At 44.2% G+C, this 69757-nt stretch overlaps 2 long non-coding RNA genes across 3 annotated transcripts; one reads left to right on the top strand and one right to left on the bottom strand.

The window, feature by feature from the left end:
- Positions 1–7646: 7646 nt before the first annotated feature.
- Positions 7647–8416, top strand: LOC310676094. The gene is made up of 2 exons (XR_014510405.1): positions 7647–7916; positions 8185–8416. It is a non-coding gene; the product is annotated as an uncharacterized lncRNA (long non-coding RNA).
- Positions 8417–40013: 31597 nt separating this feature from the next.
- On the bottom strand, positions 40014–50155 carry LOC310675892. 2 transcript variants are annotated; one of them, XR_014510289.1, is made up of 4 exons: positions 50088–50149; positions 43078–43217; positions 41280–41344; positions 40014–40272 (listed from the first exon to the last, which is right to left on the bottom strand). It is a non-coding gene; the product is annotated as an uncharacterized lncRNA (long non-coding RNA). The 2 variants fall into 2 exon arrangements; XR_014510288.1 differs by lacking the exon at positions 43078–43217 and having other exon boundaries at positions 50088–50155.
- Positions 50156–69757: the final 19602 nt, after the last annotated feature.

The following is a 69757-nucleotide window of genomic DNA, read 5'->3' as shown; positions in this document are numbered from 1 at the left end:
ATCACGGAGCAGGAATGCTAACACATCTGTCATGGATGCTTTAGTGGAGATTCCTGCATTGCAGGGGGTTGGACTAGATGAGCCTTGGGGTCTCTTCCAACTCTCCAATTCTATGATTTTTTACTAGCACACTGCTATGAAATGACATATGATTAGCAGTTTCCAAATGACTAAATAAGCAATAATAATATTCAGTATCAGCATACTAAGCTCAAGGCTTTTACACCTAAAACTCCTTTCCACAGCAAGCAAAACTTAATTCTGCAATATATAAAAACCAAGCAACGTGATTACAGGAGCACATAACATCTGTCATACCACTCACCTCTTCATCTTCAGTTATGCCTGTCGTCACCTGCCAACAACATCCTTTTGCAGTTCTTACCTGGAACAAATACATTGATGTCAGTATAGAAGAATGAATGGCTGTATATCTGACACAAAGGAGCAGCTCACCAGGTGGAGCAGAGATGCTACACTAGCTTCTTGGTAGGGAAGTCATTGTTGCTTACCAGGAGGGGGGGGGGCAAGGTGGCAAGGAGGCTGGTACATTGCAAATGCCCTGGAAGGGAGTGCCAGATTGCCTATGCCAATGCGTTTGCACTGCACTGACCTCCTTATCCCTCCCTTTCCTAGTAAGCAACAGTGGGCCTCCTGCTGGGAAGCTAGCATACCAGCTCCAGCTCTCCACTTCTGTTCAGTAGCAGAACATTGAAATCTCCCAGGACATTCTGATGCTCAACTGGAAATCAACATTCTTTGGGTGCCTGGGTGGGAATTCAAAGGGAGACTGTAGCACTGAATTAAGATTTATGACACTAGGCCCTATCAGCAAATTTGATTTCCCAGCTGTCAGGGAACTGCCATCAGTGCCGGAGGGAGAGAGCAAAATCCAGAGGGATTCCAGAGAGCGTCCCGGGATTGGGAGAGGCAGCCCATCTTCTGGGGAAGAGAATCAGCGTAGCACCAGTGGAGAAGGGGGGCAGATGGGGGAAGCGGCGAGGCGGTCCCATGACTCCTTGCCGGGGACTAGCGGGGAGAGTAGGGGTCCTCCGCTGCCTACGCCCTCCTTGCGCAGAAGGCATTCGCGCAGCGAGAGTAGGAGAAGACTAGGCGTCAAAGAGCTTCTTTGCTGGAAGAAGTTTAAGAAACGCACACTGACGGATTCTGCCAGCGATTGAGACAGCAAAGGTTCACTCAGGCAACCCAGCCAGGTGTTTGCACCGGTTTACGCACGAGCAACCCCTAGAACCATTACACCAGCATTTGTTTTACTTTATTTAAAATCATTTATATACCACTTAATATTCCCCAAAAAATCTCTTGGTGGTGTACAATATGTAAATACGATTAAAACGTTAAGGCAAAATCGACAGCATAACCTTAAATCAATAAAACGGGTATATAAAAACACATGAAAACATACTAGAGAGAATAAAACAGAAATGAGAAGATTCAAATATGTAAAATGAGGTCCGATCTCTTACAGGTCAGGGAAAATCTCAGCAAAAAGATATTTCTTTACACCTGAAGCAGCTGTAGGCTGTTGCTTCCCACATGGCGTAGGGGGAAGCATTCCACAAGGGCAGAAGCAAAAAATGCCTGTTTTCGTGTTGCCGCTCTGTGATATTTTGTATGATGTGGGGCCACATGGAGAATTTCCCCAGATGATCTAAGTGATCTTTCAGGCACTCAGGACTCAGTTAAAATCAAGATTTTCCTGTCCACTACAAGTGTTAAATTAATCTAGGAAGATAGCAGCAATTACTGCAGTTGTGAATGGCCACTGGGCTTATTTTGTACAATTTTGAGTAAAGATACCTCTTTCATTTCATGAATTTTTGGCCCCACTGTTTACATTTTTTATTAATACTGCAGTGTGTAGCTGTAGATAGATAGATAGATAGATAGATAGATAGATAGATAGATAGATGATAGATAGATGATAGATAGATAGATAGATGATAGGCAGGCAGACAGGCCAGTGACACTAACACGCATCTGATGAACCCAAAGCACCTTTAGTCTTTAAGAATCTGCAAGACAATTAAAATCAGCAAAGTTAACAGCTAAAACAAGAGAACTTAATGATGACTGCTTTATGGAATGGGGGAAGACTTTTTTGAACTATTTAAAGAAATATTATAGTATGATGAATATGATGAATTCGCGAGCAGGATTTGAACTGTGAGCCACAGAAGGATTTAGAGATTATTGTATTGTTATGATATAAGAGAGGGAAGATAGCGTGCAGCAAGAGGGATAAATAAATAAAAGCACCATGTAAAATGGGATGGGAAGTCGACAAAAGAAAAATCTATTACGTATTGGACTGTTTCTTTGAAATTTTTGGAAATTTAATAAAATATATCTTTTTAAAAAAGAGAGAGAGAAAGAATCTGCAATGCTTTTTGGAGGGGTTGGTTATGTGCTGTTGTTTCTCTAATTAGTAATCTCCCCCAAATTAAACAATTTGTTGATATTTATTTAATAAAGCTGTTTGGAAGCAAATTTAAGGCAGGATAATCTGCTGGCAGCGGGTGGGGGAATCACCAACGGCATTTCATCTCTTTGGTTACAGTTTGCCATGCTGTTGTCAGATGAACCGAAAATTGTATTTCATTTAAAGGGGAAGAAAGGACGAGTTTGGTAATGTGATCTTGTACTTAACCTCGCCCACAGTGGTGAGAACAGTCAGGTAAAAGCCATTACAGAAAGAATTTCAGAGCTTCCTTCTCTAGAGCTTTCAGCAACAATGCAACCCATTGTTTACATTTTAATTAACTTCTGTGTCACTGATTTATAAGGAAGATGGATTAGCCTTATGCTTTCAGCTGAATTATTGCAATTTGAACCTATTTGTACCTTCAGTTAAACTCTTCAAAGCCCGGGGAAGATTGTTTATGTACAGGAAATCGAATTAGTAATGCTGTTACTGTGATTTAATAGTGTTTTGGTGGCTCCCTCAATGAAGAACAGTAATTGGAGAATGTCTGCATTCACATCCCTGGGCTTTACCTTTGCGACAGATACAGCAAGTGTGTTTGCTGGCTTTTCCAACAAATATGGGGAAATAAATAGGCACTGTGATTTTTAGAACGCTGGAAGCCTACAGCAAGGCTTGCCAGAGGCAAGAAGGGGAGTGTTGAATAAACACCCACAACCTGTTGAACACCAAAGAAAGAACACAGCCAAAGTTTATGTGGCACAGGGATAGCCAATGTAGTGCTAAGGTTTTGGACTACGGTCCCCATTAGCCTCAACCAGCATGGCCAAAGGGCAGGGATGATGGGAGCTGTGGCCCAAAATTTCGGAGGTCATCATGTTGGCTAGTCCAGGTGTAGCTGAAAACGCCAGGAACCACCAGATAGTAAAGAAATGGATTCTACCTTACAGAGGGCAGTCTGCTCTTCGAAGGACTCCTCGCCAATCCAGTTTCAGTTTAAAAGTTTAGGGAAGCTTTTAATGTTTAATAGGTTATTGTATTTTAGTGTTTTGTTGGAAACCACCCAGAATGGCTAGGGAAACCCAGCTAGATGGGTGGGGTATAAATATATTATGATGATGATGATGATGATGATGATGATGATAAAGACCTGTAAGAAGGAGGAGAGGAGGGATCATGATGTTTTCCATCAAGGTTTAGCACCTGGGCAGCAGACTGACCAGCCACATCAGTCACTAGGACACAGAGTGGTATTCAGCTTAATAATTGTACAATGGGAATCTACCCCCCTCCTCACCCCCCCCCCCACACTAAATGTGTTCTGGACGATCCCACAACCCTCCAGAGCAGATCTGGGGACAGCACAGAACACAAAATGGGGGCAGAAGAGAGACTGGCATCGGGACCTACAAGAACCTGATTGCTGCCCCAGCTCAAATGTCCTGTGACCAGGCTGTGGATCCAGCAGTGACTCCGCTGCTCTTACAGAGCCTAGACAGAGGGGATTTGGATGGGACTGGGAAAAAATGGCAGCCTATATTTATATGTCTGTAATAGGAACCAAATATAAACACTTTTAATTCTCTTTTGCTTTAAGCAGAGAGATGCCCTCTTCTCGGCTTGCCCACTTCTCCCTTTGAAGTCGCACAGAATCTTAAAAGTAGCTTAACTTTGGACCATTCTTTTCCTTCTTAAACCAGAGGGCATGATTTGGACACAGCCCAGCACAATTAATCCCTAGAGATTTCTGTGGCAAACTCGAAACCCGTATGAGAAATAAGCAGGAGAAATGTGAAAACTGATGGAGAAAACAGAAAGAGAAAGAAAATATTTGGCGAGAAGAATGAGGTCCTGTGAGAAAATGTAGATAATGTGTTTCTGGATCATTTAAGGTTTCAGAAAACACAAGGGAACAAAAGATTACTGTAATGCAATTCAGCGCCAGGCCTATTATTTAGTGGAGGCAAATTGTTCTCTCATTTTCTGCACTAAGCTTTAAAACTAGTGCTAGTGAAAAATTGCAGAATGGCTAGATTTCCCAGAAGAGAAAGCCAAAAGGCTAAAGTCCCCAGGGAGAAACAGTAGACTTGGCAAGCCTCAACATACTACAGTAGTTTCTTCAGCATATAAGAGGTGTCAAACTCAAACTTACAGAATAAGACCCTAAAGTTCTCCTAAATGGATGTCTGGTAAAATGTGTAAATCCACTTCTCTCTCCACACAGCATTGCAAAAATAGCTGACTGCACTCAAACATTGCTAAACTGATTCAAGGCTACTCACATTTGCAGTGGACCAACACATTTTGACGGCTTTTATTGGGGTTTCTATTAACTTATTACAGCAAAGCATCAACGTCACATTCTGAATGCTTGCTACAGGTCTTCGACTCTGAAGGATGGCACTGGCTGAAAAATAACCACACGGGCTGCCCTTCCACACGGGAAGCGATTTGTGTGAAGCTGTTCCTCCACAAAGGCATGGCAATTTTAATAGCACCAACAAAACCACCTAATGGGATTAAGCTTGCAGCATCCCTGTGCAGGAGTTGGAGCCAACTTTGTACATTGAACTTCCTATGCTAAAGGGCATTATTCTTTCACACAGAAATTAGGCAAAGTTGTTCTTCCTTCTCCCTCCTACATAACACAGTACAGTTGTACCTTGGTTCTTGAACAGAATGCGTTCCGGGAGTCCGTTGCCATTCAAAAACCAAGGCGCAGCTTCCGATTGGCTGCATGATCGTCCCACAGCCAATTGGAAGCCGCAGAAGCTGCGCCAGATGTTTGGCTTTCAAAAATCATTTGAAAACCGGAACACTGACTTCCGGGTTTCAATCATTCGGGAGCTGATTTGTTTGAGACCCAAGGCGTTTGAGATCCAAGATACAGTGGTACCTCAGTTTAAGAACAGCCCTGTTTACAAACGATTCGGTTTATGAACTCCGCAAAACCAGAAGTAGTGTCCCAGTTTGCGAACTTTACCTCAGTCTAAGAACAGAACCCAAACGGTGGAAGGGCACTGGCGGCGGGAGGCCTCATTAGGGAAAGCGCGCCTTGGTTTTAGAACGGTTTTGGTTTAAGAACAGGCTTCCGGAATGGATTAAGTTCGTAAACCAAGGTACCACTGTACAACTGTACTAGGATTCAGAGACCTCCAAGGAAGCTCAATGTTGGAAGCGTCAAGGCAAAAAAAAAAAGGACTTCTCCACACAGTTAAACTATGGGATTCACTTCCATGAGAGGCAGTGATGGCTACCAAATTGGATGTCTTTAGAAGAGGATTAGACATACTTGTAGAAAATAAGGCTACTAGCTGACCATCAATGGCTACTAGCTGCAATGGCTCTGAACAAAAGGTGCTAGGCTAGGACAGTGCTGTAGTGCCCAGATCTTGCTGGGAAGCTTCCCTTTGATATCTGGTTGGCCACTGTGACTACATAGTGCTGGACTACATAGGACTTTGGTCTGATCCAGTAGCCTCTTCTTACGGCATTTATCTATGAAATGCTCTACCACTGAGCTATGGCCCTCCCCTTTTGCAGATCTTTACTGCAGTGTCTTCCCCAGTCAGCCCCCCTCCCGCCGCCACACGGCTCTCAGCAGATTTATACACAGACCAGGAACAAGATGCTCTCTCGTACATATAACCGCCAAATACACATTCAATAAAATTATAATATCTCAAATCAGCATGGCAATTTCGTAACGCAGCTCACGAAAACTTCAATCAAATTAATGAGCCTTAAACGTGTTTGAATTAGCAGCTGAACTGCTTGGCTGGATTGGAGCCCCCCCCCCCCTCAAAAAAAAAAAAAAATCAGTGGCAGAGTCAGAGTCAGGAATAGAATTCCTGAGCTTGTTACTGTGAAGTGAGTGCCTTTGCTTTTCTGCAGAACCGATGCAGAAAAAGGAACAGAGCAGCTGCATGGGAGGGTTTCTCAGACTCTCTCTCTCTCTCTCTCTCTCTCTCTCTCTCTCTCTCTCTCTCTCTCTCTCCAACTGGCCAGCTTGCCTGAGCATAGGGGGTGGAGGTGGGCTTGAAATATGTGAGTAAAGATTTAAAGAGCTAAACGCAGGCGGAAACTCAGCTGAGCTAATGGGGCAAACATAAAAGTGGACAAGTATTTGCAGCATAAATAGTGAAAGGAGAAGGGAGGGCTATTTAAAGGCGTGAAAAATGGCCAGTGGAATGAAGACACTTCAGAATGTCTCCTCTACTGAAAAGTTCAGGAAATGTACTCACCCGCCATAATATCCAGCTTTTATATACAGTGGTACCTCGCTTCAGGTTACAGACTCCTCTGACCCAGAAGTAGTACCTCGGGTTAAGAACTTTCCATCAGGATGAGAACAGAAATCTCACGGTGGCAGTGGGAGGCCCCATTAGCTAAAGTGGTACCTCAGGTTAAGAACAGCTTCAGGTTAAGAACGGACCTCCGGAACGAATTAAGTTCTTAACCCGAGGTACCACTGTAGTGAAAAAAATGGTTTGCAGAGTACTTATTTAATATCCAAATGTCTTGCGGTGAACAGCAAATGCAGCATTTATTGCACTCATCTTCTCTCCACAAATACTGGAGGTGCAGGAGAACCACCATCCTTGAATAGACTCCCGTCTCTGTTTCCATTATCAGATGTTGAAAAGCAGAATTTGTCATAGGGTTTGTATCAGGAGTGGTGAACTTTGCAGCCGGGGGGACTACATCCTCTCATGGACCATCTTCCAAAGGTCACATGTCAAGTGGTGGGTGTGAGGTCAGAAGCAGAGGTAGCCACAGATGTGGCTCTTTTCTTTGTAGAATAGGCGATGTTTCAGTGATGCAAAGATAGGTTTCTACAAACACACACAAAATCTTTCCATTCTGCATCCAGGCAAGGAAGAGGGATTGCCATAGTTCAAGGACAGATGACGTGTGTCTGGCAGAATCACAGAATCATAGAATAATTGTGTCTTATTCTCCCTCCACCCCAGCTAATGAGCTCATAGCAAAGGCTGGAACCACCCCCAAAAAAACCTTCCTGATTCAACTAAATTGCCCCTTCCCTTCCCATTCTTGCTGCTACCCTCCCGTTTGTCAAGTATGATTGGTCAATATCTTTTCCCATGACAGCTGAGCAAGATAGGAATTGTGGCATCATCATTTCATCATTAACCAACCATCTCCCACCACAATTGGCACCATATAAACTGGGCCTGCAGCTTAGTCACTGGGCCCTCTCCTCCTCTGTAATTTGTACAAGCAGCCATCAAATGAAACTGTAAAACAAGCTTTTCGGTGAACCAAAATAATAACAGATGTACTGTAAATGTTCCCAGGCTCAAAACACCTTGGAGAAAGTTTGGGATCACATTCATCAAGTGTGACTGCACCTTGAATAGTTTTGCTGTTGGTAAATAGTTATGGCTGCAGTCCTGACCATGTCTACTTAGATGTAAATACCATGAACTTCAATGGGACTAACACCCAGGTAAGTCAGGTTGGGATTGCACCTTAAATTGTTGTAGAAGTCCATACTAAATCAGCTACCGTCAGATTTGTTGTTGTTAAAAATATCATTTTAGTTTAGGGAAACAGTTTGATTTGGGTTCGTTTTTCTTTCTATTGTAACCAAGTTACAGTCACTGTGAATGTGTTAGAATAAAGAGTATTCCTGTGTATGCCTGTAGAATTATTATTATTATTACCATACTGGGTTTACCAGGATCCTCTGCACAGTGATTCTATTTTTTTTCTAGAGCATCAGAGCAATCAATCTGCTTTTCATTTTGGCTGTCATTTACAAAGTAAAATGAAGTACTTTCAAGATACTGAATAGACTCCTCCCCTAACATTGGCTGGGATCCGAAACAAAAACTAGGCATGCCCAAGTGTTGGGCATGACCAATGGGATTTCTCTTTCCCCCGCCCCCTCTAAACAGCAGGCCCCTCTGCCATGCAAAAAATAAAAGAAAAAAGTTTTTGAAAGTTCTCTTAGTTTCAGAAGGTTTTGCCTTGCACGAACGGGGTGAGGAGGCTGCTGATAAAGGCACACAAGCTCAAAGCCTGCTTGGGTATATGCAGTGGCGTAGCGTGGGGGGTGCAGGGGGGCCGGCGGCACCGGGCGCAACATCTGGGGCGGGCGCTCGCACTAGCAGCTCTCTGCCCCTACTTAAATCCACGAGTTAGGGGGCGCAAATTACTTGCCTTGCCCCGGGTGCTGACAACCCACGCTACGCCACTGGGTATATGTAAATAGCTGTGTGGTTCCTTTGATTCTGGTCTTGGCTTCCTATGTCATATGACAACCTACTGCCCTCCAGATGTTTTGGACTCTAACTCCCATTGGCCTCAGCCAGCACAGCCAATGTTTAAGGATAATGGGATGTATAAAGGTAAAGGGACCACTGACCATTAGGTCCAGTCATGACCGACTCTGGGGTTGCAGAGCTCATCTCGCTTTATTGGCCAAGGGAGCCAGTATGGCCAGCATGACTAAGCCGCTTCTGGTGAACCAGAGCAGTGCATGGAGACACCGTTTACCTTCCCGCTGGAGCGGTACCTATTTATCTACTTGCACTTTGACTTGCTTTTGAACTGCTAGGTTGGCAGGAGCAGGGACCGAGCAACGGGAGCTCACCCCGTCACAGGGATTCGAACTGCCGACCTTCTGATCGGCAAGTCCTAGGCTCTGTGGTTTAACCCACAGTCCCACCTGCGTCCCAATGGAATGTATAGTATGGGTGAAATCAGATCTGGGCCCTGGGCTGATTTGAGGGTTTTGCAATGTCACATGGTTGCAGGGGGAGAAAGAGATGTGCCCAAGGACATGTTTAAACAGGGAAAAGGAGACACATGTAGGCTGCCTGGGGATCTCCTTCTCCCCTTTCCTTTTTGCTAGACCACCACCCCTTTTGACAGCCCTGAATTGCTCCGGGTGGAGCCGATCTGACCCAGGGTGATCCCTGGGCTAACCCAATCAGACCAATTCCGTTTGGGACCCAGGATTAAGCTGGATCCAATGCAGAGCCCTAATTTGTAGTCCACAGCACCTGGAGGATGAAAGGTCGGAGTAAGTCTGGAGTAGACGATGCAGGCATAGACAAAGAATCTGACCTAGTACAAAGCAACTTTGTATATTTCCAGATTGTGTTTTATTTAATCATCCCCATAGGCTGCAGTCCTCTTCCCATTAAAAGTAAAATGAATTTTAATATTATGTCAATGGAAACAGACTGGAACTCTTCCAAGAGTAAGCAGGCTTTGTCTGGAAAAAGAAACCTACACCCAGTTATTCGGATTACCACCATAAGTATATTCATGCAAAGTGTGGCAAAACGTGCTGTGCGACCACAACTTTAACTCTGCGCCAAAGTCATATTGCTCCTCCTAACCCCACCATTGTAGCGTTAAAACTTTTCTATGCATGGACACCCTTTATGCATACATTGTTTAGAACCCTGGACAGGGCCAGAAGGAACAGTGTGACTTTGAAGGTACAGAACCCACAGATCATTTCACCACACTTGTCCTCGTTGCATGAGCAATGCGTCAACAGGCTTTCTGTTGAATGAAATTAGGTCCATCTGTCCCAATTCATTTTGGATGTTAGCCCTACCCAGAGTAGATCTATTGAAAATGAATATCCATTGAAAATAATGAGTATGACTAACTTAAAAGGTAAAGGTAAGGGGACCCCTGACCATTAGGTCCAGTTGTGACCGACTCTGGGTTGTGGCGCTCATCTCGCTTTATTGACCAAGGGAGCTAGCGTACAGAGCTTCCAGGTCACGTGGCCAGCATGATTAAGCCGCTTCTAGTGAACCAGAGCAGCACACGGAAACGCCGTTTACCTTCCCGCCGGAGTGGTACCTATTTATCTACTTGAGCTTTGACGTGCTTTCGAACTGCTAGGTTGGCAGGAACTGGGACCGAGCAACGGGAGGTCACCCCGTCACGGGGATTCAAACCGCCGACCTTCTGATTGGCAAGTCCTAGGCTCTCTGGTTTAACCTACAGCGCCACCCGTGTCCCATGACTAACTTAGCTCTGTTAATTTGATTGTGTCTGCTCATATCTGGATGACATGCCATGTTCCTATTTCAATTTCAGATGCTTGATTTTGTCATCCTTCTCTCATTTATGCCTGGAAAAAGCCATACACGAATGGTCTATTCAGTGTGTGTCTATATACACTCCAGGGCCACCCCATCCATGAGGCAAGGTGAGGTGACCACCTCAGGCAGCAGGATCCACACGGGGGGGGGGGCAGTTCTGGCCTCCAAAGAATGCACCGGTTGCTGCTACTACCATAGTGGCAGCAACAGTTGTGGCACATTCCTTGGAGGCTGGATCTGCCACCGCTTCAGGGGCCTCTTGACCCTGGCAGGGCGGAGGGCGCCATTTTGTGGTTTGCCTCAGGTACTAAAATGTCTTGAGCCAGCCCTGAACACACACACACACACACACACACACAAACACATTACAATGAGTCCAATTTAATGTAAGGATTAAGATTATTGTCCTTGGTGAAGGAGTCAAATGCACACAATATGCTCAGTATGTAATTACAATGGCCCCAGTTTTTATGTTAGTTATGTTTTTATGTTCATTATAAACTAAAGAATAAATGAATAGGATTGATTGAAATAGGATACAGTTTAAATAAAATGCAACACTTAACACCATGGCCAAATTGGGATGGGGGCTGCTGGAGGGGGGAAAGAAATAATGCCTGCCCAAGTAACTATTCTAACTAAAGACAGATAATAGAAACCACTAAGACACAGACACTAGGGGACGCTGGTGGTGCTGTGGTCTAAACCACTGAGCCTTGGGCTTGCCAATCAAAAGGTTGGTGGTTTGAATCCCCACGACAGGGTGAGCTCCCGTTGCTCGGTCCCAACTCCTACCAACCTAGCAGTTTGAAAGCACTTCAAGTGCAAGTAGATAAATAGGTACCGCTCCGGCGGGAAGGTAAATGCTGTTTCCGTGCGCTGCTCTGGTGTCGGTGTTCTGTTGCGCCAGAAGTGGCTTAGTCATGCTGGCCACATGACCCAGAAAAACTGTCTGCAGAGAGGGCAAACGCCAGCTCCCTTGGCCTGTAAAGTGAGATGAGAGCCGCTACCCCAGAGTCATTTGCAACTGGACTTAACTATCAAGGGTCCCTTTACCTTTACCTTTAAGATACAGACAAGAAGATGATAGATGATATAGATAGATAGATAGATGATAGATAGATAGATAGATAGATAGATAGATAGATAGATAGATAGATATTTGAAGAAGGGCCTGGGATGGATTGGTAGGGATGGAAAACAAAGTGGTAGAAAAGCTGGGTTGAGGAAAAATAACAGGCAGGCTGAATAAAAATGCCACCAATGAGCATGGCAGCATTTCAGTTTCCATATTGTTTTGGAAAGCATGCATGAGGCAAGTTCACCTTTAAACATGAACGTCTCCCATATCCCTATCTGGAAATGCTACAACATAAGGACATAATCATAACCATTGCTCCCTCATTTACTAAGTGTGCGATAATTACAGACAAATGGGAAGGAATTTTTGCAATAATCTCCAAGTCTTGCCCATCCAGTTCCTTCTCCTTTTTCTTTCAAACAACAGTATTCATTCAGTACAAAAAATACATGATACATTCTTGGTTTAGTAATCTGACCTCTTCCCTCCACCCCCAAACACACACTTCTTTTTTTACCAACTCCTTCATATAGTATATTTGGCCTTCCTCCTAATCCTCCTAGGAATTCCAGACACATTTTGCTTATTATTCTAAAGATTTATTTAAGAATATTCATTGGGACTCAGTTAAATAGACATGGAACCCCAAGAAACACATTCACTGGTACATAACATCATACAGAATTTTGGTTTAGCTGGTTAACCTATGCCTTGATCATCAGGTATAATAATATTTGCTGATGGATCTGGTGTAGGTTTAGGTTGACCGCCTTTCATAACCAATATCTCATTTACAAAAGTAAATTACACAGCTATGCTCTTTCCCCCTTCTACCTTGAAATAATATTAGCGTAAGAAGGCCAACCTCACTGTTAGGTAGGGTGAGGCAAGGTGAGAGAGATTCTGAGATACTGAAAGAAGGCAGCAGATTGTGAAATATTTACCTATTATTATACTTTGGGTGTGGCACCATTTAGTTTTTCTGCCTTGGGCACCAGAATACTGCTGCATATAGGAGAAAGAATCCTGTTTTAAAGCGGCTATTTTGTTTTTTGTTTTTTTAATTGCATCTTTATTTATTTGTATGCTGTTTACTCGCCAAGGTGGCTTCTAAGCCATTTGCAAGTATAAAGCCACACATATAATAAAAATACACATTAGAACACTTCCTTCAAAATAAACCCCCACAATGAAAATGCAGAATAAAGCAAGCCCAATAAAATGGCAAGGAAATCAGCCCTGAGTGCTCACTGGAAGGACAGATCCTGAAGCTGAGGCTCCAATACTTTGGCCACCTCATGAGAAGAGAAGACTCCCTGGAAAAGACCCTGATCTTGGGAAAGATGGAGGGCACAAGGAGAAGGGGACGGCAGAGGATGAGATGGTTGGACAGTGTCTCGAAGCTACCAGCATGAGTTTGACCAAACTGCGGGAGGCAGTGGAAGACTGGAGTGCCTGGCGTGCTCTGGTCCATGGGGTCTCGAAGAGTCGGACACGACTAAATGACTAAACAACAACAACAACAACAATAAATTGGCGCAACAATTGAGAGAGTTGAAACGGTTGATCTGGCACATTCATTGCCACAGATGTAAAGAAGAAGCAGAGCTGTGTGTCATCAACATATTGCTGACAATGTATTCCAAAGATCCAGGTGACCTCACTCAGCAGTTTCCCAGAGATGTTAAACGTCACAGGGGTTAGAAATGAACCCTGTGGAATCCCGCACAAAAAACACCATGGGGATGAACAACACTCCCAAGCACTACCCTCTGAAAATAACCATCCAGGTAGGACTGTAACCATCACAAAGTTGTGCCATACACCCCCAGCTCAGAAAACTGCACCAGAAGAACACCATAGCTAATGATATTAAAAGCCACTGATCTTGATGTTCTTACTGGGCAGTGTAGGCAAAGATTTCCATATTCCATCTCGGGTAACCCACTCTAGAGTTGTTAATGGCTTTATATGTAAGTAAAGGTAAAGGTAAAGGGCCCCCTGACCATTAGGTCCAATCATGACCGACTCTGGGATTGCAGTGCTCCTCTCTCTTTATTGGCCTAGGGAGACGGAGTACAGCTTCCAGGTCATGTGGCCAGCATGACTAAGATGCTTCTGGCGAACCAGAGCAGCACACGGAAACGCCGTTTACCTCCCGCCGGAGGGGTACCTATTTATCTACTTGCACTTTGACGTGCTTTTGAACTGCTAGGTTGGCAGGAGCAGGGACCGAGCAACGGGAGCTCACCCTGTCGCGGGGATTTGAACCACCAACCTTCTGATCAGCAAGCCCTAGGCTCTGTGGTTTAACCCACAGCGCCACCCGCATCCCTGTATGTAAGTAGCAAGCCCTTAAAATTGGTTCAGTGGCTGATAAGCTACCAGCACCTATTATAATGTTACTGTTTTATTTTTATAAGCCACCTCGAATCTTTATGGAAAGACAGCCTGAAAATCACAGCATAGAAAACCCTCCCGGACCCAGAGGCTTTCTGTTTCTGCTGTCGGTATTAACACCATCTCCAAGATTCTAGCAAGCGTTGCATTGCTTGCATTAACTCTCAGGCATTAAAAATGTGTGTAAATGCCGCAATGACAAGTGCTCGCTGTCCACAAGGCTTGTAAAAGTTAACTTCAAACAATTGGGGCTATCAGATTATTCAGTCCGTGGAATGCAAGAGCCCCCTTTCTTTCCCTTTGTTTTTATGTTTTCCTTATTTTGAAGTGGTTGAGTGGTTCATCTACCCACCGAGTCGTTTCCTTACAAGTTTTCGTTTTAATTAATAGACTTGTGAATAACCACAATTGCCTTGTGGGACACACAAAATGCTAAGCAGATGACTAAGCTTGCAGTGGAGCAATCCGCTCAGTACAGTTTGCCTTAATTTAATTCATACATGATCGAAGGCGGCAGAGGGAAAAGAGGCCGAGAGGAGCATGGCAATTATGTTGCTTAATGTATAGCTCTGGTCCTGTTTCAAATTAAAAGGAGTCCCTTGTGTATGGAACCTAATGTTCATAAAAGCAAAAGCAACGTTTTTAATTTATGGTCACCTGTTTGCATGCTATTGAACTTGGGAGGGGATGGGCATTGGAATGCATCTCAAGGGGCGATGGGCATTAAGGTAGCATTTCATAGATCTTTGGCAATTTGCCCATCAACTAAGGGGGCATGGCTCAGTGGTAGAGCATCTGCTTGGCATGTTCAATCCATGGCATCTCCACGTGGGAAACCCTGGAGAGCCACTGCCAGTCAGTGTAGACAACACTGGACTACATGGACCAATGGTCTGATTCAGTAAAAAGTATGTTCATATGTTCCCACCTGTTCATATTGTTCCTCCTTGAAATATCACCTGCATAGATTTAAAAGATCACTTAGATTATCTGGGGAAATTCTACTCATGGTACCTCGCTCTACATTTTCAGGTTGTTGTTCTTTCTTCTTTGGCGATCACTCATAGCCAAGTAAGATTGTCTTCCATAAGCAATGTTTTAACAGTGAGTCTGTAAGTGACTGTGGAGGCCAATTCTGGATCCACACGTCCTTCCACAGTGGGGACATAGATTTCCGAGTGGGAGTTGATCATGGGAGGGTTTGCCAAGCGTGCCTTCCTCTTAGCGCATTTCTCCCTTTCGTCCGGAGTTTGAGTGTCTTCAAAGCCCATGACACCTTTGGTAAAGGCTGCTCTCCAGCTGGAGCGCTTGCAGGCCAGTGTTTCCCAGTAATAAGGTGGTGACCTGAAAATGGACATTTTTTTGCTTTTACTATGGGATCCCTTTCCCTGCTTCAGATGTTTTCTAAATACCATTCACCGTGGCTTCGGTGAACAGATTTTTTTAAGGCAGTGGGATTTCAAAATATACTCTTTTCAAGAGTAAAGTTTAGGAGAATCTAGAAATCTGGATTAGTTGTTAGCAACATTAGACTAGATCTATGGTTTTCAAATTGGAGAGCTAGCCTACCTCTCAGAGGTGTAAATCAGTGGCATGCTTCTTTCACATGGCCTCCGTGGATTAAGATGCCCAGGACTGAACCGAGGACCTTATGCAAGCAAAGTTGATGCTCTGCTACTGAGCTAATAGTAACCCTGGAATTCTTCAATTGGTTGAGCTGGGAGAGCTCAGTCAACCTGCTAAGACATCCTGCTGCTTTCTGAGGAGGATGCTGAGCTCACTAAAATGGGCAGGCAGAGAATCATTGCAGCATCCACAGTGGCCCCCGTGGATAAAACAATTTGAGGAGGCTTAAATGTTTGCTTTCTTGAATTAGGCTTGCCAACTCCGAACAGTCTGAAAAAGATGCATGTTGGCCTGTTTCTGTCAACACTGCATGTAGAAGAATATTAGGAAATTCCTCTACTTGAGTAACATTTTGTTCATGCTTAGGAGGTCTCGACTGTAGGGTATTTAGAAGTTATGACTGTGGGGAAAACCAGCAAACTCTGAAGCCTCTCACTGGTTTGGCACTGGACCACCAATAAGCACATACCCTCCAATGTTTCTCTGATGAAAATAGGGCTGTCCTATTCCATAACAAAAACAACAATAACAATTTTATTATTTATATCACACCCATTTGACTGGATTGCCCTAGTCACTCTGGGCTGCTTCCAACATATATAAAAACATAATAAAACATTAAATATTTTTAAAACTTCCCTATAGAGGGTTGCCTTCAGGTGTCTTCTAAAGGCTGCATGGTTACTTATCTCCTTGGCTCAAAGGTTGCATAACTCCGTAATCTCCAATAGTTCCATGATGAAAATAGGGACGTCCTAAGGAAAAGTGGGACATTCTAGGATCAAAAATAAATCTGGGGCTGTCCCTGGAAAATAGGGGCACTTGGGGGGTCTGTAAGCAATGCCTTGTCCCTTAAAACCACTGCCATGTTCCTGTTCAGGCTGTGGGCAGAGGCTGCTTTTGGATGGTTTGTCAGAAACTAGCTGGAGGGCAGTCCAGCTCTGTGGAACTACAGCTATCTAATTGGTTTTGCTTGTGTGTGCTGTCTTTGCTTTTATTATGGGGAAACACTACGCAGCCCTTCTAATTAGATTGTTAAACATAATAGCCAAACGGCACAGCCGTGAAGAATGTGCTTCTACCCTTTTGTTAAATGTAGAACGGGACTCAGCCAAGATCCAGGATTTTTTTCCAGCCCATTTCCCCCCATCACCAGATCTGATGGTAATGAGACTGTTTATTTTTCTTCTTCAATTAATGCAGAAGACTGTTGCCTTGATGAAGTCCAAAATAAATGTCAAAACACAATTCCAGTAGTGAACACATATCTTTCTTTATTCTGTTGTCCCTTCCTCTATTTGTTTAGAATACTCAGGCCACGCACTAATTAGTGCCCTTGTTCACTGTCTCCACACAAAGGACAAACACAGAGAGGCTCTCTCACCCTTGGGGGTTGGCCTCTCTGAAATGGGCTTGAGAAGGCACACTGGCGGTGTGACGGCAGACATTCCCAAGGTACCGTCCGCACCGTGCTGGATTTTGAGATAAAGAGCTAAAGTTAGTAAGGGAGGATCTGTCAGGTTTAAAAGAAGCTGCGATAACAGGCTGGCCCACACAGCATCCAGGGAGAGATCTATAAATCTTGGGGGCTCTCAGAACTTTGGAAGCAAATAGGCATTTGGGATTTTAGTCAGTCCATTCTGTAGCAGCGGCTTCTGACAGGCAACAGAGAATAATTGCTGTATGCTGCTCACTCTACCCACAGGGCCAAAAAGTGGTATAAAAGTGTTCTTTTAAAATATGAGTTAATAAGATTCTTTTTCGTGTGGCACGACACTGTTGTGCAAGGACTCGTGTTTGCATTGTTCATTCTCCATACAAAAAGAATATTGGCACTAATCACATCAAAACTGCTTTACTGAGTGTTTCCTCAATGCATACAGGCTCTGGCAGATTGAGAGGATGAGACCAAAAGTGGGCCCAACAGCCCAGAAGGCAGTTTCTGCACGTACTGTAGAGGGAAGTGAGGGGTAGCTGAGACTCCTCAACCTGAGAAGGTAGTCCATCTAGGAGAATGAAAACACTGATCCTAAACCTCCGCTACCTTTTGGGAGGAGAATAGACCAATGAGTAAACCCTACGCAAATCTGGAGAGGAGTTCCTAGAACAGTTGGGTGGCTCCTTCTGACAACTCCTGCAGCCAAGCTGTTGCAAAACATATTGCTCTGCTTTCCTTTGGACCACATCAGCAAGGCACATCGTCTGGGAAGCCCAACATGTGGCTTGGCAATGTCTAACTAAGTTCAAGCTGCTGGTTTTGGTGCATAAAGCTCTGGAGAGCTTGGGATCAGGATACATGAAAGATCATCTCACCTCTTATATACCTAATGCATCACTTTGGTCCGCAGGTGATAATGATGGCCTTCTGCAGATACCATTTTATCAGGAGGTCCATTTTGCCCAATGTAGAAGCAAGGCTTTAGTGTTGTGTCACCTGCCCTTTGGAGTCCCCACCACCACCATTAAATTTCAGACAGGTGACACCTCTGTTTTCTTTTCAATGTCTTCTGGATCCCTGCTTCTTTCTCAAATAGCTTTTTAAGTAGAGATCTATCCTAGCCTACATCTGTATTGGAATTGATTGTAAATACTTTTTTTTGTTTTATCACTTGTTGTTTACCACCCTGGGCTTCTTTAGGAGCATAGGTGCAATATAAATTCAATAAACATTGCTGCGGCTGTGACACTGCTGCTGCTGAGAGTGCTGGAAGGAGGAATGCTCTTCTCTGCTGCAAGGCTCCTGGGAGGCCACTGGGACATTCCTGGAACAACTCTTGGGTTGGGGCAACTGGCTAAAATGTTTTAAAGTGTTTTAAATGGTTCTAATTTTGGTTCCTCTGTTTTGTTTTTGTTGGGTTTGTGTTGGTTAAATGGGGTTGGCAGTTATTTCAATTTGGGTATAACTGTAAACTGTTGTTGTTGTTGTTGGTTTCTATTGATTTATTGGCTTATTTGTGGCTTGCATAGGATATCTTTTTATGTTTGAAGTTGTGTTGTGTTTTTATATATGTTGTAAGCCGCCCAGAGTGGCTGGGGAAACCCAGTCAGATGGACGGGATATAAATTTTTAAAACTACTACTACTACTACTATTATTATTATTATTATTATTATTATTATTAACAATTCACTTTAGTAAAGTGGGAGAAGACAAAGATGCAAATGTACTAAAGAAGCTGGAAGTTGTGGCACGTCACACATGCTCTTGGCCCAGAATTAATTTTCGAAATGTCCTAGTTAAACTGGGATTGGGAAGGCGTGGGAGGCAGGGCAGAGCAAACCTGAGAATAAATAAAAGAACTGAACTGGGGAAATCACAAGCTTCACTCTTTTTTAAAAGTGTGTGTGTGTGTGTGTGTGTGTGTGTGTGACTGTGTGTATGTGTGTGTGCACGGCAATGCCACAATCCTTTGCTTTGCCCCCCCCATTTCCTGTTTCAAGAAGTGAGAGGGCAAAAGAGAGAAAAAATAGACTTGCTCTCAGCATTTCGTTCAAGGATAAGAAGAAATGAAATTTAAAAATTGAAATATGTGGGCCACAGAAATGGACATGATCGCTACACAGAGAAATGTATTTACACAGGATAATGAATTGTGCAGAAAATAAAGTTGCACCCCCAAAAGATTTTTATACAATGCCTTTCTGCACAGTGCAGCCTGCAGGCTCGTGTGTACAAACGAGGCCTTGCATAAGCATTGTGCCCTGACTTAAGGTATGGGCTGGAACATGTTATTATATTGTTCGAGATTAAATAATTAGCAGAACATGGTCAAGATCAAAGGTTCTCCTGTGCCGACGGTAATTCGAAAGTTACCCAAAATATGACATCCACGACTCCTGCTGCTATGATAACCTGTGGGCATGAAATCTTATGCACTGACACTGCGTTTTTAATTCAGTGTCTTTGTGAGAGGTTAATTTAAGAAACAAAAGCATTTAACCAGCCCCAGCCACCCAAGATATAGTGACTAAAAGGGAATATAATTCATTTGAATGCTAAGCAAAAACAGCAAGCAAGACAGCTGGCTTGTGACCTCCGACACAGAGATCAGTTACAGGGGTAGGCGGCGGGTGGGTGGGCAGGCAGGCAGGCAAATGGCAGAGACTCATCTTCTCCCTTTCCTTAACAGCCTTATGTCAAAATACTCCCACAGTCATCCTTACATCAGACCAGGTCTCTTACCTATCCTTCTCAATCAGTCAGTCCTGTTGTTATTAGTCAACACATTATTCTAGACAGAGAGAGAGAGAGAGAGAGAGAGAGAGAGAGAGAGAGAGAGAGAGAGAAATCACTTTACTTGACATTGTTCATATAGATCTGAAAAGCTTTTAAGTAAGAACCCTCTATTACTGTAAGGGGAGAAATAAAATTAGTCACTGGGTGTATATGAGTCATGTTCCAGCGCTCTGATATGCAAATGCTGGCAATATTCACTCTCGAATCATTCCTACCCTTAGACTTCAAACCTTTTACGCCTGTGGACAATGCCCACGCATTGCAAAATGCTGATCTGTGAATTGTTCTTACAAGTGGGACCCACACACACAAAAAGTTGCATCGTCTCCTTACCACCAGCCAGCAGGACTCGGGACAGCCATACCCTTTTCAGAATATCCCTGCTAGGGATGGAAGGATCTGTCAGTGTTGGTTCTCTTGGTTTCGCCTTTACCCAACAATAAATTCCATTCTCCACAATTCTGCAGCAATCTGCATTAAAAACAACAAAAACTAACAAAACTTATTCAGCCTTATAGTGCAATTTTCAGGCATGCAGTTTCTCCAGATACAATGCATTTTCCCCCCTCCGTTATTTTCGCCAACACATTCATTTTTATGCCCTAATATGTGCCTTTTAATAAACACTGTTTTGTTGGAGAGCTGCATTGCAAAATGTGTATAATTGCAGATTTTAAAGTATGGTTGTGTTTCAGTTCTCATACTGTTTTGGAGAGTGCGAATATTATAAAACCAGCTGTAATTGAGAACTAAACCGAATTTCTCCCCAACCCTATTTCCCATCCATTTTTATTTTGCAACTGACATTCAACATCCCATTGCTATCACACATAGTCCCCACTGGGCTGTCTTGTTTTTTTAAACTATTTTGCTTAGTTTTTTGTTCTGCTGACCTTGGGCTTCCTCCCAGTGCCATGTGCTTTCAATACAATATAGCAGGTCCCACTGGGAATGCCGGGATTCCCTTTCTCTTTGTTCCCCAACCCCTGTGCATTTCCCCCTTAGAAAGACAGAGGAGTAAATGAAGAAAAACCAGAAACACTCTTCTTCAAGAAAATCCTATTTAGAAGACAGGTAAAAACCAGCAGAAAGATACAAAAAAAAATAGTGAGATGGGATTTAAGACAGATTGGGGCAGGGAAAGATAATTGAAAGAGGCCACCATAAAAATAATATAGGATAAGGATTGTTTATTTTTTTAAAAAATGTATTATATGGTCAAGATAAAGTATCCATTTATGATTTATTTATTTTTAATTGATTACAGGTATATACCACCCTTCTGCCAAGGTAGCCAAGACAGTTTACAGTTTTAAAATACTAACAGAAATAAATAATATAAAATGCAAAGTTGGCCCAGTAGGAGGGGGACCAGTCTGGCTTGAGCAGGTCCTGTTATGGTCTTTGCCTGTCTTCCTCACACAGTCTTCTTCTTCCCCAGAGGGCAGAAGGTGTCCATTGGCCCTAGACAGTGTCCCTGGTCCAGTTAAAATTAGTTATGACATTTTGGAGATGTGGAGACTTTCATTATTCCTCCATTCCTGAGAGGGGCCTCCTAAGACTGCTGTTAATTACCTCAGTACATCTCCATGTAACATCTAATTTGGCCCTCATTCACAACTAATTTTGGCACTATGGAAGCCAATGAATAGAAAGGGACCCTTAACAATCCATGAATAATCCTTTGTTTCTGCCTGAATGGGCAGAATCTGCTATAGGTATGCATATATAACTTAGCTGGTATGAGGCCAGACCAGGATTTCCTAACATTTGGAGGGTCTGTGCTGGACATTTCATAGGGAAGGAGACACTGAGGATGGAATTTCTGTGGCTGGCTAAATCACTTTTGTGCCTGACTAACATTTGAATAGGACTTTTTAATCTTCAAAGTGACTTTCAGCCCATTTCTCCTGCAATGCCACCAGCATCGATGTAATTCTAATCTCTTGAGCAGATGTTTTGCTGAACTCCGATACTGTAGCTCTGAAGCTGGTGACACTGAACACACTCGGAAAAGCAAAACTCCCATTGAGTCAATATAGAGGCTGCTGAAACTAAAGATACTGTGCTGGAAAGTGTCTTTGTATTTGGGGGCGACCATTTGCTATTGTTTGTAACCCTAAACGGGCTGATGACAGCAGGTAGACGCTGGCAGGGCAAAGGATGAAAACTACAGCGTAACAGAATACAAGGAGCTTCAGAACTAAGTCGTGAAGGCTTTTTTCGCTGATCACCTACAATGTGGGGGAAATTCTCCAGAGACTCACGCAACTTTGACCCACCAAGCTCAATGTAGTTTGTTGGCTACATATGGCAGCCTATCAGGGGCTCAAATAAACTTTGTGTTTTCACATGTGGATAGTTAACCACCAGGCTGCACTTGCCTTGGAGAACCAGAAATTGAAAAGGCTTCCTTTTAGCACCATTCATCACACATTTACCTATACAAATTCAGAGTTAGGTGAGGAACCAGACGTTGCCGGACTATGACTCCCATCAGCCCCAGAAAGCATGGCCAATGGTCAGGGATTATGTGACCTGCAGTTCAATAACATCTGGAGGACCAAAGTTTCCCCACACCTGGTGTAGGTGTTGCTTCCACCATGATCAGCAGCTCCAAACCAAAATTCTCCATGCTGGTGCATACTTCTTATACGTGATGTAAACTGAATGTTTGACAGTAGTATAAATGGAGAAGAGGTGGGGAATCTGTGGTCTATGAGGCTGCATGAGCACAGTCATGCTTGCACAAGTGGAATTGCTCACCCTGTGTGTGTCCCTCCCAAAGCTACTTCTTAGAGTTGAGGGGCCCTCAGAGCAAGTTTGGGATGATGTTGAGGTAGGGCATGTTGGGATGCTGCTAAGGAATTGGGGGCAATTGGCAAGCCCCTAGCTGGCTCCAACCCACCGGTCGAACTCCAGTCCTTAGTGCAGCCTGAATCTGCGACCCAGAGCTTCAGAGGCTTCAGAAGCCGGGCGCGCAACTCAGAAGAGTAAACACATAACAGAAGTGTCAGGGAGAGGCTGTGTAAAGCATATTTACAAGCAGTTTATTCAGCATACATCAGGACAAAAGCAAAAACATGTCTTCTCCCCTTCATGTCCAAAAGCAAGCAGCATAAGCAATAGCTATACACAAACGGAAGTTCCCAGCAAGCTGTGCTGGAGTGTAAACAGGCATGTGACATACAACAGTCATGCCTGTTCCTCCTAAGGTGGAACAGAATATTCTAACAGGGCATGGATGGGCTGCAGTGGGAAGGGAATATTAAACAGAAGCCATTTTGCCAATAGGAGCTATCCATCCATTGTTATTATCGGAATGTAGAAGCTATAGACCATTGGTCCATCTAGCTCAGTAGCCAGTGTGGTGTAGCGGTTAAGAGCGGTAGTCTCGTAATCTGGTGAATTGGGTTTGATTCCCCGCTCTTCCACATGCAGCTGCTGGGTGACCTTGGGCTAGTCATACTTCTCTGAAGTCTCTCAGCCTCACTCACCTCACAGAGTGTTTGTTGTGGGGGAGGAAGGGAAAGGAGAATGTTAGCCGCTTTGAGACTCCTTAGGGTAGTGATAAAGCGGGATATCAAACTCCTCCTCAGTACTGTCTACCCTGAATGGCAACAGCTCTCCAGGGTTTCAGACAGGGGCCTCATCAAGCCCTACCTGGAGATGTCAGGGATTGAATCTAGGACCTTCAGCGTGCAAAGCAGATGTTCTACTGCTGAGCTACCACCCTTATTGGGGTCACTGGAAACAGTGTGTGTCAATGTTGTCACTACTCAGATGGACACAGAATGGTAGATGCCACACTTCAAACTTCTCATAGGTCCTGGAGTGCACCCTCATACAGTTTGGATCAGGAAATCCTTGTACTTGATGATACGGCTGAGCTTCGGTGGGAAATTCTCTGTGGCAAAAGTAATGTCTATACCAGTTCTCACATCCCATCAGAAATCAAAGGGATTTGAAGTATTTAGGTTGGTTAGATTGCATTCTGCATCTTGAAATGTTTTCCACAAAGTCTGGAACTTTTTCAAACTGTCTAGAAGTTGCATGACACCACAAAAGTTCTCTGGGTTTGTTGCTCCTAGGACAATGACTAATGCCAGCAAATTGATGATCGGTGAAAATAAAAGCAAGGAATATTATTTATTCATTGCACTTAGAAATAAGTATTGAGGGAGTTGTTTAATTTAATGATTCCCAGTCTAATACTTTTAAAAAGATGCCTGAGGGCTTTTCTACTACCACACAACCCACCTCTTTCCATTCCACTTCCGCCTGGCAGCTGAAAGAAACTCATGGAAAGGCTACGTGGAACATTTTAGAACCATTTTATAACCTCATTACCACGGTGTTCCCTTGGAGTTAAGATTTCCTTTTGTGTCCTCCCTCTCTCTCTCTCTCTCTCTCTCATCATTAAAATGGAAGGAAGCAATGAATTTTTTGCTTTGCAATTCTATATCTACATGTTTCCCTTATTTTTCCAGGAATCCAGGTGGTATTTCTGTAAATTTGAGATGCTCTCCCACAAAACTTCAAGAAAAAAGTTACCAAAACCCCTTACTCCAATACAATAAAAAAAAAAAAACCTTAATAGTGACATTAAAAAGCTAAGCTTAACAGCATGTATAATGAAAAGAGAAGATTAGGTGCTGGTACGTTGATGTGCCCATGAGTAAATGTTTAGTTCAGAATTAATTGTGAAATTTGAAACAGAAAACCTTGCAACATGCAAGGCCAACGTAGACATCAGACATCTTCAGGCAGCTGCTGAGGCCGGCACTCCCCAGCACAGCTCACAGAAACTGACCTCAGGACACATGGCTACACATTTTAACATTTGCACAATGCACTGGAGAGCTAAGTAACTCCAGAGCATTGTGGGAGTTTTAAAAGGAAGGTTGCTTAATACTGATTTGATGGAGGGCAACCTAGCTCCAATCAGAGAAGCCTACTGGAACCCCACTTACAAGGGACGGGTCTCCTTCCAGTCTGAAGGTTGACTTGCCCCAGCCTGCCCTGTTGTCTTCCAGAAGCACCCAGGTAAGCTCAGTGGCCCCTTCCAAACCCATGGGTCTCACCATTCAGATGTTCACTCTGCCTCCTTCAGTCTAGCAGAGCCACTGACAACATACAGTCAGTACAACATAGCAGTGACTGCTTTGTGTGTTCCCCAGGTCTACCCAGATCAGGTTGGGAAAAGGGTTGTGGGCAGCTATAGAAACTAACCAATTACATTACCCCTTCATTGTTTTGGTTTCTTTAGAATTCCTGAGCAACACCGGGTGCTTTCAGCTAGTAGCAGATAAACTGAAGTGATGAACTGAATGATGTTAAGCAACAAGTAAGTTGATCAACATTTATGGCAGGTTCACAGTTCAGTGATGCAGTACAGTGTCAAGCTATCTTGGTCCAGGAATGGCTGTAGCTGTCTTACATCTGATAAATGCTGCTTCTAGCCACTGAGGCCACCTGCGCCTCAACTGGCAAATAGATAATTCTGTCGAGAGTAGCCAAGTAGGCCAGCTCTATCTTTTTGTTATTGATATTCTAAACAATTTTTTAACCATTGTAACGAGAGTAATACATAAGGATATTCTTCATTCTACACAGTCAAAAACACAGCAGTAACCGGTGAGTAGCATCACGGAACGAGCCTTTTTCTGTGGTAGCCTCTCCAGGGAGGCTTGCCTGGAGCCTTCATGACATATATTTAGGTGCCAAAAAAAATTAAAAATGTTTCTGTATAACCAGGTCCAGACCCTATTTTCCATGGACAGTCCCAGATTTACACAAGCCATCCCGGTTTCTTGTTTGATACCAGAATGTCCCACTTTTCATTAGGATGTCCCTATTTTCAACCGAGAAATGTTGGAGGGTATGGTAGAGTGTTCCTATTTTCATCTGAGGGTATCGAGTTATGCGACCCTCAAGCCAAACTATACAACTTTTCAAAGACAATTGAAGACAGCCCTGTTTTCTTATGTTTTTTATATGTTAGAAGGCACCTAGAGTGACTGGGGCAACCTAGTCAGGACAGGGTGTAAATAATAAAATTGTTGTTGTTGTTGTTGTTAAATAGAATGTCCCTATTTTCATCATTGTTGGAGGATACACAGGCCTTTGGCTGATTAACATTTCATTGCCTTTTAAATATGTTTGTGGGAGTGGGGTTATTGCTTTGTTCTTGTTTCTGTTTTATTATGTATTTTGTCTTCTCATTTTTATGTTGTGAGCCCCCCTGTAACCTTTGGATGAAGGGCAGTATACAAATTTAATAAATAAATATAAATAAATAAATCCTATGCTTCTGTGAAGTAACCAAGAATGACATGGCATTTAAAATGGCAAGGCTGAAGTTTCAAAGCTGGGGAGATTGCAATGCTTAATTCCTATTAGTTTAATGAATGCATTAATCCATTGCCTAGAATTCTCTCATCTTAATTACTACTCTTTCTTTATCCCTAATTTGTTCAACTCTCATCCCTGCCATTCAGTCTTAGATACAATTGCTACACCCATCCCAATGCTGTGTTCCTCTTGTTTTTATTAAACTTGCCATCTGCATGGATGGCCCCAGATTTTTGTAATTAAAGAGAAAGTGAATAATCCCTGCTTGCTCATTTTCCTCACATCACTCATGATTTTATAAACCTCTGTTGTCTTCCCTTCTCTGCTGTCTCCACGGCCCTCCATTCTCTAGCCCACTGGAGAGATCTAATATATCTACCATAGGGATGGGGGAGCTACTAGATTCAGTTCACATTTAAAGGCAATCTTGCTTCATTCACACTTTTTGAAACAATATGCAAACCAAAACACAGCCATCCTTTGAAAATTCACACTTCACTGAATTGTACAAAATCAGTTCCCCAGCCAAGTACAGTGGTACCTCAGGTTACAGACGCTTCAGGTTACAGACACTTCAGGTTACAGACTCCGCTAACCCAGAAACAGTACCTCGGGTTAAGAACTTTGCTTCAGGATGAGAACAGAAATCACACGACGGCGGTGCGGCAGCAACGGGAGGCCCCATTAGCTAAAGTGGTACCTCAGATTAAGAACAGCTTCAGGTTAAGAACAGACCTCCAGAACGAATTAAGTTCTTAACCTGAGGTACCACTGTAATGTGTACCCAAAAAAATGCATATACTGGGGCAAAGTGTGCCTATAAATGCAAAGATGAGTGAATAACATAAAAAATGCGCTATTGGAAAATTGCTTTGCAAAAATGCATTTATTAGGAAAGATTGCATACCAAAATGTGTATATGAGGAGAAATTCACACTAAAGTGCTGTGGAATTTCCATGAGGCAATATCGCAAACTGATGTGGAAATGTGGAGAACTGAACTTAAGATTGGGAAAATGAGAAACAGAGAGAACCCAAAATTTGTGTGTTCACCCATCTCTAATAACTTTTCAGTTGCACCTCCCCTGTGGACATCAATGCGAATGAAGGCAGTAGCCATTTGTGTATACAAAACACTGAGGTACACTTGGGGCCAACCATTAGGTAGAGGTTGACCTGCCACTTGTGACACCAGACATTGGAAATCAGACTTGCTCCTATTTGTGTTGAGAACTGCGGCTGCCCTCGTCCTTGGTTCTATTCGTAATCATATCAGAATGTGGCCAAAATAGGTGTAACTAGGTAGGAAGGTGTGTAGATGGATGGGAGGTGGAGAAATTTGGTTTTCATATTTTAATGCAAACCTATCAAATCTGCGCTACATGAAATAATGCATGAACACAAATACAGCTGTCTTTCAAATGCAGATTACCACCAGAAATGCATATCTAAAGGGGACGTGTGCCTGAAATATCTATATTATTGAAATAAATTTTATTAGAGAAAATTGTTTGCAAGAATATGTCTATTAGAAGAAATGGGCACTGATGAACTTTCATGAGGTGTTTTTTTTTAAATTGCAAACTGATGCAGAAATGTGGCAAAGTGAAGTAACGATTGGAGAAATGAACTGAAAGAAGTTGAAATTGACAGATTTATCCATTCCTAGTTACATGTCAGCTGTAAGTGTCTTCTTGCATTATGCCCTGTCAAATGCAATCTCCTTCTTGTCCCAGGCACCTTACAGTTCAGGAATTGGATAGCACTGGTCAAAGTATTCTACTTGGTGATTTTCTGCAATTTGGGGTGGGGGGGGGGAGGGAATACTCCCTGAATATTTGATTCATCTTTCAAGGGTGGGCAAATTTTAAGAGTTTTCAAAGAGTGGTCTTAGCTTACAAAACAGCTTGGTTAAGATTCTCTTCCTTTCATACAAAAAGCTAGTGGCTTGGCAGCTTGGCAACATTCCTGGGACAGAATGACCCTGAGAATTATGCTGTCTCACAATGTCATAACTTCCAGAGTGGCATTTTTTGACCCAGAAATGTTGATGAACACCCAAGGCAGCACTCGAAGCAGCAATGCATTTCTTTTCTTTTTTCCAGTTTTATAAAAGGAAGGAGGGGGAGGAAATGCATCATATTTAAGGACCCCCCCCCCTTAAAATTCCAAAAAAACACCTGTCCTTCAAGGTCTCTGAAACCCCCTGCTATTCTTTCCAACTCTGTTAATATTTCCATTCGCTTTAGAGAGTGGGACTCCCAGATGATGGGCTGTATCCAGAGTAGAATGACTGAAATTAATGGCTATGAATTTGAATTTTATTATTACGGTCACAGACCAGTTCCGGCTCACTTAAAATATCAGGAAAACCATAAAACACAACAGGAATACATTGAATTGCAATTGGGTATAACAGAGACAATTCAGATATAGCGGCAGTTAAAAATATATATTAAATCTTGATCACTAAAATATAACCTAAAATTGTCATTTAAAACCTTAATCGTTTTGGTAGTACAGCTTGTTCCCTAAGTTTTATGGCAGTCGCACAGAATGGTTAAGGAATGATTTAGGCCCATTCATTTCAATCAGACTACTCTCAGTAGAACTTACCGTATTTTTCGCCCTATAAGACGCACTTTTTCCCCTCCAAAAATGAAGGGGAAATCTGGGTGCGTCTTATGGGGCGAATGCAGGCATCGCGGACCTCTCCGCCAGCAGCGGGAGCGCTCCCGCTGCTGGCGGAGGGGTGCCTGCATGCTGAAGCCTGCGCGCGCTGAGCTCAGCGCCTCCAGGCTTCGCGGACCTCTCCGCCAGCAGCGGGAGCGCTCCCGCTGCTGGCGGAGGGGTGCCTGCATGCCGAAGCCTGCGCGCGCTGAGCTCAGCGCGCCCAGGCTTCGCGGACCTCTCCGCTAGCAGCGGGAACGCTCCCGCTGCTGGCGGAGAGGTGCCTGCATGCCGAAGCCTGCGCGCGCTGAGCTCAGCGCGCCCAGGCTTCGCGGACCTCTCCGCTAGCAGCGGGAACGCTCCCGCTGCTGGCGGAGAGGTGCCTGCATGCCGAAGCCTGCGCGCGCTGAGCTCAGCGCGCCCAGGCTTCGCGGACCTCTCCGCTAGCAGCGGGAGCGCTCCCGCTGCTGGCGGAGACGTGCCTGCATGCCGAAGCCTGCGCGCGCTGAGCTCAGCGCGCCCAGGCTTCGCGGACCTCTCCGCTAGCAGCGGGAACGCTCCCGCTGCTGGCGGAGAGGTGCCTGCATGCCGAAGCCTGCGCGCGCTGAGCTCAGCGCGCCCAGGCTTCGCGGACCTCTCCGCTAGCAGCGGGAACGCTCCCGCTGCTGGCGGAGAGGTGCCTGCATGCCGAAGCCTGCGCGCGCTGAGCTCAGCGCGCCCAGGCTTCGCGGACCTCTCCGCTAGCAGCGGGAACGCTCCCGCTGCTGGCGGAGAGGTGCCTGCATGCCGAAGCCTGCGCGCGCTGAGCTCAGCGCGCCCAGGCTTCACGGACCTCTCCGCTAGCAGCGGGAACGCTCCCGCTGCTGGCGGAGACGTGCCTGCATGCCGAAGCCTGCGCGCGCTGAGCTCAGCGCGCCCAGGCTTCGCGGACCTCTCCGCTAGCAGCGGGAACGCTCCCGCTGCTGGCGGAGAGGTGCCTGCATGCCGAAGCCTGCGCGCGCTGAGCTCAGCGCGCCCAGGCTTCGGACCTCTCCGCTAGCAGCGGGAGCCAGCACTGGGCTCCCACGGCTTGCAGAGAGCTGCCTGTTTGGGGGCTGGGGTCGGGGGAAGCTCGGGCTTCCCCAACCCCGCGCCTGGGGGGGAAATAATTTTTTTCCTTTATTTCCCCCCCAAAAAACTAGGTGCGTCTTATGGGACGGTGCGTCCTATAGGGCGAAAAATACGGTAGTTGGAGACATTCCTGTATTGATAACAAAATTGGCAATCCATAAGAAGCCACACTGCTGTTTCGGACCTGTGCCTTGTTCATCTACAGAGGTGAGCATCTCTCCAATAAAACAGGAAGGGAAGTGCAAGGAAGCATCAGCATTTGGTCCTAATCGTTACCCCGTGATTGAAAAGAACACAATGCTTTGCTCTCCTGGACATTTAACCTTTTTCTTTTGATTAACCACCCTGCCATGAACCACCCTACAATGAAAGCATCCTGCCATAATAGGCAAACCAATTAAGTAAATGGATTGCTGCCCTATGCGCTTCTTTTGAAGAAAGTAAATTGCACGTTATGAAGAATAGCAGATTTCTGAACCGGATTGCAAGAAGTCAATTATTATTCCAAAGCATATTAATTGAAAAAGGCTGAAAACAGCCTTTTAGCTGGCCTCCCACTGCATATGTGAGTGGTTTTAGTTGATTATCAGAGCCAGCTAAGGAGAGACAGTCAGGCTAATCAGTACGGATAGGACTAGCTGGTCTAAATCTTGTGCTAAATTTAGCAACACATTCTGTTAGCAGGCATGAGAAGCAATAGGTGTAGCTGTCATACAGCAGGATCCAGCAGAACAATGACTTCTGCGGGACTCCAAGGGCAACTGATATGCAGCTGACGCTGCAAGGGCTCCAAGCCATAAAGTGCCTTGCTTCTTTTCCTGCTCTCTTAGCAAAGATGTGCATGGGAAGTATACAGAATGAAGGAGAGCGAGGGGGAGAGGAGGAGGAGAATGGAGAATTCAATGTACTATATATAGACTTGGGGAGCAAGTATTGTCACACCAAGGGATTTTTCTTCTTGCTCTGACTGGTCAGCTCAGCCAAGGCCACAAGAAATCCAGGCATTGGGCCAAATAGCAGCAGTGAAGTATTGCTGAAAAGGTGCTGCCTGCAGGGACTGATTTAGCTGATTTTGCCAGGACATTCAGGGTCTAGGCTGATGTTTGCATTCTGTAAGCACATCCACACTTTATCAGTGGCGTGGACACTGACATCCAAGGCAACGGGGAAGCCCTTTTCTCTGTACATCAAACAGAACCTGCATTAGACCTGGTTGATCATCAGAGGTGTGTTTGCTTTGCAGCTGAGTAGGCCTTTTCCGCTCGCGGCAATATTCTTGTTCGGTTTTGAGGGGGGGGGGAACAGAGATGTTGCTATACATTTCTGTTAGAACAGCCCTCACAAGAATGGCTTTCAAGCATTATGTAATAATAATAATAATAATAATAATAATAATAATAATAATAATAATAATTCTGGGCCTCAGCCCTACCTGAAGAAGCGTCTCCACCCCCATCGTTCAGCCTGGTCACTGAGGTCCAGCTCCAAGGGCCTTCTGGTGGTTCCCTCACTGCGAGAAGTGAGGTTACAGGGAACCAGGCAGAGGGCCTTCTCGGTAGCAGCGCCCGCTCTGTGGAATGCCCTCCCATCAAATGTCAAGGAAATAAACAACTATCTGACTTTTAGAAGACATCTGAAGGCAGCCCTGTTTAGGGAACTTTTTAATGTTTGATGTTTTATTCTGTTTTTAATATTCTATTGGGAGCCGCCCAGAGTGGCTGGGGAAACCCAGCCAGATGGGCAAGGGTATCAACAATAAAGTAGTAGTAGTAGTAGTAAAGAAAATCCTAACAGATGTAAATAGGAACAATATACAATAATACATTAAACAAGCCTAAGAAATACCATAATAAATCGATTGTAACTATTCCCTTATATAATAACACAAAGCAAACACATGTTTACTGTTCCTCCCAACGTGTCACTAATCATATTTACTCAATATTCTGTTTATTAACAGGGGCAGGGCAAAGGTTTGCATGAAGGTGAATGCAAGGATTCACTTAGCCCATGTCCTTCTCCTGCATCAGTTAGAGAAAGCTCCCCGATTTCCATCTGTTAGCAATACAGCCCCGGCCACAAAGACAACTGTCGTGACAACCGCACAGAGTTAGTCTTTCAAATAAAACTTGTGAAAAGCTACTGCCCTCCAGCCTCCTCCCACTGCAGTTAACGGCATTAAATAGCACTCTAACTAGTATTTATTTTCTTAGGCGTTCCTCACTTGCACAGCTGCTGGCATGCTGGCCTTTGATTTAAAATAAGCCCAACAGGATGAGAGTTTCGAATCCCTGAAGGTCATGAGGTGTGTGTGTGTATTTCTATCTATGAAGGGCCTGTCTGAAAGAAACATCCAACTGGCTAATGTTAACCCTCATAGGCAGATAGCCTTGGATTATAAGTGCTTGCCTCTCGTCAATTTTGCATGCCCTTTTCGTCTGAGAACTACAATGGCTCAATGATATATATTTTTTTCAGATGGAGGCTAACCACAAAGACACCACTGGGGTTCTTTTGAAAAACTGGTCCTTGGTGAGAACCCCTTCTAGGGTCTTTCTCTCCCCTCCCCCTCCTTCCCCTCCTCTTGTACTTCATCCTGCACCTTGTGGAAACCTATTTCCAAGCAGGAGAAAACAAGCATGCTCCCTCTTCCATGTCACACCCCTTAAGATATTTGAAGATGGCTATCATATCTCTTCTCAAGCTCCTAAACATACCCAGCTCCTTCAAGCATTCCTCATAAGGCCTAGTTCCCAGACCCTTGATCATCTTGGTCACCCTCCTCTGCACACATTCCAGCTTGTCAACATCCTTCTTAAATTGTGGTGCCCAGAATTGGACACAGTATTCCAGTTGTGGTCTGACCAAGGCAGAATAGAGCAGTACTATTACCAGTGGCGGAGATTCATGCTCCAGCACCAGGGGGTGGAGACCAGGCGGGGGTGGGGCTGGTGCGCGTCCTGGGGTGGGGTGTGGGACATGTCCTGGGGATGGGGCGCGCTGCCTACGGGGGCAGGGCACCCAGCGCAGGTGGGGGGCAGCCATGATGGCACCCTGCCAGGATTGCACTGCCGGGGGTGGTGTGCTCCCCCCACACTCCTCTTCCTCCATCAGTGACTATTATTTCCCTTGATCTGGATACTATACTTCTGTTGATGCAGCCTAGAATAGCATTAGCTTATTTTGCTGCTGCATTTCACTATTGACCCATGATAAGCTTGTGAAGAAGAAGAAGAAGAGTTTGGATTTGATATCCCGCCTTTCACTCCCTTTAAGGAGTCTCAAAGCGGCTAACATTCTCCTTTCCCTTCCTCCCCCACAACAAACACTCTGTGAGGTGAGTGGGGCTGAGAGACTGTGACTGGCCCAAGGTCACCCAGCAGCTGCATGTGGAGGAGCGGAGACGCGAACGCGGTTACCCAGATTACGTGACTACCGCTCTTAACCACTACACCACACTGGCTCTCATCAAGGAATTGTGGTCTGCTAAGGCCCCTAGATCCTTGTCGTATGTCCCCCATCTTATATTTGTGCAGCTTGTTCTTTCTGCCTAAGTGGAGAACCTTACATTTGTCCCCACTGAAATTCATTTTGTTCGTTTTCGGCCAGTTACCTGGTTATAATCAGCCTCTTCCTCCAAACTGGTACAACTGCGAATCATCTAGCCAGTCTGAATGTTGTACTGTCTTATGTATAAAAAGATGCACAGTGAGACAAGGGGCACATTTCTCATTGGTTGTCCATATGCCTTGTTAGCTAATGTTGAACCACCTGGTTCTAGTTCTGATGTTGTCTCTTCTCTTCAGTTGTCCTATCAACCTGTACTTATACAGGTTCTATTTTCTTGGAATGAAGGTCAGTGAAGGTGTCTTAAGCGATGGGGTTTCATTTACACAGATATACAACTTGCATGGATGGGCTCACATCATTAACACTCCTACAGATCATGATTCCCCTTTAGGTACCCAGGGGATCCCCAAAACCCAGCACGGAGCAAGACACGGTTCTGTGTCCTCCAGCTCAAACACACAACTCTGGCTGTTTCTCTTCTACTACCAGCCAGGTGAGAAGGTGAGGAAAGGCCCACCCATTCACCTTTATGGCACAGGGCAACTTCTTTGGATATGCTAAATGGTGGTACTTAACTAGCCAAGCAAAGCCACTACCTTAACATAAGGAACTGGGCTGTTCTACTCTCATGGGTACGGGATTGAAAGTTGGAACGGGACCCAGGGTTTCATCCAAACTGGCCCCCCCCCAACTCATAACAATATGTTAGTGAAGCTTTCAGTCAGGCTGACCTGTGGTCCCCTAGACAACTTCCATCATCTTCAGTCAGCATGGCTAATAGGGGTTATGTGAGCAACCGCTGGACAGCCAAACTTTAGCTACCCCTGAAGATGCACTTTTTATTGTCTGAGAACTGTTATCCAGTCATTGTAGTAGATGTGTGTTTTTAGAGTGAAAAATTTCTCCTATTCATTCTGTTCTAGCCATATATAATCTTACAAGTCTCTATCGTGTTCTGTACTAACCATCTTTTTGCAGAGCATCAAAGCTCAAACTGTTTAAGACTTTCTTTATATGGAAATAACTTCTGTCAGAGAAACCGTATACAATCATATGAGCCTCACAAAGCCCTTCTTCAGGCAGGGATGAAAAGCACAAGAAAGTGCAGCGACGTAAACCAGATTAAAGCTGAACTGGTGTGTTGAGCAAGTTAACAGCAATGCAAATATCTCAAAAAACTGACAGAAGGTGGCCCAATAAATTGCATTACTGTACATCAATACTGCAGCCTATCTTTTGGGATCGAAGAAGCAACATTTCTCAGTATTAAGTAGATTCCAAATACAACAGTCTAGAAACTTTAGAGTATGCCATGTGGCAATATCCCCAGAGGCTCCCAGAGTGCCTTCTTTGTCCTCTAAGCAGAAAGGGCTACATGCTAATAGTATTCTGGCACTGGAACCAGTTGCAGCCCAGTTACAATCATCAGCACATTTTGTCAAATAATTGACAGCCTGACGGTTATGAGAGATGACACTGCCAATATTTCATAAAGGCTGAAAGAAACGTTTCTCAATTCCATGTTGCATAAACAAAGCATGCAGGAAAGCCCCAGGAATGCTAACGATCGCCAATACTTAACAATATTTAATTACAACCTCTCATCAGCTTAGCACAGAGCAGAAGAATTTTTCAGAAAGTTATGCAAGTGGGGGAAGGGTTTAAAAGGCTCTATGTACTTATGTGGAGAAAGAAAGAAAAAATCATTTACCTTCTTCCCCAACAGTATTTCCCACTTTACATTATTTGTCCAGGGCAACTTTAAATGCTCCAGCGCTGAGTCTTTCATTGCTTTCCCAAAAGAGATTTGACAATTCAAATAGACCTCATTGTTGGACATTTTTGCCCCGATGATCAGCGTCAATTACCCTTAATTTCATCCCATTATATAATGATAATGTAGGTCACACTTACAAGCTGGGCCACTGTATCTTGGAAAGCAAGCAGTGACACAGAAACAGAAAACGCTGCAGAGTGCAATCCTATGCAGACTGAATCTTAAGCAAACCCCACTGAACGCAACGAGACTTGCTCCTCAGTAAACAATGTTACGATGTAGCTGTTCAAATTTTATGAATTAGCCTGTCATTTCAATGATTATTTTTGCATTGTTTTTAATTGTGTTTTATATTTTACTATGTGGAGCACACTGCCTTGATATTTTACATGAGTTTGCAGTATTGTTGTTGTTGTTTAGTTGTTTAGTCGTGACCCCATGGACCAGAGCACGCCAGGCACTCCTGTCTTCCACTGCCTCCCGCAGTTTGGTCAAAGGGGCTTGAATAACTCAGGGAAGCTATAAACTATGCCAAACAGGGCACCCAAGACGGACAGGTCATAGTGGAGAGTTTTGACCAAACGTGATCCACCTGGAGCAGGAACTGGCAAGCCACTCCAGTATCCCTGCCAAGAGAACTCCATGGACAAAGACAACAGTTTGCAGTATACTAATGCTGAAATAAATAAATAAGTATCCACCATTTTGAGCTGATCATGATGATATAATATTATATCTAGTTATAATGACCTTCTTTCCAAAAGGTTAACCAATAGAAATGATGCCCTTGTCTTTGCCTCCAGCCTCCACCTGCATCCCTGCCAAATCATGCCAATCCTTGCCTGACCCCAAGCCCCTTGCCCCGACCAACTTGTCAGAAATTGGGACTGACACCTGACACAATTAAGCTAGCACCATGGACAGATGACACATGACATGCGCATGACACGACATGCAAATGCATGTTGCAAAGACCGTATAGCCATTACAAAGAGCAGCATTCCCCTAGAGAAGTAGCAGGGGCACTGTACCTCTTTTTCCTACCAGCTGATTTTCTGCGGCAACTTCACCCCACCTCATGGTTAGGACCGCAATACCTCCAGGAATGCTGCTCCCCAAGTAAAACAACCCAGGCTCTGCGGTCATCCTCTGAGGCCTTTCTTTGTGTGCCTCCTCCACAAGAAGTCCGGAGGGTGGCAACTCAAGGACGGGCCTTTTCTGCAATGGCTCTCCATTTGTGGAATGCTCTCCCAAGGGAGGTTCATCTGGCACCTTCATTATATAGTGGTACCTCAGGTTAAGAACTTAATTCATTCTGGAGGTCCGTTCTTAACCTGAAACCGTTCTTAACCTGATGTTATGTGCTGGCGTGATTGCTCAAGAGCAAACAGGCAAGACTCCCACCGGTCTTTTCCAGGCTTTATTATCTGTACAAAAACATTTACAGTGCAGAGCGTCTCAAGTCCATGTCTGCTCAGTCGCTAGCAGAATCTGGGAGTGGGCGGTCCCCAAACTTCCCCCAACATAACAGTCTTTTGACCCCTATCCTTCTCCTCCCCTCTCTGTGCATAAACCGACTGCGCAAAGAGGGCGTTGGCAAAGGGGGACTTGCCTCTCCCCCGCTTTGCTCAGGCTCGGTGTTGTGGCTCTCTCTAGCATCTTCCGAGTCCTGCATCCCTTCCCCTCCTCGCCGGAGGAAGAGCTGCTTCGCACGATCTTCGGAAGCTCCCTGTAACCCAACTGCCTTTCCACCTCTCGCCTCTGAGCTGATGGCAGTTCCCTGACACCTGAGGGTACCACTTTAGCTAATGGGGCCTCCCACTGCCGCCGCCATGCGATTTCTGTTCTCATCCTGAAGCAAAGTTCTTACCCCGAGGTACTATTTCTGGGTTAGTGGAGTCTGTAACCTGAAGCATCTCTAACCCAAGGTACCACTGTGCATCTTTAGGCACCAGGCGAAAATGTTCCTCTTCAGCCAGGCCTTTGGCTGATTAATATTCTATGGGGTTATAAATGTGTTTATGCTAGAGAGGGTTATTGTTTTGTTTTCATGCTAACAATTTATTTGTGCTTTTATCTTGTATTTTTATCTTGTGAACCGCCCTGAGATGTTTTGATGAAGGGTGGTATAAAAAAACTAATCAATAATGGTTTTCTTCCTGCTGCCTTCCAGGCATGCATCTGCAAAGGTGAACATACAACTAGAGGTGGGGAGGGTGAACAACTCATGGTATATAAGTGTTGTTGTTGTTTAGTCGTTTAGTCGTGTCCGACTCTTCGTGACCCCATGGACCAGAGCACGCCAGGCACTCCTGTCTTCCACTGCCTCCCACAGTTTGGTCAAACTCATGCTGGTAGCTTCGACAACACTGTCCAACCATCTCGTCCTCTGCCGTCCCCTTCTCCTTGTGCCCTCCATCTTTCCCAACATCAGGGTCTTTTCCAGGGAGTCTTCTCTTCTCATGAGGTGGCCAAAGTATTGGAGCCTCAGCTTCACGATCTGTCCTTCCAGTGAGCACTCAGGGCTGATTTCCTTAAGAATGGATATGTTTGATCTTCTTGCAGTCCATGGGACTCTCAAGAGTCTCCTCCGGCACCATAATTCAAAAGCATCAATTCTTCGGCGATCAGCCTTCTTTATGGTCCAGTTCTCACTTCCATACATCACTACTGGGAAAACCATAGCTTTTACTATACAGACCTTTGTTGGCAAGGTGATGTCTCTACTTTTTAAGATGCTGAAGTATCACACCCTAAATACGATGGACATTTCTAATGGAAGATTGCTCTTTAATTCAGAAAGCAGCACATCAGGTGTAATGACCCCAAAACTATATTTGCCTCCCAAGTGCATTCGGCTATGCACTTTCCTGGCACAAAGAAAAACAAGCCCAGCTCTAGTTGAAGCAAAAATTCCTCACGCTACTCTCGTGTTTGAGTCAGAGGTGCATTTGATGATTGCATTAAAGCTGGATAGTGCAAATTACTAAAGAAGTGTTTTCCCCCCTCTGTCAACTCCAATATAGTGTGCTTGTGAAGCAAAACAGATGCTCGTGCTAAAAGCCATCCAAATATTTGTGTCTGGCTTATTAATCATCACATTGTGTGTTGGTTTTATTTGTGTGTTTCACTCGCGTTCCGATTCAAAATATGACAACATAAAAGTACAGTGCTGGTGGTACAGTGGGTGGCAGAAGAATTATCTAAGGATATTTTTGGCAGTGGAGGCGGGGGGGGCGGCGGCAGTGGGGGGTTCAGGAAGCGATATCCTTATTATCATAATAAAAAAAAGACAACTACAAAAATGGTTACATTCCTGACCCTTTTTGAGAGAGCGAGAATCTCTTTGCCAAGGGAATTTCTATCAATGCTTCTTTAAATGACAGTCTGAGGCAACTTGAGGCTGGTGATGGGATTTCTTTCGCGGTGGGGCGGGGGTGGCACGTGCTAATAGTGGACAGGACCAGAGCAAAAGTGGCTGGAGCAAGAAACGTGAAATTTACCTTTGTACTGCAAGCTCGTTTCTACACATACCTCTCTCTCCATCTTCCATACAGACGAACAAGTATCATTATGGGGGTTCAAGCACATGTTCAATACCAGGCAACTACCACGAATTGACTGAGACATCCTGGAATTACAGAAGCCATTCTGGCTTCGGATTGGATGGTCCGTTTTCGGTGCCAAACTCTCGCACGAGTCTCATTGATTTCATTAGTCCCGATCCAACCCTCATTGTCTTCAGTTTCTGGAAGGTCTAGAAAGACCTGGAAAATGATGTAAAACAGGTCAGTCCGGGAATTGGGATATATGTGAGCAGAGAGGGTTGTGGGGTGAGGAGAGAACCACGTAGGGAATGAAATTGAAACACTGGAGCATTTGAAACAGGCAGACAGAGAAAGGAATTTAACTTAAGTGTAATCACAGTACATGTGTGGTCCCAATATTTCTGGGATAAATTCTTCTAGGGCTGCATCAGAGCTGTGTCAGGGTACATTACTTCTCTTTCAGGGAACCCTACCAGCTGCCATCTGTCGTCACCACAATGCTATTAACCTAGCTTTTCTCTTTCTTTTCTCTCTCTCTCTCTCTCTCCCCCCCCCCCCACTTTCTTGCAAATCTCAGTGTTATTACGTTTCTGCAAAATGAAAGAAAAGGACTATTCATGTCTGGTGGCTTGCTTTTATTGAAGTCAGTCACGTTCTTTGTGTTTGGTTCCATGACACAACTGAGTTTGTTCCTGCGTTGTTGGCTATAAAGCATTCCCTTTGCATCTTTCGCATTGTCGTTAGGTCTTCGCAATGTCAGGGTTGGGGAGGGAAACCCTCTCAAAATGTTTTACGAGTGGCATCCTGAGCAGTGGTGAGAGCAATCGCCACTCTGCACTGAAGAAGAAGAAGAAGAGTTTGGATTTGATATCCCGCCTTTCACTCCCTTTAAGGAGTCTCAAAGCGGCTAACATTCTCCTTTCCCTTCCTCCCCCACAACAAACACTCTGTGAGGTGAGTGGGGCTGAGAGACTGTGACTGGCCCAAGGTCACCCAGCAGCTGCATGTGGAGGAGCGGAGACGCGAACCCGGTTACCCAGATTACGTGACTACCGCTCTTAACCACTACACCACACTGGGGCTTGCCTGCAATTTTTTGGACTTCTCTGCACCAGCTTTACAGGATCAAAGCAGAATCGTGAGACCAGATCTATTTCTGGCAGGAATGGCACCGGAATCCTTGATGGCTTGCATTGTTCTAGCATTGTGATTGCATCCTTCTTCAGCAAAGCCTGGAGTATTCCGGTGCAGATTACATTGTCACATGAGTGATTGCTTCACCATAAACCAGGGTGGGGAACCTATGAAATTTCAGATGTTGTTTGACTGCATCTCCCATCATTCCTGTCCATTCCCTTCTGAAAACAATATCAAGGAACATTAAAACTGTATTCCCAATCCCAAACCCTCCATCTTTTCAGGACCCAGCTCTTGCAGAAGCCTGTGTGCAGACTATTGTGTAGGTTTCCCCAGTGCAGTGGGGGGATGCCCAGGGGAAGTCACACAACCTAGATGCCAGGGATCAGAGGCAGCTTTAAGAGAGTATGACCGGTGAGTCGCACCAGGCACAGAGCTTCTGGGGCACTGGAGCAGACTCCACCAGTGTGGTGGAGAGCCAGTGTGGTGTAGTGGTTAAGAGCGGTGGACTCGTAATCTGGGGAACCGGGTTCGCGTCTCCGCTCCTCCACATGCAGCTGCTGGGTGACCTTGGGCCAGTCACACTTCTCTGAAGTCTCTCAGCCCCACTCACCTCATAGAGTGTTTGTTGTGGGGGAGGAAGGGAAAGGAGAATGTTAGCCGCTTTGAGACTCCTTTGGGTAGTGATAAAGCAGGATATCAAATCCAAACTCTTCTTCTTCTTCTATTCCAATGGAAGACAAGAGGCAGGAGGGCATTGCCAAAGCATGCACTCAGAGGAGATTTGCACCAAGCAGTAGCAGAACAAATGGATGACTGGACAGCCACTTTTTGTTTTTCTTTTTTGCTGGACCACCAGAGAACAATGCATTGTTAAACTTTACTTTGCTATTAGGACCTTCCAGTTTTGGCTATTTCCAATTGCTTGCCGTAACAATTCCCTAATGACAAAGGTATATTTTTGGTATGCCATAACTCTGAAATACTAAAATTATACTGCCTCTCATATGTATTGCCTCGTAAATACAGCATTCCATTTTTGTGCACGCTGAAATGGGTGTTTCATAAAGCATCATAAATAATTTAATTTGTAATGAAATAAACCCACCAAATTACCTTGGATTTAAAGTCTGAGTCTGTAGCTGCAGGGGGAAAGAGATTTGCAAATCTCCCCTTACATTTGGGGCTAGCAATCCCTAAGCTGGAATAACTAGATGATTCCACTCACCTGAGGGTCACAGCAGAAAACCAAGTTTTAGATTTTATCTGTTTCCTTAGGTGCTTTTCTGTTTTCTGGAGGGTAAAAATGAAAATTATCAGTATAGATCAATTGCTTGGAATGCAGAAGGTGTCAGGCTGAATCCCTGGTAAATCTCCAGGTTCCATCCATCATATTTCCAGGTAGGGCTGGAACAGAACCCGGCCTAGAACCCTGGAGAGCTGCTGCCAGTCAGTGTAGGTAGTGCTAAGCTAGATGGGTCAATGCTGACTCAGTATGAGGCAGCATTCTATGTTTCTATGCTCAACAACAGCTATATTTCAATTAGTATTTTAGGAAGTAATATGGTTACCAAAGTCATGTGCCTGCCCCTCTCTCTGCCAAGCGGTGGCAAGAGCCCATGGCAGCAGTTCTCAACCAGAGCTCAAGTTCTCAAGGCCAGAGCTCAAGGATGATGGGAGTTGTAGTCCAACCACATCTGGGGACCCACAGATTGAGAACCGCTGGCCCATGGGGTCCCAGGCAGACACACAGGGTCTGTGTCCCTTTGGATAATAGGGACTGCCGTGGCTTTAAGAAGGATGTTTTATTCACCTATTTACACTGTCAGTCTGCATAGAGGGAGTCCAGAGCTTACAGCATGGTCATTTCAAGAGGTAGCAGTGCAAGCAGCCTGCAGCCAGTCTCCTCCAAAGGTGGATCTCAGTGCCTATTCCTCCTCCTCCTTTCCAGAAACCCTCAAGCATGTCACTTTGGTAACATCTCACTCCTCAATGGCCCATCAACACCTTTTGACGGGCCATTGAGGCTGGTTTGCATAAGCCAGCCCAGGAATTCTCTGAATTCCCTATCTGGCACAGTGCTACACTTTAGTCCATATCTCAATTAATCAAAACCCTGGCATTTGTTAATTTATAGGGTTCAGGGGGATTCTCCTCCATTAAATCTGTATTATGTTGGGGAAGGTGGCTCTGAGAGGACAGTAGGATGCAGCCGATCTCCCTTTGCACTGGCGGGGAGGAAGGAAGGAAGGAAGGAAGGAAGGAAGGAAGGAAGGAAGGGCAGTTGGGGGAGGGAGACCCAGTGATCTTCAGGACCCTATGCTCCTTTGCTCCCCTGACATACCTGCCCTCAGGACCTAAAACCATGCCAACCCTGAAATTGCTGTAGTTAATTCCCTTCCTTTGGCCACAATGGGAGGGGGCAAACAATAAACCAGTTTCCATCCTAACCTAGACACTGTTTGCCAGCAGATCTCTGGATGCAGTGGAAACTCTTCCATAACCCACCCCGCCCAAGGAAGGTAGGAGTTCTCTGTTAATTATACATCTGCATTTACTTTGAAACATTGTGTTGTGCCATTCAGTATTTCGTCTCCCAAGGTGGATCATCACAAATGACATCTATTTAGCAGCCTATTTATTTCAAGATGTGTATACCCCTTTAAAAAACAACAACACAACACTAATAGCAGCCTAGAAACGAAAAGGGAGGGGCAAGCCAATAAAATGGTAATGAAAGAGGTAAAACCATTAAAAGCAAGCCATCTGGAGACTAACAGCACAATCCTATACATGTCTGCTCTGTAGTCTATCTTAAAAATAAAATAAAATAAAATAAAATACTACCTAGTTGTCTTAAAAGCAGGTGCCATTGATTTCAACAGTAAGACAGACAAGAGGACAAAATAGTAGTGACTTTGTCTGTCTTAAAATGTAGTGGGAAGGTAGACCCCAACCTTTTTCTCTGACAAATTTTTCCTGTTCAGACGATCCCCAAATGGTCCTGTATCAAGAAGTTGTATCACCTGCCTATCCCAGGCTATTATCACTCCTTTATCAACTTCCAGAAGTATGGATAAGTATTGCCATAAAGCAGGGATTCCCAAAATGTGGTCTGCAGACAACCAGTGGCTCATAATCTTCATTCCGATGGTCTGAGGCACATCTGGGAAGGACAGCAGAAGCAGCTGTGAAAAAAGGGGCCCAGTGGATCCTCTGTCATTCCTAGAACCCAGTAGTCCACCTGGCAGGTAAGCAGGATGGACACGACAGGTACATCCATCACATTAAATATTTATGTTATTTTAAAATATATATATATATATATGGAGTTGGATTGCAATCTAATATATAAGAAATAAAAGAAGCAATACAAATTCAATATATAGAGCATCTAGCACAGTGCTAGTAATTCATCAACTTGCTTCTTTTGATGAAGATGAAGCAGGAATTCTACCAAAAAAAGATGGAACAAGTACCTAGCCTTTGTTAAAGTTCAGTGTTTTTCTAGAAGGGAAATAATCAAGCAAAGGCTAGGTACTTGTTCCATCTTTTTTTGGTAGAATTCCTGCTTCATGCTAGGAGTTTAAATGATAAGACTTCTTTGCAAGATTGAAAGTGAATGGGTTGCATTTCAGCTGGCTGAAGGTCTTTTTGTTAAAGCTCAACCATCTTTTAGAAGTTGACTTCATTCTATCTTTAGATATTCTATATCTACTCTAAGTTTGCCATCTAACCCTAATGAATTATTATGCTGATGCCCTTTGAGAAGTCTCTCTCTCTCTCTCTCTCTCTGTGTGTGTGTGTGTGTGTGTGTGTGTGTGTTGAATCAACATAGCTGCCTACATTCTCGGACACTTCTTGGGATTGTGGGTCCTGATGAGCTGCTGAAGTTCAAAATTCACTACTACACCACTGATTGCTACATATCCAAGAATATATGTGATTTCAGGATTGCGGAGACATAAGGATTCTGTGAGGTATTCTGAATCAGAGTGAAGCCTATACATTTTAACTCTTTCTCCTTATCAGAACTCCATAAATGCATGCCTGAGCTCAGCAATGTAAATTCCAAATTACTCCTGTTTGAATTTCACCATCAGACTCCCCATCTGTTCTCATTTCGTTTTCAGACTTTCCATCTGCTTTTGCCCAGCCCTTTCCAACACAATGCCTTGCAAGACGGCATGGCTTTCCCAGGCCCGTCTTTCTTGCAAATTTTATAGTACATAAGAAACAATAAAAATGTATGTTTTATACATGTTAGCCCTGTTAATTAATTCCATAGCACACGTTGTTTCTAAAATGATATTGTCCAGAAAGTCCACATGGCAACATTTTACAGCTCTTTAATGCCAGGTGGATTGTAAGAGTTCTGACATTAGCACTAATGTGTTTTGCGTCGATGTGCAGTGCTTGGGAAATACATATTCTCGAGAAAGGGGATTAAAACACTGCATTCCTACAAGGCAGAGACTGCTTCTTTTATTGGAACTTACAAGGAGCTTAAATATTTCATTTGTATGACAAACGCTCACTCACCGCTAAGCCGTCCTTTAGGATCATTCTATGGCAAGAGGCACAGGCAAACTGAAATATAACCCATGAAAGCCATTTCACTGGTTCATTTATGTCCAAAAACACAATACACTTGGAGGTTCTCCGGTACAAGTCTCCCTGAAATTAATGCAAGTTGTACAAGAGTACACTACTGCATCAGGGCAAGCTAGTAAAAGGTAAAGGTAAAGGACCCCTGGATGGTTAAATCCAATATAACTTGACTATGGGGTACGGTGCCCATCTTGCTTCAGGCCGAGGGAGCTGGTGTTTGTCCACAACAGCTTTCTGGGTCATGTGGCCATCATGACTAAATGGGTTTTGGTGCAACGGGACACCATGACGAGTGCCTTGAAACACCGTTTAGCTTCCCATCACAGCGGTAGCTATTTATCTACTCGTGCTAGTGTGCTTGCAAACTTAGGTTGGCAGGAGCTGGGACAGAGCAACAGGAGCTCACCCCGTCGCGTGGATTCAAACCGCTGACCTTCTGATCAACAAGCCAAGAGGCTCAGTGGTTTAGACCACAGTGCCACCCACAAGCTAGTGGACTATATTTCAATGGGATTTGAACAGGAAGACACTAGATTAACAAAAGTTGTGCCTGAAGCCTGAAGCCCAGGCCAAATCAGGTTGATTCAGGTGTGGGGGAGATCTGGGCTTTGACTAAATTGGTTAGAAACAGCCCTGGATCTCTATGCTCGGGCCACCCATAGCAATCCAGAACTGTCAGGGGACATTGGGCAGGAAAGCTGCAGGGATCTGCTTTGCCAGAGTGTTCCCTACAGCGAACATGCTGCGGAAGCAGAACCCCACAAAACTGAATCCTCTACTACTCACTGGCTGGTAAGCAGAGGATTCGATCCTGTGGGGTACCAGATGCTCCATCACAAATGCCTTTCCTATAGGGAAGGTATTTGTGAAGGAGCCCTCCACAAAATCCCAACTCCCCTGCCAGGCCTCTTCCCAAGGCCTGGTTGCCACAGCAACCTCCCAGGCCTACTACCACCAGCCACCGCTGGGCTGCAGGGGACTGTCCACATCAGAGGTGCCAGGTCCTGAGAGGGGTGAAGTGAGCAGGGCGCCTTAGCTGGCAGAGCCCAGGTTCAGCCCGGGACTTGCTGCAGAGTGGGTGCACAGATGGAGAATAGCCTGGGCAGATGCCGTGGCAATGGAGTTTAGGGAATAGGCTGAGGTGATATTTGGCAGGGAGGTATTTGAGGAGCGAGAGTTGGTGTTCAGTCCTTTGGAGGGTGCCTCCTTCACAAGCCTCTTCCCTCAAGGAAGCCACTTAGGGATGAACACCATGAAAGAAAATATAAAAGGATGTCACATAGAGGAGGGAGAAAGGTTGTTTTCTGCTGCTCCAGAGAAGCGGACACGGAGCAATGGATCCAAACCACAAGAAAGAAGATTCCACCTAAACATTAGGAAGAACTTCCTGACAGTAAGAGCTGTTCAACAGTGGTGCCAAGGAGTGTGGTGGAGTCTCCTTCTTTGGAGGTCTTTAAGCAGAGGCTTGACAGCCATATGTCAGGAGTGCTCTGATGGTGGTTCCTGCTTGGCAGGGGGTTGGACTCGATGGCCCTTGTGGTCTCTTCCAACCTTATGATTCTATGATTCTATGAAAACCCCACCTGCTCTCAGTCAAGAGGAAGGGAGGGGAAGCAAGGTCTTCTTCCCCCACCCATATGTGTATTTATTATGCATACTAAAGTCCTACACTATGTGTGCTGGTAGTCCCTGTGAAAATAATAAAGAGTTAGAAAGCATGATGGCAATGCAGGAAGCACTAATAGTCTCCAAAGGCCTGAATTAAACAAAAATGGTTTTAACAAGTACCAAAAGCACAATATTATTGCTGTTTGTCTGATTTCTGAGGGAAGGTGGTTCCATTGGTTGGGTGCAAGAACGGAGAAGGCTTTCGCTCCTGTTTTACCATGAGATGGGCATCTGCGGACTGCAATAGAAGCAGGACAATTTTATCACGATTTTCATTCTCGTTGCTTTTGCTTTGAGGATTTATCTCACCATGTTGGGATTAGCTACACCGAAACCTCACTCCTGCAGTCTAGGACTCTCAACTCTTTCGACACCCCAAAGAATAACTTGTAAATTCTGCACACCACCAACTCAAAAAAACATTGTTTCTGTGATATTAAATTGTGGCAAGTTCACAACCGCCCATTGACTGTTGCATCAAGTCGTTGCTTGGCTGTATAAAACAGCCACCATTGATTAATCACTGTAGACAGCACTTCCATATAAACCCAATATCAACTCAAACACAATTCTTTTCAGTAGAAACAGTTAATGCGTTTGACATTCGTCAAGTGCTGAGTAATTAAGTGATGAGAGTTCAAGAGAGGTACATCCATTTGTGAGCCAGCCATTAGCACAATCTGCTTGGCAACTAATTTCTGTCATCTACCCTGTTCGTGCTGAATCAGTTTGTGCTCCCTCGCCTCAGCTAGCTCTAATGATCATGTCATCAACTTGTAGTAGAATTATAAATGTGCCAATTCTTATCTTCCTAGCTAGGTGGTGGTTAGAATTTAAGGGTGGTATATCAGGGGTCATCCTATCTAAGTTAGAAAGCAATGGTTGCTAGAGATAGACACAGTCTGATCAATAGTTGCAACTGACATTGAATACTGATTTTGCGAAGCTGGTATATTATAGATCCCTGAAAGTTAAGAGAACTACAATATTGCCAAATCAAATAGTTTTGCCATATAATTTTTACTTTCTCAGCACTGAACTAGGATTGTTCTGTGTTGTTTTTCTGCAAGTCCAGAATGAGACCTCCTGATCACTCTTGCATTTCCTATACTCCGTATTAGTTCTGTACTATTAAGAAGATAAATCTGATTAAATGCATCCATTTAAGAAATGTGTGGTCTGCAGCTTTTAAACCTGTGTTCAATAGCCAGGAATTGAACAGTCTGGAATTCATTATCTAAATTGCTTGATGAAATGCTTACTTATGAACTTTGCCTCCCAAGATTTATTGGTAGATCACAAGAACTTCACCAACCTCAAATGCTACAGTCACTGGAATTATTGTATACATGGGTTATTTGGGTTGGGTACATCCCCACCCCCATCCCAACTTGTTTTATTGTTTTGGGACCTGGTGGCAGCCCATACTGGGGAATGGGGAGTTCCATTTCAGGACATCCTCTCTACCAGCAAATCAATACTGGTTGTCATCTTCTCTCAGGCTTACAACCACCTTCAGCCTCCAAGTTTCTGGGAGATGGACCACAGCATAAAAGTCCACAAGAGCCCTTCATGCTGCCTATTAAAATCCTTTTGGCTAAAGGGGGACAGAGAAATACCTAGTAGATTCGCAATGTAATATTATGAGAGTGGGTCATTTTGATAAAGTTAAACTATGGTAAAGGTAAAGGTACCCCTGCCTATCAGGGCCAGTCGTGACCGACTCTAGGGTTGCGCGCTCATCTTGCTCAAGAGGCCGGGAGACGGCGCTGTCTGAAGACGCTTCCGGATGACATGGCCAGTGTGACTTAAGCTGCATCTGGCGAGCCAGCACCAGCGCCGCACACGGAAACGCCATTTACCTTCCTGCTGGAAAGCGGTCCCTATTTATCTACCTGCTCTTAGGGGTGCTTTCGAACTGCTAGGTAGGCAGGAGCTGGGACCGAACGACGGGAGCTCACCCCGCCGCGGGGATTCGAACCACCGACCTTTCGACCTCAGGTTCTAGGCTCTGTGGTTTAACCCACAGCGCCACCCTTGTCCCTTCAACTATGGTAAAGATGGACAAATCTGCCAATTTTGGTTTCTCTCAAAGTCTCATCATTCCAACCTTGAATTCAGTTCTCCGTACTTCCGTAGCAATTTTGCAGGTGCTTTTTTTGTTTTAATCTGCAGCAGGTTTGCAGGTCCTCATGAAAAGTAATCAGCATTTTAATTTCTCCCATTAAAAACCACATTTTTGTATGCAGTTTCGTCCTACTCATTTTTGCAGGCACCCCGACAGACAGCCAAAGTCAACTTGCTCCCAGATCAGATCACCAGAGATAGACCCAAGCTGTTAGCTTTCAAAACCCAAACTCAGCAGTATCACATCTCTGTGACTTTCCTCATCTCTCTCTCAAACTGGAGTCTGTTGTCCTTTTTCACCCCCCTACCTCTGGCTAGAGAGTGGGATCCAGAGAAATCTTCTGGCCATCACCTCAGGTGGTATCCAGCTAAACAGTTCTACTAGCACAAGGAGTTTTAGCTGAACAGTGGCACTTCCATGTTCTCTCCTCTCTGAGTGCTCATCCACTTGGTTTTCCCTTAAATCTGATTTGAAGGATTGGGGGAACCTGTGGGACGAATTCAGGGGGCACATGGGAATGCACAGAAAGAGGAGGGAAGTTCCATTAGAAAGCTAAATCTCCTTGCACAGGTGGAACTTTTTTAGTTGGGTACTACTCCTAGCCTGGGGGACCTCTGTCCGCTTGGGCCACACAGTTTTTGGCCTTGTCTACTGCTGACAGGTGGCACCCAGAGGGCACGTCAAGGGCGAATGTAGCTCTCAGGCCAAAGATTTTCCTGTCAAGAGGCCCTGAGATATTACAAATACCAAATGGTCAGTTTTGTCCTAATATGTGGAATTGCAGCAGGAAATACCATACTCACAGCTCTGCCCTGTACTGTGAGAAAACATCAGCATTTTTTTCCTGATAGAGGTAGCCAAGATCCTGTCAACTGAGGTTGTGATTAAATCTGTCCTTGGGCCAAAAGGTTTCTGGATCTTCTCAAATTAATTTATTTGATGCTACTATCTCTCTTCCCTACTACGGGAATGTCCGCAGTCTGAAACCCAGAGGAGCTGCTGCCAATCAGTGTCAACAATGCTGAACTAGATGGAGTTCCCTGTGTTTCTATTGTTCCTGCAGTGCATAGTAGCATGTGTGGCAATATCTCAAGCAAGATAATCTGTTAACATATATGAGGTTATGACTACAGTGCTGAGCACAGAAAATAATGAATTGCACAGAGTCATGAGAACCTAAGCTTTAAAAACAACAACAGAGCAAATTTCTAATCCTCATTATTATAGAAAAGTCAAATCTGTTAGCATCTTCTTTCTTAGACATAGTCTCAGGGCATCCTTGAGGAGTAGGTGACACCCCCTTCTGTCAGCATAGATCTCAGTCTCCCCATAAAGCCCCAGTTCCTATCTGTTTGTTCATATACCACTAATGCTTGCCCATTTTTAGTACTGCAACCCAAACTTAGAATCATAGAATTGCAGATTTGGAAGGGACTCTGCAATGCAGGACTAGACTGCTGTCCCATATGGGGATCAAACCTGCGACCTTGGTATTATCAGCACTACACTCTAACCAATTGAGCTATCCTACACTGAAATGATGTCACTGCTTGAATCCTACCATTTATTTCAATGACAGAATTTGAGTTATCAACCGACAACCTTTTTAAATGTAAAATTATTTACCACCTTTATCGCGCAGAGAGCTGGAATGCTATCGCGACAATGAAGGGACCTTGCGCCACAGATTGTGCCACTTCACACAGAGAAGTGACAGAAATGTCCACAATCGTGGCTTATGTCACAATAAATCCGTTTTAAGTCTTTAAGTTCCACAAGACCCTTTCTTCTTGGCATGACAAAGATTCCAATGGTTTCTTTGTTTATGGTTAATATCTGATTATGTTTCCATTTCCATTCCCCACCAAATTTTGCTAGAGAAGGGAAGGGAAGAGCCACAGATCAGTGGTAGAGCATCCAGGTTCTTTGGGTAGAGTTGGCAAAGATTCCTGCTGCTGCCCGTCAGAGCAAACACTAGATAGACCAATGGTCTGAATCATACAAAGTAGCCTAGGACTTGCCGATCAGAAGGTCGGCGGTTCGAATCCCCGCAATGGGGTGAGCCCCCGTTGCTCAGTCCCTGCTCCTGCCAACCTAGCAGTTTGAAAGCACGTCAAAGTGCAAGTAGATAAATAGGTACCGCTCCAGTGGGAAGGTAAACGGCGTTTTCGTGTGCTGCTCTGGTTCACCAGAAGTGGATTAGTCATGTTGGCCACATGACCCGGAAGCTGTACACCGGCTCCCTAGGCCAATAAAGCGAGATGAGCGTCGCAACCCCAGAGTCGGCCACGACTGGACCGAATGGTCAGGGGTCCCTTTACCTTTAGCCTTCTGTGTACAGGTAATCTCTAGCTCATGAGTAGGGTTTGTCAGTGCAAGAGGTCCATTCCCCCTCATCTCCAAGTAAATGGTTTCAGATAAGCAAACTGGGGGGAACTCCCGCTTAGGCCTTATGATGTAAAGTTATTTGCTGCTTCAATTTTAGGTGGTGCTGTGTCCAGTGTCCAGGAAGCAGTGAGTCATGTGGCTGTTCGCAACAGACTGTTCTAGACCATTCAAAATAAAGTTGTTCCGCTGTTAAAACAACCATTTGGGCCTGGCTTCTTCTCCGAAATAACCTGACAGGCCCTATAGGGCTGCTGCCAATCAAAGTCAGCAACACAACGTCTGATGGACCAGTGATCTGACTCTAAAAGGAATCTCTCCTTCCAGCAGAGAAGGGGGAGATGTTCTTTAAAGGCCTCTCCTCTTTCTCTGCCATCGTTTTCTCGCCACCAGCTCGAGCACACACAGCCTGCCTGAGCCTTTCTGCGCTTCTCTTATAAAAGAAAACAAGTGTGTTGGTAAAGCAACGAAATCTTGCAAAGAAGGTTGGCCTTCTGGATGTGTAGGAAGAATCCTGGTATTTATATGTAGGCCACAGCATCTCAAATATCACAGAGGAAATTGAAATCTTCGAAAGCATATTTACCTAGCAACAACATGGCCCCCAAATAGTAGGTCTGTAACCTACAGTCAGCCTGGACCTGGTGTTTAAAAACCATGTGGGAGGATAAGATGTCAGAAGAAAACTGAGTCCAGATGTTTATAGCAAACAAAAAAGAAATGCTGGATTTGGATGGCAAACCAGCAAAAGAAGAATGTGAAAAGTCAACAGACATCTTTGTTTACCAGCATTTTATATGCAGCCCATATAGATCTTCCCCACTAAACATATTGCAGTTAACAGGCAGTTGCTAATAAAAGCAACCGTTTCAGGGTTATGTCATCTTCCCTTCTCAATTGTGTCTGCATCCTTGGGAGTATACAGGAAGGAGAATGGGAAGCTGCTTAATACGAAGTCAGACCACTGCTCTATCCAGTAATGGTGACACTGGCTGGCAGTGGCTCTCCAGGGTTTCACCCTTGGTGGTGACACCACCAAGAGGACCCTGTCAATCGTAGGGCCTGAAATGGTTTGTATTGGGGAGGTGCTGTTATAGGTACTTGGGTCCCAAGCCATTTAGGGCTTTGTACTCTGCCTTCTCCAGAAACGGCTTAGTCATGCTGGCCACATGAGCCGGAAAAACTGTCTGCGGAAGCGGACAAACACCGGCTCCCTCGGGCCTGTAAAGCAAGGTGAGCATTGCAAACCCAGAGTCATGCGCGACTGGACTTAACTGTCCTTAAAGGTCTTAAAGGTACCTTTACCTTTATGCTGGTATTTGTATTTGGCCCGTTGGCTCACATGTAGGGCAAAATGATGCAGTTGATCCCTTGGTGACAGAAATCAGGTGACTGATGGAAGGATATTAGCTTTCCCAAAATTGGACCATATTCAGACATTCTATCCCAGTGGATAAATGCATGATCTTACTAGAGGAGGCTTAGTAGTTAGAACGAGATAGTAGGCATACTTCCCTCCAGGCAATTGACTGATCAGGGAAATAGAATAATCCAATCAAGTTCACAATTTTCCTAGGGGAAAGAACATAATATAGCCAAACACATATTTTGGGGGTTTTTTGTGTGCAGAGACAGAATAGAATGAAATCACAATTTTCATCACTTACAACTGTAACAGGCTTTTAAGAGCGATCAAACTCCTGTTTAGCCACCATGAGAAACACTTTAAAATATTGGTTCCATCTGGAACATAAGCAAAAATTCTGCGTGCTCATTATGCTAGTTAGACAATGTGACCCTTTCTTGCTGATAAAATGGAATTTTGATACACTTGAAAATGTGATCTTCATGCTGGCTGCCAAGAGTTAGACATTTCTGTCCTTCATATGGGTAAAAAAGAACAAAAAAACTGTGACTCTTGTTTTATTCACTAGTTTAAACAAATGACACCAAACATGTTCATTTGGTAACATTCTGGGACAAAGGAACAGCCAAAGAAACAGTTAAGCATTTTAAACAAGTTAAAACATACAGTCAATATGTTTGAAAAACATATGTTGCATTTTTTAAATTGTCTACAAATGCATCAGATATCAGACAATGGAACTGAGATCTAGGGTACAATCCTAGGCATTACTCAGAAATAATGAGGGGTTTGCTCTCAGCCATGTAAATGGGTTTGCAATCTCAAAAAAACCTGAAATAATAACCCAAACATATTGTCTATAACTTTTGCATCCTTTGCATTCTGTACAAAACTAGCATAAACACACCCTGGCTTTTAAAATTCCAAATGGAGTGGTGAAAACTCTTCAACCCTTGTAATCCTGGAAGAGAACCTTGCAAGACATGACTCCTTGGAAGACTTGACCATTTTGAGAATCTTTTGAGGACCGAGACTGTCTAAGAATTTGCATTGACTTCCAGCTCACTGACGGCTCACAGGCTTATAGCTCTCAGGTTTCATCTTGGAATAAGACGCATCTGTTCCATGAGGTAGAACACCAAGAATTAATGTGTTTTCTGGCTTTCGTCTCTGTGAGCTGAATAGCTCAGAGAAGATTTTTGGATTGTTTCTTCTCTCTTTTTCCTGTGACAAAGGAAAACAGGTTCTTTGTTATTGACTTGTATAGCCTAGGCATAATTAACGTAGCCTTTAGTGAGGTGAATAATAAGCAATGAGTTTGTGCAATCAGTAATATGAATCTAATAAATAATATTACATAATACATATGTAATGAGTTTATCCATGTTACTGGTGACACACAGAAAACTCCACGTTCATCTTGGAGAATGCAAAGTGTAAAATTTTATTTATTTATTGTCTTATCACATTTACATACCACTTGATTGTAAAAATAACACCCTCAAAGTGGTTGTGGTTGTTTTATACAGGAGCATTGGTCCATGTAGTCCAGGAGACTCTATGCCAGGAATGGGGGACCTCTAACCTTCCAGAGGTTCATAGAATCATCATAGAATCATAGAGTTGGAAGAGACCACAAGGGCCATCGAGTCCAACCCCCTGCCAAGCAGGAAACACCATCAGAGCACTCCTGACATATGGTTGTCAAGCCTCTGCTTAAAGACCTCCAAAGAAGGAGACTCCACCACACTCCTTGGCAGCAAATTCCACTGTCGAACAGCTCTTACTGTCAGGAAGTTCTTTCTAATGTTTAGGTGGAATCTTCTTTCTTGTAGTTTGGATCCATTGCTCTGTGTCCGCTTCTCTGGAGGAGCAGAAAACCACCTTTCTCCCTCCTCTATGTGACATCCTTTTATATATTTGAACATGGCTATCATATCACCCCTTAACCTCCTCTTCTCCAGGCTAAACATGCCCAGCTCCCTTAGCCGTTCCTCATAAGGCATCGTTTCCAGGCCTTTGACCATTTTGGTTGCCCTCCTCTGGACACGTTCCAGTTTGTCAGTATCCTTCTTGAACTGTGGTGCCCAGAACTGGACACAGTACTCCAGGTGAGGTCTGACCAGAGCAGAATACAGTGGCACTATTACTTCCCTTGATCTAGATGCTATACTCCTATTGATGCAGCCCAGGTTACCAGACTCCAACTCCCATCGGTCCCAGGCAACAGGGCCAATGGTCAGGACTGATGGGAGCTGTAGTCTAATAACATCTGGAAGGCCACAGGTTCTGTGTACATGTACATTAGCTCTCTTCTCATTGTGTATCACTGTCACATATACCTTTGCAACCTCTAGATTCAATTGCTATAACCTTCCTGTTAAATAAAGTCCATAAATGACCATTCATCTAGATAGATAGAATTACACCAGCAGGAAGAAAGCTTCACTGGCTGCCAATTATTATCTGGGTTGAGTTTAAAGTGCTGGTACTGACCTTTAAAACCCTACACTAGGAATACAGATGGACAAATTTTTTATTTTCTCGGTTCTCCCTTTCCCCCTTCTCTTGTACTTCGTATTTCCACATCAGTTTGTGAGGTAGTAATAATAAATTTTAACAATAATAAATTTTATTTATTCCCCACCCTCCCCAGCCAAGACTGGGCTCAAGGCGGCTAACACCAGGTATAAAAACAATTGATTAAAATACAACTTAAAAACAAGATTAAAATACAACATTAAAATGCAGCCCCATTTCAGTAGAAACTCAAATCAAAACATCAAATCTTCACCAAGGCCAACTATGTAGCATCTTATTGCACATTTATTTGAATATAAACATTTTTGTAGATTTATGCCATCATCTGCCAGCAATTTCCTTCTATATTCTACATAGGCTCTGTGTGCAAAAGAATAAAGAAGCACAGGAAATAACATCAGAAATGGCAATATTCATCAACTCGTGGGAGAATGTTTCCTAAGAAGGTAAGAAGAGTCTTGCCAGAACAGGCCCAACTCATGCAGCATTCCGTTCTCACGGGGGCCAGCCGTGTTCCCCTTGGAAGCCCTGACTGCAACAGGGCTCTCCCAAGTTGTGATTCCCAGCAACAGGCATTCAGAGATATATTGCCTCCAATGGGGGTGGTAGCCATTGATAGCTTTCTCCTCTGTGAATATGTTGTTTCCCTTTGAAAAGGCATCTAGTGGTGTTTATGGAGGAAAGAAAAATTATTTATGTTCTTCCTTATAATTTAGACCTTGTACCAAGCCTCTTTCAACACCCATCCGTCCCCAAATTAAAACTAACCAACTCTTTCGCATCTTCCTTACTTGCCTTTCAAGCTTAATTTTAGCCTTCTACACCCAGACAGTTTTTGCCCTCAGTTCTTTAGGTAAAGGTAAAGGGACCCCTGACCACTAGGTCCAGTCGTGACCACCTCTGGGGTTGCAGCGCTCATCTTGTTTTATTGGCCGAGGGAGCCGGTGTACAGCTTCCAGGTCATGTGGCCAGCATGACTAAGCCGCTTCTGGTGAACCAGAGCAGCGCATGGAAACGCCGTTTACCTTCCCGCCGGAGCGGTACCTATTTATCTACTTGCACTTTGACGTGCTTTTTAACTGCTAGGTTGGCAGGAGCAGGGACCGAGCAACGGGAGCTCACCCCGTCGCGGGGATTCGAACACCGACCTTCTGATCGGCAAGTCCTAGACTCTGTGGTTTAACCCACAACGCCACCCGCGTCCCTCCCTCAGTTCTTTAGTTAGTCATTATTTAATCATTTAGTTATGCACCTCAGTGGCAACTGGTTCACAGGGTAAATAGGGCATTGCCCCACCAACCTCAGTCATTCCCCCACCCACCTGACTTCTTACTTACAACCAGTCCAGGGGGTAGCACTGGCTGTCATCTTCCTCCTTAGTCTCAGTGTTCTCCTTGTAGAACTCAGCAGGGAGGAAGACAAGAGATAAAACTAGAATGAGTTGGCTCTGCCTCTGCCTGTCATTCTCTGGCGCCATCTACTGTTGGCCTCCCTGCCAATCTCAACAGGGCACTGGTCACCACTGCAGCACACCATTTCCCACAAAGGCCAACCGCTTATGAACTAGTGGGGTTCCCATCACAAATTCATTCTTAGGTAACATTTCCCCAGTAAATAGTAATTGCTCATTTTGTTTGTTGAGTGTAGTTGTCTGCTATAGTCTTAAGAAATGCCACTTTGTGTCTGCCAATAACATATGCTTCTTAGCAAAATCACACGCATGAAGGAGAAGAGAGTATGTTTCAACTTACGGTCAAAATGGGTGTATATGAATATGGTGGGGGTTTTTAACCCTCTTGTGGGGTCGGGCACTGACCTCAGCAATATTTTGCAAGCTTCTGAACTACAAAGTTTGCTTTTCACTCCTCCAGTTTTTTCCCCCAGGGTGTGCATGTACACACAAGCACATACACACAACTAAGGGATGTTTCAACTTGCACAGCTTAAAAAAAAAAAAGTATTGAGGGTCACTGAAACCAAGAATGTCTCCTGCACTATAAAATGGAATTATTTATGACTATGTCCTGCTAAAAATGCAAAAGCTTGCGAGCGAATGCGAATTATCATAAAGAATGTGAAGGCGTTTGCCAGAACTCACAAGAAACCAAGGAGTGAAAGAATCTGCCTGAATTTTCTCATGGTTTCCTTCATTCTTCTGCCAGTGTCTTGCATCACACGCTCACACTGAGCAGATGTCTGATCCTATTAACTGCTTCACGAGGGCACAACCCGACATGGCACCCTTGAGCCTCCTTTTCCCGCTTCTCTGTCACACTTTGTGAAGCTCGCTACATGCTTTGATTGACATGATATCATTGCCCTGTGGGTTTAGTCACCAGTAGTGGGCAGTGGTGTGGGGAAAGGAAGAGGGAACAGCAGTGATGAGATATTACACAGTGAGTTTCTCTAGATGTTTGAGGAGTAGTCTTGGAAGTGCTGGCTTCCAGCATCTGGCCAATTGGCAGACCAATTCTGCATTACAAAGATGTCTGCAAACATGACACGAAGGCTGGCAACATCAAGAAGAAGAAGAGTTTGGATTTGATATCCCACTTTATCACTACCTGAAGGAGTCTCAAAGCGGCTAACATTCTCCTTTCCCTTCCTCCCCCACAACAAACATTCTGTGAGCCGAGTGGGGCTGAGAGACTTCAGAGAAGTGTGACTAGCCCAAGGTCACCCAGCAGCTGCATGTGGAGGAGCGGAGACGCGAACCCGGTTCACCAGATTATGAGTCTACCGCTCTTAACCACTACGCCACACAGGCATGTAGGAATCCATCACAGAGGACTGCTATGCCTGGAGAAGGGTTGTGTATCCAAAAATGACCAGAGGAGAAATGACTGCTGGGAAAAGCTCAGAGAGAAGAAACACCATGATGCATCTGCAGCAGCACAACCAGACGCCTTCATCTGCCCCAGCTGCAGCAAAACAGGCAATGCAAGCAGAGGCGCCATCTTCTCCAGATGATTGGGGAGGGGGCCCCAATGCAACATCCTGACATCACAGGTGCAACATCGTGAGGGGCCAGGGGGAGGAGCTGAATGCCCTCTGAACATTGAGGGGGCCTGGAGCCCTCAAAAAACAAAACTGGGCGAGGGAGCCCAAAGTGTGATGATATATGTTAATTTCATTAATATATACTTTTTTATATGAGTGAAACTAACAAAAAATGCATTATAATAGGGGAAATATAGGCATCCATAATTGAAATTTAAGGTCATTTAATATCTGAGCCATTATAGATAAATAAAAGTGGCAGCCCTAAAGAAATGCCTGCAAAGAGGAGTTCCACTGAAGTCAGAGAAAAGGTACCGCCTCTATGAATTGAACAAATGGGTATAAATGGCAGTAATTTAAATTATATGCATATTTTGGACATGTGAGGAATCTTAGTTTGATTCTCTCTCTCTCTCTCTCTCTCTCTCTTTCTGAAACTGCACTTTCAGCAGCTACGTACTCCCCTCTGTGCCAGTTTGAAGAAAGGATTTCATTTTTTGTGCAAATTCAAAACCGTTTTCCCCTGGTTACATTATTGGCCTTATTAAGAGAGCCTCCGCCGAATGGGGTTTCTGCCTCAAAGTCCTGTGTGACTCAGAGTCTGGCTGCATAAATGAAAGCAAGACAAGGGTGAAATAACTATGCATTGTGAAAGGAAATGGCTGTACGTCAAACATCATATAAAAATGAGAAGAGACATGGCAAATCTATTTGATTCTCCTTCCCCCTTCAATCGTCTCCCTTCAGGCTACTTTGGTTTGCTACTTTCGAAAACCTCTCCAGAGAACAAGATTGATAAAGCTGACCACAAACTTTACAAGCATCCAACAGGTCAGAGGAAAACACGTTGATCGTCTCCCATTTTCCTTCCCAAATAACCACACATTGAGGAGTCCCCTCTTCATGTGGTGCCGAACTATTTGTAAGTCTTACCACTAGTCCTTTGTGAGTTCAACCAGCTGATGTCAGAATTAATGCACAACTTCCCCCAATCCATTCAGAAATAAAGTCATCCTGGCTTTCTTTGAACTTAAAGTCTCCTGTTTTATTATTTGAGGAGTCTAATAAATTTGATAGACACATTATTTGTCTGCTGGTTACCCAAAGCAAGGGATTGCTAGGCATGAGGGAGGTCTATCTTCCCATTAAATGCACGTCTTTCCAGAGCTCAAAACTTTTGCTCTCCTTGGAAACATGAAATAAAAATGTAAATGATGGATCAAAAGTACTTTAAGCCCAAGACCCATGTGGGATGGCTGAAAATGTGCTTTTTCAAAAAGCTTTGTAGCAACTGATGTTCTTTTGTTCATTCAGACTCTGGAGATCTGGGAAGGTGGGAGCTCACTCACATAACTCATCCTAGCAGTTTTTACACTAAAAAATAATACCTATGATAAGATAAGATTAGCATGTTACAGAAGAATTTCAGTGACCTTATTATACCATTGTTGCAGGAAGATGCACTAAATCAAATGTTTAGGGTCAAAACAAAAGCATGTCAAGACATAGTAAAAGGTAAAGGTACCCCTGACCATTAGGTCCAGTCGTGACGGACTCTGGGGTTGCGGCACTCATCTTGCTTTATTGGCTGAGGGAGCCAGCGTACAGCTTCCGGGTCATGTGGCCAGTATGACTAAGCTGCTTCTGGCAAACCAGAGCAGCGCACGGAAGCACCATTTACCTTCCCGCCGGAGCGGTACCTATTTATCTACTTGCACTTTGATGTGCTTTCAAACTGCTAGGTGGGCAGGAGCTGGGACCGAACAACGGGAGTTCACCCCGTCGCAGGGATTCAAACCACCAACCTTCTGATCGGCAAGTCCTAGGCTCTGTGGTTTAACCCACAGCGCCACCCATTGTACATGCACATAAAATCAACCCGTTTGGGAGAGCAAATGAGCACACAAAGTTCCACCCCGCTATCATCATTTCCATTGGTCTCCACCAATAGGAGGTCAAACATCTGAAGTGAGGAGCCACCAGCATTTATTTATCTATATCCTACTTTGCTCCAAGGAACAAACATGGTTCTCCCCATTTCATCCTCACAACAATCTGAGGAAGGCTACTCTGAGAGAAGGTGACTTGCCTTGTCATTCAGTGAGCTTCCTGACTGACTGGGCATTTGTATATTGGTCTCCCTAGTTTCCAACTGCTACACCAGGCTATGGGTTCCTCACATGATGGCATCTACATATTGTGGGTTGAAGTCATGTACAAACATGGCAACTTGGGCACTTCTGTTAGAGCTTCTGACCTGCATACGTCGTAGAACAGGGTCAGCCCAGGACATTATGCTGTCTGCGAAAATGAACAAAATAACACCTCCCATTTCACTTTCAAAAGGTGAGACTGGGTGGGCCCTTGATTCTTACTGGCAGTGGGAGAGCATCCTTCATCAGACCTGAGGACAGTTGGCCAACTTAGGGAACTGAGGGCAGGCTTTGTGGCCAACGCAGCAGCTTGCCACTGCTTGTTGCCTGAGACAGTCATGTCACTCTGCCTAATGGTAGGAGCGGCCATCGTTGCCTTCTTCTTTTCCACCTTTGAAAGTATCCTTACTGTCGTCTTCTTCTTCATAGGCTTGAAAGACCACACACTTGGGTTTTGGTTTTTTTTTACCCCTTTCCAATGTTGTTGCTATTTTTCAAAAGTCACCGAAGGTGGGAGGAAAGACTAGGAGAATGGTTTCTTTCAAAAGTGATGTCTGAACTGGAATTCCATATGTTTCACCCTGGCTCAATTCCACCAGTTCCATCTTCATATTAGAAGTTTAGAAGCCTTGCCTAAACAGGAGCCGAGTCCAGCTGGTGAGGTGCCATTCAGCCTCTCAGATTCCACTTACTAAATATTGAGGAAAATGAAATTAAACAGCTTAAAAGGCCATCTCATAATACACAGCTTGAAGTTTTAGTAACACTATATGCATACTAATAAGGGGCTTGCAAGCTCTAAAGATGATTATCTTTGTCTTTAAAATTTATGTCTTCGCTCCAGTCAGCTGCGTATTAGCGATGATTGCTTTGGGAGCTACTTAGAACTGCCAACACTTCCCCTTCATAAAGAAAAAAAAAAACCATGGTAATTTCAGGTTAGATGAGAGAGTGCCATCTCTAAAATTTAGCGACGACAGTCAAATTTTCCAGGGAAAAGAGGTTTATATATACACTGGACCAAGATAGTCACACATGGGGATTGCGTGCGTTAGGATGTAAAATATTTTAAGCCCTCAAATTAGCCGAGAATGTCTATACTACAAGAATATACCGCTCTGCTTATTAATTATAAATTCTCTGGCTGATTTAAGAGACGATAATAGGCATAATTGGCGCTTCCAAACGTGGATCACAATCCACTTGAGTCCCATTGATTTTAGTGGAAAAGACTGGTGAACCTTGCCACTGAAATGGGTCTTAGAAGTGCATCAGGATGGCTCCTGCGCTGCAATACAAACTCATCTAAAGTAAATTAAAATCACAATAATAATAATAATAAATTATTTACAATCAATAAATTGAAATACATTCTAAAATCAATTCAGAATCAAATTAATAGCAACCATTGGGCTATAGTTCTATGAGCATTACCAAAGGAGAGGGTCAGGCTGTGCCTTGGCCAAAGGCCTGGTGGAACAGCTGTCTTGCAGGCCCTGCGGAAAGGTGTCAAGTCCCGCAGGGCCCTAGTCTCTTGTGACAGAACGTTCCACCAGATCAGGGCCACAGATGAAAAAGCCCTGGCTCTGGTTGAGGCCAGCCTAACCTCTCTGTGGCCCGAGACCTCCAATTTATTTTTTTTTATGTTTGAAGACCGTAAGTTCCTCTGTGGGACATACCAGGAGAGGCGGTCCTGTATGTACAAGGGTCCTAGGCCGTATAGGGCTTTAAAGGTTAAAACCAGCACCTTAAACCTGATCCTGTACTCCACCAGGAGCCAGTGCAGCTGGTATAGCACCGGGTGAATGTGATCCCGTGGCGAGGACCCCATAAGGAGTCTCACTGCGGCATTCTGCACCCACTGGAGTTTCTCTGTCTCACACCTCCCAGCACTCAGTAAAAGAAAGCAGAGGAAAGAGGCAGGCAAGAAGGTCAACAGTTTTGGGTCAGTGATGGTGGTGCTCAGTCCTTATCTGGTCTTTCTCTTGGCTACAATATTCCCTGAGCTTACTTCCTTTCTCCTGAATGCTCGCTGCAGTATTTAGGGATGCCGGGAACCATGGGAAATGCCATCCTTTATACAGTGGTACCTCGGGTTAAGTACTTAATTCGTTCCAGAGGTCTGTTCTTAACCTGAAACTGTTCTTAACCTGAAGCACCACTTATGGGGCCTCCTGCTGCTGCCGCACCGCCGGAACATGATTTCTGTTCTCATCCTGAAGCAAAGTTCTTAACCCGAGGTACTGTTTCTGGGTTAGCGGAGTCTGTAACCTGAAGTGTCTGTAACCTGAAGCGTCTGTAACCTGAGGTACCACTGTACTTGGCTGGGGAACTGATTTTGTACAATTCAGTGAAGTGTGAATTTTCAAAGGATGGCTGTGTTTTGGTTTGCATATTGTTTCAAAAAGTGTGAATGAAGCAAGATTGCCTTTAAATGTGAACTGAATCTAGTAGATCCCCCATCCCTATGGTAGATACATTAGATATCTCCTGAAGCACTATTTCTGGGTTAGCAGAGTCTGTAACCTGAAGCGTATGTAAACTGAAGCATATGTAACCCGAGGTACCACTGTACTTCCCAGCATCACCAAATGGTGTGAAAAACGGACAGCTATTTATACACCCCCACACACACAGAGAGAGAAAGACATCACAAAATTCCCCATGAAGGGGCTAGGCACCCACAAATTTCAGTGCCAAGGTCATGCACACTGCATAGCACCCACGGCCCTGGGCACCTACCGTTGTGGGACCAAGCTGGCATTCATGATTCTTGAAGAATACAAATACAACAACACAGGTGACAACTACTGATAAAAATCAAGAAAAACAGGACATGGAAAAACTGTAGCAAAGTTCAACAAATAGCAGTATAGAAACCAAGGCTCAACAGCACAGCGCAGTCTGAAATGCCTTTGAGAATAAAACAGCGTTTACCTGTCAGTGAAAGCAAAAAGCTGACAGAGCTGACAAGACACCCATGGGGAGAGTGTTTCAACGGATGGGGCCTGATGCACAACAGCAAATGAAGCAGAGTGATAGGCTGGGGTCCTGGGATTCACAGCCTGCTCGCTCCAAGAGCTCCAGGTGGTTTCAGAGGTCTCTCAAATGAAAAATGTACATATTTGTATTACCCAGTATCTCAGGATTGAATGTGCCCTCGTCCTGTTTATTCCTGCTACTTTGCTCCAGCTCAATACAGTCCTGCTGCCATTTAATTAGAAATAATTTATTTCTATATATTGATTTTTCAAAGATCTAAGGACACTATATTTAGTTGTTAATTGCTTTTCATTGAATAGAGGAATTAATGAGGGGCTGTATTTGCTGTCTTTATTTAAGATGTTTCAACCTACATTGCAAACTGCTTAGAATTTTGTTGAAATATAGAAGTGCAGCTGTATTTGTGGCCAACTGTACTATGAGATGCTGGGATGTTCTTATAAATATTTCAGTGCCAAACCCAATTCTCCTTATAAATAATCACACACACACCCATTCACTTAAGGCCACCCTTCCTCTACATTTTTTTTTTAAAAAAAGAACTAAATCAGGGACCTTCAGCCCTCCAGATGTTGTTGGACTACAATTCCCATCATCCCTGACCATTGGCCATGCATGCTGGAACTGATGAGAGTTGTAGTCCAATGATAGCTGAAGTACCAGAGATTCCCTATCTCTGCCGCAAACCCTAAATGCTCTTGAACCAGATGATCTGAAGAAACCAGATCAGTAAAAAGAGCACTAACAACCAAGTAGGACTTCAACGATTCTGACTGTTTGTACTGCGCCCCATGCATCTTATGAATTTTCTTGTAAACTGCCTTGAATTTACTATATAATCAATGAATCGCACCAGCTTATTTTGAGTAAGATGAACAGAAACAATACAGAACAGCGTTGGGAGAAACTACGGACACGCGTATGTGGTGAGGATGCCCCAAAATCCACCCTTTCACCAAGATAATGGCAAAAGGTTTTTCATGGTTTCACTTGTAAGGAATAAAAATATAGTTTCAAGTTGTAAGAAATAAATATATTCCCTACATTGATTCCCTACCTTTTAGATTTTGTACGTAAAGGTGACTTTTGTACCTGTATGTGTAAGAGCAAGTGTTCCTTAACTGTGTAGGTCCTAGGACATGGTTTGGGGTCACGTAAATGTGAGCAAGTTTGGATCTGCTCAGTGCCTGGATGAGAGGCTACCTGTGTACCTCATGCATGCCATCTTGGGGTTGTATCCAACACTGCAGTTCCATTCGTGTAACAGATTTCCATGCGCAAAAGCAACCTTCCCCTTTCTCTACTGCTGCCTGCACCCCTCGTGCCCTCAAAATCTGCCACAGGGGATTTGGGGACATGGAAGGGAAGTCCCACGGTGTGAGCAGAAATATGCCCATGCCACGACGAATACAACCCTTGAACTTCAAGATGGAACATTGGGTATAAATCTACTACAAAGATATAAATAATACCTAGCCTAGACAACAGCAGCTTTATTTTGGGTCCCCTGCCCATTTCCAAAGGGGGTCACATGATGCAGCAAAATACACTTTTCATCCCGCTTTGTGAAGCATAGTGCTGGCCCACCCATGAGACGAGGTGACCAACCGCCTCAGATGGCAGGGTCTACCTGGGGCAGCAGATCCCAATGTTGAACCGTCTTTCTCTCTTCACCCTTGGTCTTGAAGTAGATCTTCCCTGACCACCACCACCACCCCATTTCCTGGCAGGGAAGGGGGCCATTTTGCTGAAATGTCTTGGGCCCACCCTGGTGGAGAATACAGTAAAACCCCAAAAGAAGTTGGCCAATCCTGATCTATTATAGGGAATCCCTTCAGATGACTCAGATGGTTGTTACAAAAGGCCTTACCCTTTGGGGGGGGGGCATTTTTTCCTCTGCTTACAAAGTAAATACAGTGGTACCTCAGGTTACATACGCTTCAGGTTACAGACGCTTCAGGTTACAGACTCCGCTAACCCAGAAATAGTGCTTCAGGTTAAGAACTTTGCTTCAGGATGAGAACAGAAATTGGGCTCCGATGGCGCGGTGGCAGCGGGAGGCCCCATTAGCTAAAGTGGTGCTTCAGGTTAAGAACAGTTTCAGGTTAAGAACGGACCTCCGGAACGAATTAAGTACTTAACCCGAGGTACCACTGTAAGTCTCCAATGGAAGTTTAGAGAAGACTAGCTATCTCAATTTACATTGAAGTGTGAGGCGGGGTGAGGGAAATACAAAGAATTTAAAAGGTAAGGGTCTGGTGGCTTATTGCAAGGGGTGTGGTGGTAAAAAAAAATTAATAGAAATTGTAATAGAAATCGCAGTGGGGTAGGAGAGAGCACTTTTAGTTTTGCTCCAAGGCAAATTGTTTGTGAAAATGTCCCTTTTGATTTCATTATCCAAATAATTCCAGTTTGAATTGGAACTCAGCTATTAATCTGATAATGACATGGCTGAGTAAAAGGCATTCTCTGTTGATTGATCTCAAATGACTTACAAAAGCTTTTCTCTACCTCATTGTCTGCATTCCATTTCAGGAGTTTTGTCAGCAACACACAAACACACACACACACACACACACACACAGAGAGAGAGAGAGAGAGAGAGAGAGAGAGAGAGAGGAACCCCCTGAAATGTAAGTATTAAGATGATTGCTATGTACCTGGAAATATCCTTTAATTTTAATTTTCTTGTATTTTATTTTTAGCTTCAAAGCTTCCCCAGGAATGAACACCTGTCTTTCAAGGCATTACAAGAAATTGTCAGGTACTTTGGGTGCTTTGTTGTGTCAAGTCCACTAAAAAGGGACACTTGGGAGCACAAGTCACATTTTCCCTCTTGATCAAAGCAAAGGGACGCCTGGTAGATTTGGGCTTGCCTTTGTAAGTCCTTTGATATCAAGTTTATCCTACCAAAAACATTGTTCCTTTGATTGAAAGCCAACCAGCTGACACCAGGTATCCTCTCCATGTCCAGATATCAAAATAACATAACAGTACTGTACTGTTTAAACTACACAACCAGGACTGTACTATTTAAAATAGCAAATCAAGATTGTGCTGCAGAAGTGCAGCTGGTGGGTCAGTGGTGAGGAGCCTCATCAGTTGTGGCCCCCATGAGAGACTTGTTTGCTCTCTGTTGGTGTTTCAGCATCAAGACTGTTTTGTTCCAATGTGCCTTTGACATAAAGAACAACTGAAATGGTCCTTCCCTTCCTTTTTAGTTCTCTCATCTGTTTTTACAGCTGCTGCTGTTTTAATTTTTACGTTGTTGATATTTTTGTATTTTAGGAGTCGCCAACCTGCCGCCTGTGGCTCATACTTTCTACGGTGCCTGCAAATGGTCTCAGTGCAAAGTGAGTATGACGGTTGCTTATATACATGCCTTTTCCAGCTAATGGGTTACCATCTCTTTTTTTGTTCTTCTATATGTGGCAGATATTTTGCATTATGCCACACTCCTACAGAAGCCATTTTGTGTTATGTCAAACATCCTACAACAGCCATTTTGTGACAGACCGACTTCCAAATATGCCCATTGGTCCAAAAACGTTTGGTGGCCCCTTCTATTATGTTTCAAATTCTATTTGTTATCTACATTGTGGAGCAGAAAGGGGAGACGTGGAATATTTAAATAAAGTATTTAAAAAATGGAAATAAACAATGTTTCACCATTGGAGCTACACAATTGGCAGGCTCATATGGAATATCTCTTTCTGGACTGTGCTACTTCAGTCTGCTGGGGGATGGAGTTCAAAGTTTCATTGCTCCTCCATTTAAAAAAAGAAGTCTGTCTATATTCAGAAAACTAAGATGTCATGGGAAGGGTTAACTTGAAAACCTTCCCTGTAACATATCGGCTTTTTATGTGCAGGAAGCTCGTGTATAAGGGGAAACAGATTTCCACCCCACAACCTGCAGTCTGAAGGGACCCCAGTTAGAAAATAAACCCAATATTTGGGGTGAGAAATTCTCAGCAGAGAGCTGATAATTGTCGTCAATATCAGGGAAGGAGTAGCTTGTCAAAGGACAGGAGTCTTTCTGTCGCAGTGAGGTGAGCAATCGTTCCTTTTTCACCTGACTCATCATGGGCAATGAGATGATAAATGCAAAGGACTCATTGAAATTCCCACTGGTCAGCCGGCTGACTGGGCAATGCACTTGTTCCTTAACAGCACGATTTTGGCACAGAGTGTGCCGCAGTTGATAGCTGTGACTTTGCAAGCTTAACGGGAGGGAGGAATAGCCACTGCAGTTGGGGGACAGAGCAGGCTTTGATGCTATTATTTAAATGCATAAAAGCCGGCTTATTCTGGGCATCATTTAACATCCTAGGTTAAGGGATACAGCACCTGAGATCGGGGGGGGGGGGGAGCCTTAAAAGTCCTCCTGCAGGCCTAAGGAATACAGCAGGGAAACAGTAGCTGTGTTTTCTTTCCGTCCAAATGTTTCTCCGTTTCTAATCACAACTCTATCAAGCTGCCATCACCATCCTGGAGCTCTGCAGCTGTTTTGGACTACAACCATCAGTTCCGGCACATGCTGACTGGACTGGTGGGCATTGTGGTCCAAAACATCTGATTCCTATAAGCTATGGCCAAAAGATGAATTTGAAATCAGGAACATCACACTCAACACGATCCACTGGATTAAACCTTTTGAGACAACAATTCTAGGCAGTTATACGGAGATGGCAACAAGTCCTGTTGAACTCAGTGGGGTTTATTTCTGGGTAAATACACGTATGATCTGGGTGCAAGTCAACAATGTCTCAATCCCCACTAGAGCAGCTGCTCTCTTCCCGAGCCGGACTAGACTGCTGGAATCTTCTTCTATTAACATATATTCAGATTTATATCTGGGTTCAAGCCCCACGTTGGGCAAAAGATTCCTGCATTGCAGGAGGTTGGACTAGATGATGAAGAAGAAGAGGAGGAGTTTGGATTTGATATCCCGCTTTATCACTACCCGAAGGAGGCTCAAAGCGGCTAACATTCTCCTTTCCCTTCCTCCCCCACAACAAACACACTGTGAGGTGAGTGGGGCTGAGAGACTTTTCTTTGAAGTCTAGCCCAAGGTCACCAGCAGCTGCATGTGGAGGAGCGGAGACACGAACCCGGTTCACCAGATTACGAGTCTACTGCTCTTAACCACTACACCACATGATAACTATCGTGATCCCTTCCAAGTCTGTGTTTCTACGACAATTCTTGCCAATAACTATATACGTTGGGACAGGGACCTGCTGGGGAAGGGTTGGAAATGGTGTTTTAGTATTTCAACTTCTGCATGTTTTAAAGCAGGGTTGTAATTTTTTTAAAATCGATTTTACTGTTTTATCTTTTGAAAACCGCTTTGAGGTTTTTGGGGTTTTTTTTAAGAAACAATCAAGCAGTGCACAGATTTCACGAAACAAACAAATGAATAACAGCATTCATACTGTCGACAGCGCTTTTCGGACTGCCAGCTCTATTAATCTCATTTTAAATTCATCCCACTGAAGTCAGTGAAAGTTCTTGGAAGTAAACGGCTCGCCGACAGCCGATTTAAAAAGTCATGGAGACTTTCAAACGCTAGCCGCACTGGCTGTGTGAAATAGCAATTTAAGCAAGAGAAGAAGGACAGCATCTGAGATGCTAAGGATTTGTGTAGTTCTCTGGATGCCTGTAAGTTATCTCTTGTGGATAAGGATGGCAGCATAGGGCGGAGCAGCAAGAAATACAGATCAATGAACCAAGGATAAGCTTTCACTTTCATTATTTAGCTTAAGTCCTCCCTCCCTTTCTTGCTTGTTCAGCAGCAGATGCGTCTGAACTAAGGCTTGGGGAAAACACAGGGGATTTGCATGAGTCTATCACCAGCCTGCTGCTGTCATACATAAATCATGATTCTCCCGCGCACTCCCTACTTCATGTTACACCATCTCTGTCTCCAATTTATTTATTTTTTAACTCGTTTATCCTCAAAGGATTCAAGGACAGATCGCCATTGGCATTTTGAAAACACAGGCTGAAATTTCTTCCTCAAGCGTGTGATATGCAGAACACAACGAATCTTGGGGAAATGTGGTTATTGTACGCTTAGAAAACCCCTAAAGCAATATAGAACAATTTTACAGTGTAAATATACATGCATATGCTTGTGAATCTTATGCATTCTCCGTGCTCTTTTTCGAGCGACGTTCCTTATCTGTATATCAAAACTGCGCAATATGTGTGTATGAGTGAAACGTGAAAATAAATACCGCGCATATCTGATTTATTACCACGAATAGAAAGTCCAAACAGCCATATCTAATTCTGAGGGAGGAAACGTTTCAGGAATGAGTGGTCAGGTAAAAAGCAAGTTGAAAGGAAGTCAGGAGAGCCCAACCTCTCCTGAATTTAAAATTCCTGTGATAGAATCTGTGGTATAAAATGTATGCCACCGATTTGGAAAGGTACAAAGAAGTGCAAGGTGATGCCAGCATGGTGAATGAGCTATGTTTAGGGAATTGTAGAACCAAAGAGGTTTTCTATTAAAAAGGGAAAATCTTGGCCAAATGAGGAAAATAAAAAGCATGTAAACTCTGGTAACACAGATTCAATTTTATTTTATTTACCAAGTCTAAATTTACAGGGCGTCAGGGGTGGAAGCTGCATTAGGATTCCTGAAATTTTGCTTTTCACTCAAACTTCAGGCACCCCATTCACAGGAATATGGAAGAGTACCCTCTCTGCTAGGGCAGCCTCTCGTTTTGTGTTGAAACCTGGAACTGAGAGAGCATGGCAAATGTCATTTTGCTAGGGCCCCACCTTCTTGGAGGTCACCCAGTGAAACTGGTCAGCAGTAGAACTGAATCTATCCTATCTTTA

Source organism: Podarcis tiliguerta (genome assembly GCF_965153285.1).
Source record: "Podarcis tiliguerta genome assembly, chromosome: 4".
NCBI classification, from domain to species: Eukaryota; Metazoa; Chordata; class Lepidosauria; order Squamata; family Lacertidae; genus Podarcis; species Podarcis tiliguerta.
The sequence above is the reverse complement of the archived record's forward strand: the minus strand, read 5'-3'. Positions and strand labels throughout refer to the sequence as shown.